The following is a 72089-nucleotide window of genomic DNA, read 5'->3' as shown; positions in this document are numbered from 1 at the left end:
GTTTCAAGGCGAACGATCAGAATAATCGAACCGATGAAAAACAAAGAGAAAACATATTTGAAAATCATTACCAAGTGCAAGCAAAGGAACTCAAATAAAACCTCTCAGAAAATTGGAGCGCGAAGCATACATAAAGGTATAGAGTATAGATGTGAAACTATAAACAACAACAAAGCTTAGAACGCAATAAGTCACCTGCGCACCGGATGGCAGCAATCGCTAAGGACAGCAAGGGTTATGAAAATACACTTAAATCGCAACAAAAAGATGTCCTACTATGAGGAGGCAAAAAGAGGATAGCCGCCTTAGCGAATAGCCGCGCTACAAGCCTTAAATGGCTAAAAGTGATTTTACGCTCACGTAAACAAAGTACTGGATATACGAAAAATTACCAACGACGTCCAGCTGCGGGCCACCGCTGATCCCTGATAATACCGCTAAGTGAATATAGCGCTAAAAGCGAGCATAAATATGATGAACAACAGAAAAAAACGCGAATACACACATAAATAGACGAGCGGAATGCGTGAGCGTGAGTTTAAGTAGATAATGGAAATAAGCGAATGTAAAAAGATAAACAGCTATTGAACGGCCGGTTGAGTGAAAACATGAGTAAGTATCAAATTTAAATAAGTGTTCGAAAAAGAAAAGAAAGTATTAAGCAAAGAGCTGGGTTAGAAGAAAATATTGGGGATTATTTGTATTCAGATCTTGAACAGTTTTAAAGAGATCTCGTTTATGTCATAAATTCTCGCAATCCGACAAGCTTCATACAGATTGTCGTGGGATATTTAACTAGGAGAAATCCTCTATACTATACCCAAAACTCCTAAAGGACTTCATACTTAATGAAAGTAGATAGTCAATGAAACTCAAATTTTCTGCTCAAAGTGTTGAATCAGAGATAACTTTTGTTTTCTGACAATGAAGTGTTATAGAGAGATTTTGTTTGAGATAAATTCTCTAAATCGCTAGGGCCGTTTGCTCAATATCTAGTTAGAAGCCATATGTCAGTTAAGTTCTGGTTAACTTAAACAAAACTCCTTTTTTTGAAAAGAACTCTTTAAAACCATAACTTAACTAACAAATATTTGCTAATCAGACATTGAGAAAACGGCCTTTAGTCTGAGATATTTCTAACATATTATATTTAACTAGGAAAAAACCTCTATGCAGTAAATTGTCTCCCGAAGGTCTTCACATACTTGTATAATGAAAATGTGTCCCAATGAAACGACTGTGTGATGAATAAATGGTTATCATCGGTGTCTGTTCTGTTTTCTTCAGCTAGTAAATTTATCGTCGTTTTTATAAAAGTATGAACTTTACGGTCGCTCCCTTTCAGTTAATAAGTTTGTTACATTCAGCGTTGAAGCAAAGAATCAGTCATCTTCCTAGTTGCAAGTCTTATTCAACGCTTTCAAACGCGGTAGTGGTGAGGATCTCACCTATTATTAGAGAGATAGGACTTATCAGATATTTCACTTCAAAACGAATTAAATTTTTGCAATCCGAAGTAAATCGCAAAACAAAATTAAATCAAAGTCTCTTCTAAAATCGGCTTTATTAATTTTCTCATTACTCAGTCCTTTTCACAGAGTCTCTTCATCTATTCAGCTTACGAAATCGACCGTTCGTGCCTAAAATGCCGTTACGCTCAATAAAATTTTTACAAAGTCGTGTTAGCACAAGCCAAAGCAAAGCAAAAACGCGACAGATAGAAGTGACGCTGAAAGCGAAACAGCAACAAAAAGAAATACAAGTTTCACATGCATTCACTCCTTAACACCTTTCACATCGGCACAACAAGGATTTTTTCATTTTTATTGCTTGATGGCATGCTAGCTAGTTGTAGTTTTCAATAGACTGCCTGCAGCTGCAGCTTTTCTATTTTGATTGCATGTTGACCTTCTGCTGTTCAGACTAACGCTCGCGGTCTTTATATCCTGTGGTTTAGAAACTGTGTTGTTTATGCAATTTATTGCTGGTTTTGGTGACTTGTTATTGTGGACTGTGGGCGATAAATAAAATAAATGCGGCAGGATTCCTAAGCACTGTAAAATATTTGAATAATGCGGAGAGTGAAAGCATGGGATTATACCGATTGTGGGAGTAGAATTAATAAAATTGTTAATAATAAATAAATATTATTATATTAGAAAAGTAATAGTTAAAGGAGAAAAATGTTATGTCATGAGGCGTCCTGTCGTTTGGGGAAAACTCAGTGATACAATTTTAGGCTTGGAAGTTTCAGGAATACCAAAAATCCAGCTATGTAAGAGTTCTTACGTAAAAAAAGATTTCGAAAGTTTCATTAAAACTTAGCTTGCTAAGAATTTCAAAAAGATTACAATCCCAGCGGTTCAGCGGTGTCCCAGAAAATGCACTATATAACCTTTGCCAAAGACTGAAAATTTTTCTAGCTATTAATAATAAATATTTTCTAAAAGAAATAAAAGCAAATAAAACAGTGAAATTTTGTCCAGTAGAGCCAACATTAATTGTGGTTTGACCAATAGTAAGATATGGAAGCATTATCAGCTTACTGATACCATGCTCCAATTTCACCATGTTTACATGTATTTCTTTGCACGGGACTCTATAGAGTATTGATGGGATCCTCAGATTTTCAATAAAGAACATACGCACTTTCACGTTTCGTCACCTGAAATGAAGTTTACAGGCGAAGAAAAAACGATATAATAGAAACCACATATTGAAAAAAAATTGAATTTCGGTTATAAAAAGGTTATAGATATATTGGTTATACTTGAAAATTTTATGCTATATCTATATAAGTATGTAATATGATGTGGTAAATACTAAGCAATAAAAACTCAATTTTGATTTTTTTGCTGATACGTTAATTTGCATTTTAGATAACGATTAGAAACATTGGGGATAGAAAAGCTCTTTACTTGAGTCATAAACAAATTTAAATCAAACACTATACACAAACACAGAATTTATCAAACATATAGCCAGTTAATCTTCTATGTTAAGAGGTAATAAGCGTTGTGCTAGATATGCAGGGGAAGGAAAGCTGCGTCTTTTAATGGAGCCAAAATAAAACTTCAATCGTAACACGGTATCGCCCTCTTAATTTATTACCCTCCTAATTTATTTGAAGCCTCTTTAAGATCTTTCACGTAGTTCCGAAAATAAAAGGAAGTGTGAAACATTTGTGCTCTACTCAGCTGAAAACTAGTGCCTGATTATAGTATCACATTAACCAAATATAAATTGTAATTAAAGTTTTCTTGTTGACTTTATATTTCAACTTTTCACTTTCTTGTTCTCTCCACTTAACGCCCGCAGTTTTAGTTTTCAACTCACATTTTATAAAGCACTTGTGACATTTAACAGACGAGCAGCACTTTGTAGTTGGCTCCATTTGCATTATAATCGGTTAAATGTTGAGTGCATCAAGTAACCAACAACAACAACTATGTACAGAAGCAAGTGGGTGTGTGTTTTTATACACAAATACAATTTGATATCCAAGTGTTTGTTTGACGATACTAGTTTGGTGACAAGTTGCAACAACAACAAATACTTGATGTGCTGGTGTCAACATCAACAAGCAGTTATACAAGGTCTGTCGCAAAAGAAATACAACTTTTTAAATATAACTGTTTCTGGTAGTGCCGCCTATTGCTGGGTATATGAAATAAAAAGTTTGATCTCTTGTTGACATTTCGTAAAAATTTTAAGAAAATTGGATAACTACAATCGATGTTATCGATCAAAAAGTGACGGCAGCTTTTGGTCATCGGTCGTAAAATGCATTTTGAACAAAGAGCAAATATTACAATTTGTTTTAAACTTGAGAAAACGTTTACTGAAACATTTCAAATGATGAAAAAAGTTTATGGTGATCAGTGCCTATCCCGTAGTAATGTGCACGAGTGGCTTAAGCGATTCCAAGAAGGTCGTGAGGACCTCTGTGACGATCAGAAGTCGGGCCGGCCCAAAACAATATTGAAAAAGTGCAGGAATTTATTAAGAATGAGCCGAAATCTTCTTTGCGTTACATGGAAATGGAGTTAAATATCACCAAAGACTCCATTCATCGCATTTTGATAGATAAATTGGGTCTACGGAAGGTGTGCTCCAAGTTTGTTCCGCACAAATTGACTGGCGCCTGTTGCACGATAAAGCGCCGTGTCATCGGTCGACGCTTGTCACTGATTTTTTGACAAAAAACTCCAGATTAACCATTAATCACTCACCCTACTCACCGGATCTAGCACCCTGTGATTTTTACCTATTTGGAAAACTTCATTTGCCCATAAAAGGACACTGGTTTCAGGACATTTCAGCTATCCAAAAGGCGACGACCGATATTCTCAAGAGCATTCCGAAAAATGACCTTAAACACTCATTTGAAATGCTAATTGACCGGACTAAACGCTTTATCGAAGCACAAGGAAACTACTTTGAATAAAAAAATATAACTTTTGAAAAATATTAAAGTTTTGTTGTTTTTTTTAACAGTCCTGTTTCTTTGCGTTTCTTATATGTATATTTGTAAGAGTGAATCATATAGACAAATAATATTTCTAGCACTATTATTAGCTTCTACTTTTATTTTGTACGAATGTGGTTTAAAATGAAATTGGAAGTATGTTCATAATAGTTTGGAATAAAATCCTGTTAATTTCTTCGAAGCTTTTGACAGGTTAGTTATATGCAATTAACTCTTAAATGTTTGACAGGCGCTTAGTTCAATATCTACTCTCATTTTTCATAAGAATCAAAAAGCTTTAGATAGTCTAAAGACTTTGTTAGTAATTTTTCAGGATTAAAATGCTAGCGGCTTTATGATATTGCCTATCGAGAAGTGAAAGGTATTAAACATTTTTTTCGGCATTTCGTACGGTTAAGCTCATCTCACTACCTTGTGGTACCCTTTTTACTTGCTTCATTAATTCTAAACCTTTGTGACACTTCGGTTTTTGGAATATACTACACTAATTTCCTCCACTTCATCTCTATTATTTGATTTCTCAGAGTACTAAAATGACTTTTATCTAAAAAATTACAAGCTGCATTAACTTCTTCGATATAACCTAACCTACATTTATGTGGTATAGTTACTGGTTTTTTAATAATTGTTGGCATAGGAAGATAGCGATAGCGCAAGAGAGATTTATATACTATATATCGAATTAAGGTATTTCATCATATCAACCAAAATATTATTTAAGCAAATTTTACTGACTCACCAAACCGACCCCATACACTATACAATTTTCACGATTATAATCTGCTCACACTATTTTTTTTTATATATTCACATATCTGCCTGCTTTACATGGCATCCCTTTCACTTTGATTGTGCTGCTCTGCAAACAAATATGGCTAAGAGCTATTTGCACTGGAACACGGACGTGGTTGGAACTCCTCATGCATTACACTTTATGTAAACTCTTCATTCTGGCCACTCACCGCACAAGCGCCAACTTACATATATATATTTATAGTATATAGTATATTTACATGTCCAGCATGTTCTACAATGAATATTATTAAAGTTTTCGTTGCTATTGTTGTCAGCCGGCTACTCTTCCCGACACACTCGTATCAGTCGTACAAGTTGTTCTTCATTGTCCGTTTTTAGCTTTCTTTGAGCTTCGTATACTTTTTGTCGTGCAAGAGCAAGAATCGACACTTTTTTATTGTTACAGCTGGTGTTCTCTAGCATGTTGCTCGCTTGCCGTTACCACTGTGGGTGGAAACAAGTACAAGTTTAGACTCGAGCAAGTTGAGGACGGCGAGTTATATGTATGTAAAACACGAGTTTAGAATATAAAAAATTTTTGTGTGCTTGTATGTAGCTTGTGAAGCGCTTTAGGCTATATTTGAGGTGCTAAAATAGTTTGAGGGCGTGTGAGCACTAGCTGAGCGTGACACGTAAAGCATAAAAAATTATTAAATAAAATCATGTAAAATATCAGAACGGATTTTGTGAAAAGGAAATTGTTGTAATGTTATTGGTAAGGATTTTAATCTCCGACTACTTCATGCTTGAGATCGCTTGTGGAAGAAGTCTCAAATCAGAAGATTTTCAGTACCATCAAAATATCTTTTTATTGAACACTATACTTGACAAAGCGTGTTTTATATTTTTGTTTTTCAAAATTGTCTTCGAAATGAATTTCTGACTAAAATTTTTCAATAAATTAATACAATTTTACACCAAACCCTGAACTCGTGTAATTTTATTCCGTCTGAAGTAAGGTTAACCCCAGTTTTAGTTTACTAGTAAAGCTTGCCTTGTTATACAAGATGCGATCTCATTGCTTTATTGTAAGTTATGTATATAAAACTGGTGCATTTGGTCATACCATGTGGCAACCATAGCCCTGGAACAATGTAGATCAGTAAATTCTGAGTGGTTGTACCACAATTTGTCTTCTTGACCTTAAAAGGAGTTCATTGTGTATATCTCTAGATCCTCCAAGAAGTCGTGAGAGGGCTGTTGTTGGTCGACTTACTTTCTTTCTGCCTAGCGTGATTTATTGTTGAACTTCTTATATATATATTCTTATAGTAATTACTGTCAAAATCATGTAAAAGTATTGGATTGCCTTTTTTTGCTTGATGCAAGCAATCAGTTAAAGATACTAACTTGCTCTAAAATAATTATTATTTCCGCATGAAGATTAACATCTTTCTGACAAATACATCTAATAAAGGTTAAACAGTCTCGTTTCAACTTACCGAAAATTAATCAATTCAGGAGCGTATTCTAAAACCTACCTTCGTTGTTAAGTCCTTCTTTTAAAATTTTTCTACCTTGTTAAAACCCAATATTCAATTACTACACTTACTACTTAATGTGTATTTTTACACTATTAGTTCACTTAAAAGTCTATACTGTTCATTGTAGAGTGCCTCATAACAAACTATCCACAATCTTCTGCTTTCTTTCTCACGTAGTCCAAATAACGACTCTCTCTCTCTCTCTCTGACACAAATTTTTCTCAATTATCGCTCCTTAATTTTTACTCAATCTCTTAGATGCCAGCGATTTTTTTATCCCTCAATTTCTTTATGTCTACCTTTCTGCATGTCAAAGCTGCCGGCATCTCTCTACTCGGTTAATTGTACCAGCTGTTTACGGTCTTGTTGCCCGAATACTCATACACAATCTCTCGTTTGTAAGTCTATATAAATAAAAATGAATCGCCAAACTGTATGTACGCTCATAACTTTCATACGACTGAACCAAATTTGATCATTTTTTTTTTTTAAATTCGAATATTTGCCGGAAAACCCCTAAAATCAACCCTTTTCTTTTTCCCCTACAAACGAATGAATGTTTGTCTGTTAGTAACGCTAAGAGAACGACTGAACCAATCTTGATGAAATTTTCAGAGGTTTTTCTTTGTGAATCAAGGAAGGCTTAGAAATAAAAATACCTTATACATACTTTACACGAAGAAAAGTCGGAAAATTGGATAACTCCAAAAAGTACAATTTTTTTTTCAATTTTTGTTTGTTTTGTTTTTCAATATTTTGATTTGTAAATTATTTGAATCGTGCAATTTCGGTCGTTTGCTTTTTTATTCCGGCTATTCAAAAGAAAAATTATTGAAAATTATTCAATGAAAACTTTACGTGTGTTTCACACAAAGTGATCAATTGCGAAGAGGTCGTCCTAATATCGGTCGGCGTTTTTTTGCCATCAACGTATGGCAGCCCAAGGCAAGGCAAGGCAAAAAGTACTCCTAGGATGCGATGACGTACGTGCGGAATTATGGATCGCGCTCAATCAGCAAGCGATCGTCACAATGTCACAGCACGACTTTGCAAACAACAGTTAAGATGCATGATGGACTTTATCATGAAGCAACGTATATGTGGTGCTGTTAGATGCTAGATGTACTGTGTTACTTGCAAAAGAGAGGATTGCCGCACGCATACATTCTTGTCCGGATGGTGGTTACACCAGATCAAATTGATAAAATCATTTCTGCGGAAATTCCTGATGCAAAGAAAGATCCAGTATTATACGAAGTGGCGAAAACCAATATGGTTCAGGGGCTTTGCGGACACCACAATCCCACTTCGGTTGGTATGTCTGACAATAAATGCACCAAACACAATCCACGTGTTTTTTTCGGAAACACCAACTGGAAATGATGGATATCCACTCTATCGGCGTCGATCACCAGACGACAATGGCAGAACATTCAGCATTCAATTTAGAATGAAAACTCCAGTGGAATTTTTAAATTCTTTGGACAGGTTTGGTATGCCACCGCATCATTTGCGTCTCAAAGTTGGATCTGTCGTTATTATGAAACATCTGCCTATCGAATACAAGTTGGCAGAATGCTTTATTCTAAGAATTCCTTTGAGTTCTAACGATTTGCCATTTCAGTTCAAAAGTATTGCGTTTCCAGTGAAAATTGCATTTGAGATGACAATCAACAGGACACAAGGACAGTCGTATAGTGTGTGTCATAAATTGGGAAATGCGTGGCGTGCTCACGCGTTGGAAAACCTTCTTTTCTGTACACCAGAACAGAAACCTAAACATGGTGTTTATCAAGCTGCGTTACATGGAAAAAAATAAACGATAAATTTAACTTTCTTTTCATTACAAAACACATAGTTTTACGCAGGACAACGGCTGCGGGGTCAGCTAGTATAGTATATATATATGAAATGATATATATGTATGTATATGTGCTGATGTGTAAACATGTTTTCATCTCCACTTACTTATATAGAAGTCAGGCGCCAGCATCAATACGGATGACTGTCAGGTAGGCAAACATGTCTTGAATATTAAATTCCACGGCAATTCTTAAACTTAAAAAAAAATTTTAAGTTTACATCTCGTAGGCGGCTTTGACTTTGTGATATCGGTTTCTCGAATAATAGTGACATATCAATTATCAAAATTCTTGGCATCAATTTTTGATAATAAACATTTTCTCTCAAAGAACACAGAAAGTTACAAACTCTCCGCCAGTTACATATTTTAAACAATACATACCATACATACTAAGATCCCATACATACATGTAAACCGTTGCAGTAAGTAATTTAATTATTCTCCCCATTTTAAAGTCCAACAGTCAATTGCACATTAACTCACTGTTGTGAGATTAAAAGCGGAAGCAAATGGAAATTCATTTCCTCGGTAATGCTGCGTGCTGTATTCATAAGATTAGCAACTAACTAGCAACTGCCATGTTGGGTTGCCTGTGCACCGTTAGTTATTGCGATGCTTACTATATTGAGTGTACAACAAAAACAACTAGAGCGACACTGCAGCAATGCAGCAATGCAAATTACACTCCTGCCTGACCAAATACGTGGAAAATGTGGCAGGCGGCATTAATCAGTCGAGCGATGTTGAGCATGCGGTGCAACAGGAATTCTTGCATACATAACCATGCCTGTGTGTGCATGGCAACATATGTATATAGTCGATATAGGGGCATACATCAGCCACCAGGCACGATACACCAAACCTTTTGTGCTACAAATTCACATAAATAGAAATATTTGTAGTAGCACTGTAGGTGTGTTATGTTTGCGTCCGTGCTCAGTTGCAATGAACGCCTTTTTCATCAGCCTTACTCTAGCGAACCAGCGCAACTGCCGCCATAGCTCATTATGAGCAACACGTCGGCATAGTCCAGAATGTCAGCATGACTTTCATGACCATGCTTCATCCTCTTACTCATTTGTGCGTTCGTATGTTGGTTTTTCGGATTGTGTGGGCGTTTAATTTAGACCGGAAAGGCATGTATATATACTCATTTCCTCGAGATGAACCAAATCAACAAGCGGATGTTCATTTACTGCAGATTATAGGCATATGAATATGGGGATATAAGCATACCATGTGACCAGCAGAAATCTTCATGAGCACTTACAGTTGTATACAGCAAATGTGCAATCGTGACAAATGAGTGTTCAGCGCTGTACGTTTGAAAATGTATCACTTTATTTCCGGAAATGCAAATGGCAAAAAAATTCAAATAATATGGACAACCAATTATGGGGAGGGTCTTGGGTTTTTATTTTCTTATAATTACCTTTACTTAATCGGAAATATTGCTAGGTGCCAAGTCCACCATTACTCAGATAACCATTTTATTATTGTTAAAAAATTACAGTAGCTTAAAACAGATTATATTTAGCCTTAAATATTTCTTATTAATGGAATTTAATTAAGTTAAGTGAAGTTAGGGCGCGGTATTTAAGTTTTACTGTAGAAAATTTATTTACTATATGCTAAATTAGGTTGAATTAGGTAAAAAGTCTACCAAAAAAAAATCATTATTTCACTATGCCTGTAGAAATCTATATCTTGCGTTGTACAATTGCGATTAAATTACGCTAGATGGCGTTAGAAAGCACAGACTTCCTACTAGAGAAACTTTCCAGTCATTTTAGTGATCGCATGACTCAGTATTGTTAAAATGCAATATGGATGGATGGATGGACCTCAACAACACGAAAATATGCCATTGTTTACAGTTTTTCGATAAAAGCGAAAAGGCAAGCCAACCCGCTGAAAGTGTGAATAGTATTTAAGATTCTGATAGTGAAACGCCAATCTTCGCAATTTTGTCGATTACGTTCCGGTAATGAATAACAAGCCGTGTGAGTCTGCATATCTCTGCTGATACACAAAAAAAATCGATCAGTTTCTGAAGCGTACGGCGACTGGTGCTAAAAGGATGGCCAATTATGACAATGTCAAGCGAAGGTGGTCGTGGTCAAATCGCGGAAAGCCGCTGACTGGTGGCTAAGCCAGAAGTGGCGGTCAGAAAGTTGTTCTATGCGTTTGTTTGAATTTGACTGGGTATCGGATATTGAATATGGTGACTGTTCCCATTCAATGGCAACCTTCAAAAGATGTTGAACAAGTTTCAACGTGTTCGCAATGAATTTCATGATAAGCCACGCCCAGAAGTATTTGTTATTAGGGTTGCCATCTGAGATGTTATAAAAAACTCAGCTAAAAGAGGGCAAATTATTAATTACTCATATACGTATATTTATCATATACATACATATTTATACACTGAAAAGGTTATATTAAGTTTTTCACGAAGTTTGTAACACCCAGAAGGAAGCGTTGGAGACCCTATAAAGTATATATATAAATGATCAGTATGTTGAGCTCAGTCGATTTAGCCATGTCCATCTGTCTGTCTGTCCGTCTGTCCCTCAGTTTTTAAGATATCGTTTTGAAATTTCGCAGACGTCATTTCCTTTTCAAGAAGCTGCTCATATGTCAGAACTGCCGATATCGGATCACTATAACGTATAGCTGCCATTCAAACTGAACGATCGGAAACAAGTTCTTGTATGGAAAGCTTTCACATTTGACGGGGTATCTTCCCGAAATTTAGCACAGGTTATTCTCTAAGATAATAATGTAATATACGAAGAAATTGTTCAGATCGGCTCACTATAGCATATAGCTGCCATACAAACCGAACATCTGTATCAAGGGCTTGTATGGAAAACTTTTGCATTCGACGTAGTATCTTCACGAAATTTGACATGGATTACTGCTTAAGGTAATAATATAATCTCCGAAAAAATTGTTCAGATCGGATTACTATAGCATATAGCTTCCATACAAACTGAACACATAGTTACTAAAAGAAATGCACCTGTGAAGGATATATTAGCTTCGGTGCAGCCAAAGTTAACGTTTTTTCTTGTTTCTTTATATTTACGAGAATTAAATTAATTTTGTAAATAAAGTTAACACTTAAACATTTAAATTTTACACATATACCTATATTATCCTGCATTTACTGACCATAACGAAATATTGAATGAAGTCAATTCAATTTTCTCTGCTAACTGCATTCAAATGCGATTATTCGTTTGAATTAAGACACTTAAATCAAATGTTTGAAAATTGCATCGCAAACAAGTGCTGAAAAAGGTGATTGCATAGGCTTATAGCCTAATTTGAACTGTGCCACACTGCAATGCTAAAATCAATCGTTTTTCTAGAAACCTTCAGTGGGTTAAATGCCTAAAAGTATGCAAATGCAAACGTGAACAATTGTAAAATGCAAATGGGGGACCGATTGCACATGGAAATTGTGCAACCACACCAAAAATCATTGAGAGAAATATTTCGTAATTTTTGTATATATTACGGAGATGGCAGATAAAGGAATACACTGACCACTGAACCAGATCCAGAGCAGGAATTGTATGTAAAATATTTGGTGAAATCAGCGCAAACAAGTTGGCATAACTGTACATATATTTTTTTTAATTATTTGTTTCTATATCTGCACATATTTTTGTATTTCCATTTCGTATCTGTTAAGTGCTGCCAGATATGCGAAATTTTCATTTGACATTGCTTTTCCTACACAACCGCATAATATTTTCAGTGTTGTATCACTTATTGTACAACAAAAACCGCGAAGCTAAAAATATCCGCAGAAAAGTACAAACATTAAAGTACACACATACGTGATTATACAAAAATCCTTTTATATACAGACACAACAACGCCTAACTGCAAGCAATAAAGCATAACCATTGCAAAAACCTTTGATTCACCACAACCAATGGCACGCAATCATATCCGTTTCCGCATTTATTGCTAGCTTTTTCATTTCGCAATAAGAACCGGTTTTTAGTAGCGATTACAGTGCAGTGTGCAAGTTATGGCGATATGGAATGGGATTGATTAATTTTGTGTTGGCTTTTTAATGGAATTTTCCAGCTGGGAATGCTTAAATTAAGCGAACAATTTGGTGAGAAGTCGGTTGCAGACTTTTTGTAATAATGTTTCAGATCTGATGATAGTAGAAAGAAATTAAAGCTAAGAACATTTCGAGCTTATATTACAGTTTTTGCGGATCTGGTTGAGCCTCCAATAAAACTGTCAACCCCTAAACTTTGCTATCGTTATATATAAGAACAGTTACCGCAAGTTATATGACCCACTTACTTGTATATGGATATGCTGACTGTCGGGAGTCCAGAAAGTTTTCCTAAAGGATATTTTGTGCTTATATTTCGTAATGATGTGTATGAAAACTTTCTGTAACACGTAAGAACAACAAACCTGCGGGGGCCGATAGATTGCCGGCCGAGCTATTCAACCATGGCGGCGAAGAATATGGTAGGACGAAAGCATGCCCAACGTTTGGAATTTAAGTGTGCTCTGCCCAATCCACAAAAAGGGAGACCCCACAATCTGCGCCAACTATCGTGGGATAAGCGTCCTCAACATCGCGTACAAGGTTCTATCGAGCGTATTGTGTGAAAGATTAAAGCCCACCGTCAACAAACTGATTGGACCTTATCAGTGCGGCTTTAGACCTGGCAAATCGACAACCGACAAGATATTCACCATGCGCCAAGTCTTGGAAAAGACCTGTGAAAGGAGAATCGACACACACCACCTCTTTGTCGACTGATTTTGACAGCCCAAGTCCCCGTAAAACTAATTCGGGTGTGTAAACTGACGTTGAGCAATACCGAAAGCAAAGTCAGAATCCAAAGGACCACTCCTTAAAAACGCACACAATATTTGGAAAGAGACTTAATATTTTCAGACAGTTAAATCAGGGAAACTTTCGTCGGCAAATCAGATCAATATTCAATGAAATGACTTTATGTACAAATGCTAATATCAAGGGAAATGTGAAGAAAAACAAAGAAAGTTTTCTTTGACATAAGATTGATCTAGAAATATCTAAGGATGATCTACCGATTTGGGAATCAATTTTTAATTTAAATATAACCTAACTAAAAACACCAACAGAGATGGCCTTACGCTTACAGAACCTAACTTATAGAATGCAAAAATGTAAGAGAGACGCCTATCAAAAATCTTATAACAAAAATAATTTTCATAACTTTTTTAATTAAACTTCAGTAGTAAAATTTTACACAGACTTGCGTAGAGTACAAAAAAAAACTTCAACAAACTGACCTGCATAGAGTGGAGTAACTTTTCTCGTTGAGGCAAGCAAATGGTAAAAATAAAGTGCAAAAAGAAATCCCAAAAAATGTGTTGTTGTCATCGCTGTTACCGAAAATTAAAATGAAATACTTTTTAGCACCATTTCTGCACACTTATTTCCTATTCATAGACTTGAGTTACAAACAAAAGTTGCTGCTGACAAACTTCGACACCGCCGCACTCTCAAACTCACACACACATACTTATTCTTATAAGCAAACATAATAACAAAGATGCAGTAAAGCAATGAAGATTTTGCAACTCGTTTTGGTTTAAAAGCCAGGGTCGAGCAAAGCCATTTATCTCTTTCGAAGTCGTTAAGGAATCCCACACTTTCGTCTTTGCATGCGATACTCGTTCCATTATGTGCAAACGTGTATCGCTGATGATGGCAGTAGTCTTTATCGCCCGCTTTAGTTTATTCATGTTAAGCTTGAAGAGTTGATGCAGCTACGAATGTATTGGTCTTCACTAGCATTAAAAATCAATTTGGTGTGTCAGTGGTGAACTTCAAGCTGTTGGCTGTCGGCTACGGACTGCTGGCAGTTGATACCATCATAGCAATAATTGCTGTACAACTTTTACTTATTTCATTGCTTTGTACATTGTAGCAGTGCATTTTGAGATCAAACGGTACTTTGTTTCCTTGGTGGTTTCGGTAACAGCAACAAAATGTGCATTAATCGCATTTGCGGTTGCATACTTTGTGGAGTTGTGGCTTCGTAAGCTCTTTGCTGCTGGACGTGTTAGCAGCTGATACAGTACAGATTACGTCAAGCAGAGCTTTCCGTGCTGTTATTTAAATAACTAATGATTTATTTACAGCCGTTGACAGCTAATTAGAAACGACACCTATTTTGAATTAAAAGATGTAATTTCCTAATAAGTCACGTATATTTAATACAGTTTCACTTATTTTATTGAAACCTATGTTAAACTTAAACTCTAATAGTAAACATTTTGTTTAAAATTCGTTTTTGTTTTGAAATTTTTAACAAAAACATGTAGAATGAACGATTTGAGTGAGACAACTATTTAGAAACGAAAATATTTTAACAAAATATCCTACTCCTACTCCTTTCAGTTAGTATTTTGTTGGTTATTTCTTTTACTTTAATATTGCTTCGCATCGATTCCGAATTTACATTATAAGACTCTGACAGCGCACCAATGGTGTATCTTGCCTTGCCATTCTAATTTCATTACAAAGAACATCCATATTTGGGATATTTTTGGTGTATATGGCGCTTTTAACATCTTCCAGAGATGTTCTATAGGATTTAAGTCTGGGCTGGACGATTCCCACGTTGACAGAATTTTCATTAAAAAACGTTTGTGTCAACTTAGAATTTTTCTCTTCCTTATAACAGGCAAATTTTACTCAGCCCATGGCAACATGGCATTTTTTAGGATTTCGACTTATTTCTCCTTGTTTAAAATCCATTAATCATATGGAGTGGACCAATACCATCCCAGATAAAAAATCTCCCCACCATGATTGATCCTCCACCATACTTAACTATGCGTCGAACATAGCGAGGATCAAATTTTTGAATTAATGGCCGGCGAACATACCTTCGACCATCAGGACATAAACGATTAATTTTTGTTACAACGTTCCAAACGACATATCTCCGTTGATTTGTTGTTTTAGACCAATACGAGTTGGCAAAGTCTACGCGCCGTTTCAACGAATTTTAGTCAAAAGTGGGTTCCTGCGTGCTTCCCTGCCGTGAAGTCCAGATACGGCCAAACACCGGGAAATTGTTTTGTTGGATATTTGGTCAATATATTCGTCATGAATTTCACGTAGAATGTCAGTGGAACCTTTTTTTGGGTCTCCTCGGGAGAGAGTAGTAATTCTGAGGTTTATTTCTGTTAAAGTTTTTCGGGTTTTTTCTTTGCGTGCAATATTCAAAATAGTTTTAAAATTCTGTATGTGCTTAAGGACATTCAAAACTATTGTTTTTTACCAATTGACCTTATCCTTTGGACATCTTTCTAGACCGATGAAGATGAAAAATGTAAATGCGAAGGGTAGGTGAACAGCGGCAGCGTTTCCTCGTTAAAAAACTGCAATACACATTTTGATATATTTTAAACCAGAACTTTGAAATACACCCTTACCAGAAATCAATAATATTATTAATAAAAATTCACACCTTGAGGAATTTTAATTCTTTAAACAACTGTTTCTAATTAGCTGTCGCACTTAATTCACCTTCTATATCGTAACGCATTTACTATATGGGAAAAAATAAAAGAACTTTAATTTAACAACTACAAAACACAGTGAATTTAGTAGTAAACAGAGTAACACGAACAATGCAAGATTTTTAGGAATATAAATAACGGTATATCAAAATTTTTTATAATTATACTCATCAGCCACCTACAAAAAAGGGAGCGTTTCTAATTAGCTGTTAACGGCTGTAGTTGTTGAATGTTTCCTGAAATTTTTGGCAGTTGATGAAATAGGTGTAAATAAGTAAATAAGCAAAAAAAGAAAGCAAAAACGTACTATATTTGTTACTTTGGAAATAGTTTATCATAAGCCAGAAACCTCAATTGCTGCTAGAATAAATTTTGTAGAAGCTTTCGCGTGTAATATTTTCACAAAAACTCTCAAAAATCTTATAAAACATATTATTTTTTTTTTAAATCAATTAATTGTGAAATTCGGAGACAGATCACTAACAAAGCCAAACTATTTGGCAACTCTATAATTAAATTGTAATGATTAATTTCTTAATTAAAATATGAAAAAAAAAACTATTCGAGTAAGAATTTATCTGGAATGATTATCTACATATTTACAAAAAGGTAAGGTGGCATCTCTGCTCAAAACTTTTAGTAAATCGTTTAAATAACAAAATTTGCTCAATATAATCTTATAATTAAAAACGTTATTTTATTTTTTTATTTTCCTCTATTATAATACTAGTATAATAGTTATTAAAAGGATTTCCCAAATAAACGCAAAAAGCGCCAAATTTCTCACCATTTAAACTTCCACGGCCGACCAGCTGCCAAAAATTACTGCGCAAACTACTTTCCTGCGCTCGTTTAGTAAATTTTATCTGATTTTTAATGCATGCCTCATTATCTCGCTGCAAGTCAACTAAGAAGACACCAGTGTAGGACCAAGTTTAAATAATTTTTCTTTTCATTTGCATTTGCCATCACCAATTAAAACATTCCTCCACAGCAAAAGACCAAAAAAAAGTTGTTGTGACCTGAATCTTCGTAGGTTAAAAGTTCCAAAAGTTTTTGTGGTGCATGGATAATTGATGAAGTGTTTTCCGGTTGCCAACGACCACAAATAATGCGGCGCGAAATGCACATTCCTATCTACACCTCGGAGGCCAGACTATGTCTGTTTGTTTGCTCAACTTAACTGAAATCATCTTGCGGTGGGAAATGCAAGAACTTTGCTTTTAAGATCAAATCGAATTTGCAAGCGGACTACTAGATAATTTTTATGTGCTCTTTGTGGTAAAACACCAAATTCAATTGTAATAAAAGTCGTAAAAAAAAGAGTCTTGACAATTTGTGATAGCTTACAGTAACCGGCCATTGGTTAGTTATATATTTATATATTATAATATAAATTGAAAACAATAATAGAAAAGTTTCCGCAATTAGTTGCCTTAAGCACAAGAATATTATCTTCATATTACGATTGTAGTTTGATAAGTCATTAGCTTTTATCGCAACAATTTTCATTTTATTTTTTCTCAAGGTCTATTCGCTCAAGGTCCTCAATTCAGTTACCAATATATTACCAACAAGATACTTTAAATGTATTTAAAATTTTATTTGTTAATTGAATTATTTAAGGTTCTGGTAGTTCGAAAGATGGCAGGAAGATAAACAAAAGGATTAATGAAACTTGTCTTGTTTGAAAATAAAAAATTGTCACTTCAAGAAGCAACTAACCAAGTCAATCAACAAATTGCCTACACTAATTGTTATGAAGAAAATTAGTAATGACACAATTAGAAGCTTGATGTTAACTTAAAATCAACTGCATAGTTTAGGATATTATATCAGAAGAGAGAATACACTCGTTTCGAACGCGAAGCTTTTTAAGGCTTTATTTCACTCTTGTTGAATGAGGAAGGTATATATGTATATACGTCTTCTAACTTCCCCAAGTGATGTGGAGTTACTTACTATACAAAATGTCTATTAGCAACTCTCTTTATATATTAGTGTTTTTATTAACCCGATTACGAATATTTTGTTTGTATATTAAGGGGAAAACGAGGACTACAGCGACAGCACTCATTTTTATGCTCTGATCAGATAAACTGATCGATCAAAACCAAGATAAGGATATTTTTGTACCCTTTTATTCTATAAGAAATGCATCTGAGATGTTTTGAATTTATCATCAGCAAATTTTGCAATTTCTGACGAATATAAAAAATAGATTCTCATATGATAACTAAATACATTTAGCCTCTAGATTGAAATGAGTAAAAGCTTATACAAGCGAGATTATGCTCAAAGCTTCAGAAAGAGCCAACAGCGAGGCGGTTGATCCTTTACAATGTTTTCCTTTTCTGCAATCTGTGCAAGTAGGTTTTCTGAATCGAGTCTGTCTCTTTTGGTGATGTAAGGGCTATAACCCTTGCAGTAATGCAAAGGTTTTTCATATAAATATGTAAAATGTGACAAAAGCCTTTTTCCTTTGGCAATTTTTTTCCGAGCGCTTAAACAACTGTGCCTTTTCTAAATTTTCAGAAGCCACTGTTGAACATACTTTAATATTCGTATTCGTGTTATAATAGCAATTCTATGGCTACAGATCTATGCCCTTAACGATTTAAGAGGCAGTAAGTGGTTGGCAGAGTCTAGCCTAAAACTGTATGTACTTGGAATGGACTAACTGGTAGTTTATCCATTCATGCCAGCTTCCACTCGTGTATATACAATTTTTAGGGTTAATCGAATCTGAATAAAAACAAGTAAGGAAGGGCTAAGTTCGGGTGTCACCGAACATTTTATACTCTCGCATGATAAAGTGATAATCGAGATTTCATTATACGTCATTTACAAATTTTTCAAATGCCGTATTTTTGTAAAGTTTTATTCTATTCTATTATTAGAAGGCATCAGATGGAATTCAAAATAGCGTTTTATTGGAAAAAGGCGTGGTTGTGAACCGATTTCACCTATATTTCGTACATGTCATCAGGGTATTAAGAGAATATTATGTACCGAATTTCATTGAAATCGGTCTAGTAGTTCCTGAGATATGGTTTTTGGTCCATAAGTGGGCGAGGCCACGCCCATTTTCAATTTTTACAAAAAAGCCTGGGTGCAGCTTCCTTCTGCAATTTCTTCCGTAAAATTTAGTGTTTCTAACGTTTTTTGTTAGTCGGTTAACGCACTTTTAATGACTTTCAACATAACTTTTGTATGGGAGGTGGGCGTGGTTATTATCCGATTTCTTCCATTTTTAAACTGTTAATGGAAATGCCTGAAGGAAATGACTCTATAGAGTTTGGTTGACATAGCTATAGCAGTTTCCGAGATATGTACAAAACCTTAGTAGTGGGTGGGGCCACGGCCTTTTTTCCAAAAAATTTACGTCCAAATATGCCTCTCCCTAATGTGATCCTTTGTGCCAAATTTCACTTTAATATCTTTATTTATGGCTTAGTTATGACACTTTATAGGTTTTCGGTTTTCGCCATTTTGTGGGCGTGGCAGTTGGCCGATTTTGTCCATCTTCGAACTTAACCTTCTTATGGAGCCAAGGAATACGTGTACCAAGTTTCATCATGATATCTCAATTTTTACTCAAGTTACAGCTTGCACGGACGGACGGACAGACGGACGGACAGACAGACATTCGGATTTCGACTCTACTCGTCGCCCTGATCACTTTGGTATATATAACCCTATATCTGACTCTTTTAGTTTTAGGACTTACAAACAACCGTTATGTGAACAAAACTATAATACTTCCTTATGCAACAACTATAAAAAAATTGACAAATAACATAGCATACTAATCGTGAATAATGAGAATGTTAGATATAATACGTCAACTACATTACGTGCAGGAACTAATCAAGCTTTTGGACTATTCCCGGGCTATTCCGGCCAGAAATGCTCGAAAAAGTTGCCCAAAATTGGACTTTCCGAATGGACCACCCTAAGGGCGCATGCGGTCAACACTAACGTTTCAAATAAAGAACCGATGAGATTTTGCACCGAGTTATAATCACCACATTGTTGCATTAATGAATTGCCTATGTATATCGTATAATGTATTTTAACTGCATTATGCTGAGTTTTCAACCAAATGAGCAAATCAAGCAAGGAAAGTTTTTTAGATAAAAATTAAATTACGTGCAATGAAGTTGTGAACAATTTTATCCATCTTAAAATACAATTAAGAACATTCGCTTCGAAATATAACACCATCTTACTATATAAAATTGTGTTAGAAGTTACACCTTCAGTGAAATCATTGCCTTAACAAGTTAAGAAAAAAATTAAAAAAAAAATACTCCCTCTGTAACTAAAGCACCATTGGTACAACAAAATACCCTTGCGGATTACATACTAGTATCCGTTTGAAAAAAAATTTAAAGGAAACACCCTCAGCGATTTATTCAAATAAACCTTGTAAGCTAAATAAATGAAAGCAAGCGACCTTAACACCATGTTTTGTAACGGTAACACACTCAAAGCTTTTACTCATGTCTATTATAAGTTTTTCTATTTATGGAGCAACAACAATATTAGATTAACTTACATATGTACAGATTTTTATATGAGAGTATCGGAAATGGAGTACGATTTTCCTTGGCATTCGGCAAAAATTATATTTCAGGAATATTTATTGCATTTAACCACGCAATAAAACTCTATATTCAGTTAATCTTAGTGATACTTGAGTGAAGTGTCATAGAAAACACATTGCTCACACAAGAGACGCAGTCAAGGCGGTGCTAGAAGCAATCACTTGAAGAGCCTTTGACGAATGTACTGCGAATAATTGGGTTTCTTATTACATGAATAGTTCATTTTATTATATTTGTATGTATGTATACATAAGATTGTGTCTAGTCGTAAACTGGATGAATTTTGGACATAATTCTTCAAATATCCCTGCAGGAAAATCAACCTTTCAACTACTATTTATGCGTTGGAGTTGAAATCACCAACCCACTCCTAATACTTGCTTTTGACAATCTACTATATTCGTTGATAAAGATTGTACATATTTTCTAACTCGTTAACTTTTCGATTTTGGCAAATTCTACATCTTCGAAATCACATCTTTGCAAATTTAATTATTTCCGTGTCACTTGTAAAATAACGTTTAAAGTTCCCTTTGATACACTTAGAGTAAAAAATGTATTCTACATAAATATATACGAATACTAACAATATTGATAACTTGACACAACAACGAGTTTAAAAGCAGCAAAAAATTATAAAAAAATTAAACTAGCTGCATAAAGATTGAAGTTAATTGGTATTATCTGGAACACCATCTGCGTAAAAACAAGTTTCATGTCTCTAAGGCTTATTTTCTAAGGTAACGATTACATCTAGAATTTCAGATTTGAGTACTTGTTTGTTCTTCTTCAAACTAATATATTTCAACTTATCCATTGTGCGATCTCTTATACCAAGTTGTATTCGTTTACAACCCGAGTAGAATAAAATCATTTTTAAAAGGTATTCTCCCATACACCGTTTTGAGGTTTTGCGAAAAGAGGACAAATTAGGATATACACTATAGTGTTTAAAGCACAATCTAAAGTAGCGTACAGAATGGCGTAGACCCATGAGAATTTCTCTTTATAGTATAATACAGAGTAGTCAGTTTTACTCTATTTTCTATTACTTGAGATCCCCTTTTGTAGGAATATAGTTTTAAGTGTCGAAAGTATAGAGAATATTATTTTTTTTCATTTACATATGTTCTGACTTAATAAATTTCTTAAGAGAAAAAATAGATATTATTATAAATAAATAAATAAAAATAAAGAAAAAACACAGCAATTTAGCTGATTTTTTTATGTAAATCACCAAAAATGGTGATTTTTTGAAATGATTGTATGGGGAACCCCCAGGGGAGTTTCAGGGGGTGTGCCACTGGCATGGGTGGATCGGCCGTCCAAAGTTAGTGGGGATCGGCCATACATATGGACTCGATTGGAGCACTCTAAATGAGTCAAAGTGGGATTTTTCAAAATTTGCCCCTACCCAAAAGTTCGACCCAAATTGGGGGACATCAAAATTCGTTTTAGAGGTATGGTGAAGTTCAATAAATGATCGCAAACTCAGGATTGACGCCTCGAAAGGTTAGGCTGAGTATAGTGGTGGGATTGGAAAGTAATCTACTATAAGCAGCTCCAGGCTAGTCGAAAGATTGATTCTACATTTAACTGTCAAAAACTGATGAAATTGAAGCAAGCAATCGAAAAAAACGATCAGAACTGATCAACAGAAAGGGCTTCGTCTTCCAACAAGACAATGTTAGACCACACGCAACTTTGATGGCTCGGCAAAACTGGAACAGCAGCGCTGCTAAGTTTTGATGCATTCACCATATAGTCTTGACCTGGCACCATCGGGCTACTATTTGTTTCGGTCAATGCAGAACTTCCTTAGTGGAGTAAAGTTGTCTTCAAGAGAAAGCTGTAAAAATCGCTTTACACAGTGTTTCGCCAAGAAACCAGAAAAGTTTTACAGTGATGGTAATAGTTCTAGCGGAAAAATGGCAAAAAGTAGTTGACCAGGATGATATATATTTGGTTCACTAAAAATAAAAAAATAAGTTCATGTTTGATTAGAAATACGAAAAAACTTTTTGGACTACCTATACTATAGAGTAGAGTGGCTTTTGATATATACTTTTAATAGAGTAAAGTATAAAGTAGAGACAAGGCTAGAGTAGATATCATATCCATAAGTTATATTTTATATATGGTATATTTTTGAAATCCGAAAAGAATCCAAAAGATTCTTTAGAGTAGAGTAGACACATTGCCCTGAGATCTTCTATCATATATACGAGTACTTATAGTTTTAAGAGTCGATTTAAATATAGAGTAGAGTGACAAATCACTGTATTCTCACAGAAGAGTTTAAAGTAAAGTATAAATAATAGCCTGAAGCAGAAGTTAGAGTAGAGACTACAGTACGGCGTAAAGTATAGAATAGTGTCTGAAGTAATGTATAGACCAAAGTTCTGATGTAGAATTTAGAGTAATGCCTAGATTCGAGTCAAAACTAAGAGTTTAGGTTAGTGAATTGAGAAGGTGTTGGGGTAATATAAATATAATAGACTTAGAAGATAAGAGAAAATAGATTTAGATTTTAACCAGATATCCAAACATAATATTTTAAAATAGAATTACGGCAAATCTTTCTTACAGCAAAAGCTTCAGCCACAAAATCTAATTGAGCCATAAAACAGTTTAATAATATATGTATTAATATTTTTACTATAACAGCAACTGGCTATAATCATTAATCTATATATCACTAACTAATCATCGATTTAATTGGGTCCACACTCCTGCGGGAACATTCAGAAACGGCTTAGGGGTACTCAGGTATCTATGTTTGGCGCATGTTATGGCAAGTATCTTCCATGCCGCAAATTGATTATATTTGGTAACTAATTAGGCTTCGTTGGTTAGAGTTTTCAAAAGTAATTAAACAATGTTCCACTGCGATTAACACAAAGCACAAAATGTGTACTCCTGTAAATGAGTGCTAAGCACGTGATTTGGTACAGGTAATTTGGTCTGCATAATGGTCATAACCTGTATATGTACTTTTATACATACATATATACAAACGTAAATTTGGACGAGAATACTCATATGGTCAAATCTGGTTGTTTAGAAATGAGCATGGTTGCAAATAACGGCTTTTAGTGTGGGTTATCTAGCGCGCATTTGAAACTAGATTATATTTAATTAGTAGTTTGGCAGTCAACACATCTTCATTTCGGGGAAAAAATAAATAAGATATTAATTATGATATCAGACTAAGGCTAAAGCAGAGAGCAACACGACGAACTGCGTAATAATGTGAGGTTAGATTAAATTGATGAACATGGAAATGTTTGGCAGAAAAGTAAAACGGTAGTTATTTCGCAGTAACTGAAAATAAGAAACATAGGTAATCGGTAAAGATCTCGGACAAACTTAATAAAAATTAACCCAAAATTAAGTTTTGCGAACTTCAAAATTTTCAGATTACATTACCTTGAAAGCCGAAGCGGCCGAGCTATGTCTTACTGCTCAATTATAAGAGTATTATAAGAAAGTCTTTTAATCTATATTTAGCAATCATGAGTAGACGAGATAAGCTTAAATATACTTACGAATATTCCGGTTTTTTTCCGAAAAGCTCCGCTTACAATTTTAAGTACCTATATATTCCCGAATGAAATAGTTTAACCAAAGTCGACAACATAAAATGTATCCCCATCTGACGGTTCGAGTATATACTGATCTTCTTACCAGATCAGCACAAATTCCAATTCCTTAGAACCAACCCTCCTATTTTAGAAAATATAATGCTTAATATGAAATATATTTTTTTCTTTAGCTCCTTTATAGCTCACTCGAAATCAATAAATTTTTCCGCAAGAAGCTTTCGATAATGCAAAGTTCTAACTTCTTGTAATATTTATTTTCACATGGTGTATGGAATTTATGGCAAGCAATATAACTTAGCTTGTTCCAATCCTGTTTTCAATAGTTCCCGACTATGGACATCATTAGAATACTTTTTTTTCCAAGTGAAGAATACTCCATTTCTATGTTTTATGTTTATGAACTGGTACCTTATGCTAAAATTCCGAAATAATTCCAAGCTTTACAGTTTTGGTATGGAGCTTTGTTAGATATTAAATAATAAGACATTTGCTTGAGGATTGCTTTGTAAAGTGTTTGGATGGAAACTTTGTTATAAAGACGGCGATGCAAAATATAAATGTGGGAAACTCCAGGGTGAGGTGAACCTGTCAAAGAAATGACAGTACTTCATTAACTAATAACATTTAATATTATTAAATACTATCCAAATTTAAGTTAATGTTCAAAGAAAGCTTATACGACGGCTGCAAGGAAGGAGAGCTAACTAAAAGCTTTGTAGTAAGCAAAAATTAAGACGTTTATAAAAAAGTTTCATTACTTTTCAAATAATCATATTTTCTTTATTGCACTAATCCCATCACCTCTCATTGGACACTTTTCTTGGCGAATTAAATAGAATTTTTAAGAAATTACATTTTCAAGTATTATATTATAATTGATTAGAATGCTATTTTAATATTAAGTTTTCGAAAGAAATTCTGAAACTTGATTTTTGAAAAGCGTATATTGCCAATATTTTACCAATGCAACTCTCACATCGGCACTTAGTTCTGTGTTTCAAGACCTCAGTCAGCCATTTTGCAACAACACTTTACACTTGTAATAGCATTCCTTTTAGGCAGATAGAAGGTGGTGAAGCTCCATCAATTCGTATCTTGGCATTTGCCGTGGGGAGGAGAGATAACCCTGTGAGATAATTCATTCTATTTTTCGGGGGGAGAGAAGACAAGAAAGTTAATACATTAGTTGGGGTTTCGACTCCGCCGCTATCGCCTTAAAAATATAGCTTTGTAATATTTAAAGATTAAATTCAAAAACTCTGGATAACAGTAGCTAAAACAATTCATTTAAGTTTTTTTAGAGAACTTAACTAATTTTTACGAAAATTACAATAGCTTAATACGTCTTAAGTTAATTTGACTTGACAAAACCGTGACTAATGTTATTATTGTTCAGTTACTAATCGAGCTTAACTATACACCTAAATTAAACTTAAGGTAGTAGTCTGGTTACTTTTGCCTATTTTCATGACTTCTTTAGAAGGTGGTTTTTTATAGGAAAATAAAAATGAATTATCTTGAATACTTAGAGTGTTTTTATTGACATATTGAAAAAAAAAATTATTTGAAAAAATTTGGTACTTTATTACTCTCATTATTGTCACTCGAAGTTGGAACCTCAAAAAAATGCACGTGGGTGGCCCGGGTGATTTTGGCTCTTGCTGTTATCTGAAATCAAATATTCTTGATTATTCTTAATCTATAGACATATCATTCTGGTCGGAACTACTGAAGTTAAAAATTTCAAGGGTAAATAACAAAATGGCGGACTTTGAAAAAAAAGTCCTTTTATTTTAGCAAAGAAAGGGTTGTAAAATAAAAAGTTAGGGGCGAAAAAAATTTTCTTAAGTACCGACGAGAACTATAGGTGTGTAGAACAGCCTGTCTTAATTTGAAGGCAATCGATTAATTAGAAAAAATGTTAGGACCCGGGCCGACCAGAAAACAATGTTTTGAGAAAAACGCATTTAAAGTTCAACAACTCGAGAGAGAGGACTTCAAGGCGCTCTAGAAAACTCGTTATAACTCCCGAAATATTTCCAATTTCTGTCTGAAACTTTCACAGTATATTTTCAAGGCATTCTATTTTCAGATTAAGCAAAAAAAAATTTCGATTTTTTGAACCCAAGTTATCAGACTACTACCTTAAAATTGATCTGATTCAGTTTCGTTTAATTTTAAGTTTTAAATATTTTTTCGACATTAATATTCTTCTTTAATTCATAAATATACGTTTTTAAATAAAACACACTACTTACTGCCAATGGCTTATTCACCCTACGAGTATCACCGACTTTATTAGTATTTTCACCACACCTAAATAGCCACCCTGTGCTCCGAAAAACAACAATATTGTGCTACCGCGTCGTGAATTCAGATGTGGGCTCCGTTGAGCAATTCCAGCGTGGAGTACGAAAACTCGCAGTTGAAGGATGTGAGAGATTCGTGGCACCATCCTAAAAAGTAATATAAAAAGAAATTGGATAGAAATTAAGAAAGCGACTATTTAATTTTTTAAAGTTACATATCATTCATACCAAGCTTTGACTTCCTAATCAATTAGTATGTTTTTTCCAAAAAACCCTCTACAATTTATTAAAATTGTAAATAAAATTAAAATTTAAACCATTTCGCCAAATAAACTTATAATGAAATTAATTCGTATGGTAGGAAATCATTCATCGATACCTATTGCCGAAAAATTTACCGATAATATCGGTCAATTTGTAAGGTCTACTAGCGGCCTAACGCTCATACAAAAAAATATTTAGTCAAATAAATAACTTAGGATGTACATACGTTTATTTTATTCTATTTTGAAACCAGTGTGAACAGCAACAACAATGCTAGCCTAGAAATTCAACGCAGAATATCGCTTTCCAATAGGTGCTACTTCAACTGAGTAGGCAATTGAGAAGTAAAGTCCTCTCTTGACTTGAATCTATGAGTGACTCGTTGTTCCCGTCCTACTATATGGTGCAGAGGCTTGGACGATGACAACATCTGATGATTCGACGTCGCGAGTTTTTGAGTGAAAGGTTCTGCGTACGATTTATGGACCTTTGCGCGTTGGCCACGGCGAATATCGCATTCGATGGAACGATGAGCTATATGAGATATACGACAACATTGATATAGTTTAGCGAATCAAGAGACAAAGGCAAAAAAAATTGCATATATTTTCGTCACACTTTATTTTTGAATAGAATTTTGAAAACCTTCATATGAGTTAATTCTTACAATCTCTTCACCGAATACCTTTTCCATACTTATACATTCGTAAAATAGAAACTAGATTGAAATTCAGATTGTCTTCTACTGAATCACAATACCACTCTACTCACCTTAAAAATCTTATTTCGTATGGACATCACTTGTTGTACCATACCAAGTGAAATGTTGCTCCTACACCAGCGAGTCATTGAAATTAAAATATTAAGTGTCTATTCTCCGAAAGCCAAATTGCGTTATTCGAGTGCAGGATTTCCTCCATAAATTACATACAAGAAGCAGGCAACGATAGTAGGCATCAGCAGCAGACGCCGTAGTAATGCCAGCACCAATAGCAAAGATGAGTAGGCCGGTGAAGAGGTTGACCTGGCAAATGGTCATCGAGGAGCGTGTTGGACGCTGCACATTTTCCAATTATGGTTTACACGTTGTATTTATGTGTATATACATATATCTGGAGCACAGTCGGGACCAGATGTGTGATAAAAATATGGAAATAAAAGCAAAAAAGGAAGAACGGAAATTAAAATTTCGATTTAAATCAATCTAATCGTATGCGCAATCAATGAACATGAATAAATGAATTAAAATGAGATTCATAAATGAATAAGAAAGTCGGTCCAGCCAAACAGTTAGCAAGCCAGCTGGTCTGTGCTCAACTGCGCCACTTTTTAGGGATTATACTCACCTTCATACAGCCAATCGGGTATGCTTTTGTAGACTATGCCAGGCACTGCATGGAGAGTTAGCGGTGCACTTGATTGATGGAGTGTGGTTCTTGGCAGTAGTAGATGTCATAGTTATAGACCATCACTCGCGCATTGCCACCGGTTGTGGCGCTGGTGGAGGTGGTGCTTGCATTATCTCTGTTAGCCGCTTGAGAGGTTACGAAGCGGGCATAGTGTAGATAGGGCCACTCATCGCTATGTGCATCGATTGTCAACTGCTTTCGCTGGAAGAACGAACGAAGCAGAGTGAGAGAATAAGTGAATAGAGAAAAAGTAAGAGCATGAGTTAGGTTGTTAGCAGTAGATATGTATTAGTTTGTCAAAAAAGTCTTGCGGTATTTTCGCTAGTTGGCGCTGAAAGCACGTAGTTCTAGTTTTATTCGTCGCATCGGGTCATGCTATACCTTATTGGAAAGCTCATTTCACGCGCTAACACGTGTTTAATTGATTTTTTTCGTTTTTTTAAGTCGTTCGTGAGTTTTAGCGTCCCAAACATGGAGCAAAATAAAGATGGGCATATTTTACAGTACTATTTCGATAAAGGCAAAAATGCATCTCATGCATTTATTCCATTACATTCTGCCGCTACTCAGCTCGTTTGTACATCGAAGAGTGTATATTGTTTCAATATTGAGTGTCGAAAAAGTTTTACGACATTCTGCGCCAATGAGGTATAGCCTTTACCCGCCGATATGGAGAATGTATATGGTGCAAGTGTTTTCCGTAAGAAGAAAAATTAATGAGAAATGTGTATATACCGAAATTTCTTGTAATTGATTTAAATACAAATTTATATTTCGATATGGATCTGTGCATATTTTGAAAACGTTATTAAAAATTGTCTGCATTATTTTGCCGAAAGCACAGTAAGCAAACAAATCATAAAATATAATAGTTGATTTTTTTGTTCTGTTTTTCTTTTTTTCTGCTAATTTTATTATTACCTTTTTTTTATAGCTCATAAGGCATGTTTATCTTTTACACACTATTATTTATGCGTTGTTACTGCGTTTCTGCGGTTTTGCAGCTATGTGACTATCCCCACAGGGGACAAATAACTCTCATATAATCATATACATACCATAACTATGTATATACCATTATGTGCCTTGTTCTCTTTTATTATCCGGCAATATGTTTTTGATGTTTTTCTTTTTACTTTTGAATTTAATTTATTAATTATTCATTAGTTGGTTGTAAAGTGCAATGCATACATTATGCTAAATAATAAATTAACACTTTATGTTGTCTTTCTATAGTAAATGGTGAGCAATTAATGTCACTATACTTCATTAAGAGTGTGACACAGCGAGCGGTTGGGGTGCCCGTAAACCTTTTCGCAATGAATTATTGTGGTATTTCAACTTAATAAGCATTTGCTGCGGTCATTTATATGTTAGAGAAATTTTTAGTTGTTTTAATTGTTCTAAAGTAATTTGTAATTATTTTTATTACAGTAAAGTAGCTACTAAGCAATTAGTGGACAGAAAAATAGTTCAAAACTAGGGTTTATATGTACTTCTTATGTGTATACAATAAATATTAGTAATACTTTTAAAATTTTTAGTTGTTTTAATCACATCAAAACAATCATTAGTGTTTAGTATATGATTGTCTTTCTGAAGCTGATATAGTCCATTCGGCGATTTTTTCGACGAATGAAATTATTCAACTAAGAAGTTCCATTGCATTTTGTGCGCGGAATCAAATTTCCAGAGCCGAAACATTCAGAATGTTGGAAAGGGAATTCAGTTATAATTTTTTGTCGCGAGCAAGTGTTTTGGATTGGTACAAACTATTTAAAGAGTGTTGAGAATGCGATAACAACGAACCATGTCCAGGTCGGCCATCAATGTCAACTGATGATCAACACGGCAGTAAAATAAAGGAGTTGGTGCTTGAGAATCAACAATTCGCCATCAGATATTTTACTGATATTGTTGGAAAACCATTTTGAAAGTTCACCTAAGCCTAAGAAAAGTGAAACCTTGATTGGTTTTAAAAACAAGAAATTTTTTTGAATGATATGTAACAGTGTATTGTGAAGAAACAATGCTTCCCGACTACTATGATGTAATGGAAAGGGTTATCAGTGACTACGAGTCTTGGATCTGCGCTTAAGACTAAGAAACTGGCGCTATTGTGAAGATGAAATTAAGAACTTTAAAATTATGAAGAAAGAAAAACTATTTTTGCTAATAACAATACTTTGTATTGTCTCTGACGTTTCTCTCTGGATGTACTTCGTTGCAAATTTATTATACCCTGTTCAGAGTAAAAAAGTTCCGAATTTTTAGAATCTCTCTGAAAAATCTTAAAGAGAATAACAAAATGCATTATTTGTAGACAAAATATCACTCGAATTGAAACGAAATCTATTTCTTTCGACCCTCATTATACCCTGAACAGGGTATATTAAGTTTGTCAGGATGTTTGTAACACCCAGAAAGAAGCTTCGGAGACCCTATATAGTATATATAGTATATATATAAATGATCATTAAGTTGAGCTGAGTCGATTTAACCATGTCCGTCTGTGTGTCTGTCCGTCCGTCCGTCTATATATATACGAACTAGTCCCTTAGTTTTTAAGATATCGTTTTGAAATTTTGCAAACGTTATTTTCTCCTCAAGAAGCTGCTCATTTGTCGGAACTGCAGATATCGGACCACTATAACATATAGCTGCCATACAAACTGAACGATCGGAATCAAGGGCTTGTATTAAAAACTTTCGCATTTGACAGGATATATTCACCAAATTTGGTATAGATTATTTTCTAAGGCAATAATGTAATCTCCAAAAAAATTGTTTAGATCGGTTTATGTACTATAGCATATAGCTTCCATACAAACTGAACACATAGTTACTAAAAGAAATGCACCTGTGAAGGGTATATTAGCTTCGGTACAGCAGAAGTTAACGTTTTTTCTTGTTTTATGGATCAAAGGCACATATTTTACTAAGAGAATTGAGGTTATGTCAACAAGTGGGGATCTATCGACTGAATATTAATTAATTAGACAAATCTCGGGCTCAATTGAAATCTATTTCTAATAATTTTTTTTTTTTTTGCGATATATAGTATCTATAACCATTAACTCTTGCCCTAGTTCTGGAATAACAGGTAAATTGAAAAGTCACCGGCCTATCATAGGAAAACATATTTTTGGGCAAAAGCCGTTTGTTTTTATTCAGCATATGTAGTACCCGTCAAGTGCTAGGCAGTGATGATAGCGATCATCGAAATTTTCGATACCATTTCGGTAGTACGATTTGTTTATTGCTTCAAACACAAGAAGGTCTCAGTTTCGGCAATCATCTCCTCATTTGACAAAAATTTCTTCCCAGAGAGCATTCTTAGAGGTCTTAGAGGTCTTAAAACAGGAAATAGTCGATGAAGGCCACATCTAGAGAATACAGAGAATGCAGAAGCTTTTCGAAGCCCAATTCATGGATTTTCGTCCTCGTTTCACTAACTAGTGACACGGTGCCTTGTCTTGGTGTAATAGCACTTTCTGTTTTTTCAAATGCGGTCATTTTTCAGCGATTTCGTCCTACAAATGATTAAGTAGTGGTATGCGATAGTCGCTGTTGATGGCTCTTCCTTTTTCAAGGTAGTCAATCAAAACTCTTCCATGTGCATCCAAAAATACATTTTCACTTTACGGTGATTCACTAAAATTTTATGGACTTTTTTTATGCTTTCGTCGCTGACAACCACTTTAGGGCATCCATTGCGTTCACGATCATCGGTGCTCATTAAACTAGGTCTAAAATTGTCTTACCAATCCTTGATGTTTGATTTTCCTGGGCCAGTGTCCAAAAACTCGTCATCAAGCGACATGCTTTCCTTAACTGTATTCGTTTCCTTCAAAAAGCAATATTTTATCAACACACGAAATACCTTTTCATACATTTTTGTTGACAATTAAAAAACTTGTTTCACTAAAAACTACGTCATTCACAAACTAATGATCCGAAAATGTCAAATTCATAAGCTCCTTTCGAAGGTTAGGGCTAACCAAAAATTATAAGCATTTAATTCCAGTAACGCCGTGTATATGTCAGGTCAGGGACTTTTCATTGTCGTGTTGAACCATGCTTTCGCAGAAACAGCAGAAGAAGTATTGTCAATGGAATGAATTTCATTCTTTATTTTTAGCACTTGAATATAGTTATTTAGTATCGATCTGCCAATTACTAGAAACTGTAAAAAATCCCGGCCAGAAGAGAAAGTGAATACCGTAATTTTCGAAAATAATGAGCAGGTCACCAGCACATCAAAAATAGAAGGCAATTTGTGCTGCTTTCGTCGAATTGATGAGGTGGCGTTTTCACCGACAGCCAACTCCCCATGGAGGAGCGCCGGCGAACAAATGGAAAACCAATAACACTTTGAAGTATGCGCACATTAAACTTCCACTCAGCTAAGCATTTATTTTATTTGCAAATATTTTCTCAAAATTGAAGTCCCATTTTGCCAGTTTTTGTTGTTTTTGCTATGCACATTATTATTCTCCACCTTGCCACATTGGCCTGTGCAACAAGAGGTTACGTCGTAATGTAATTTTTCATTCAAGCACGAGCTTACTTCTTTCACCCATACATAGCCACGCATACACTTTGTATACGTGTGTGTGTATTTGTGCGTGCATGTGAACTTATTTTGGGCGAATCTTACCTTTTTTAAAGGTTTCTCATTTTCTCCTAATTCATGGCAATTTCTTGCATTCCATTGCTTAGTGTAACGCTTTGTCGAGTTTTTGTTGATGTTTTTCGTAAGTGTGTGTTTGTGCGTATAAATTTGTATCTGCTTTTGTATTTATTTGCTTCATGTTGGCAACATTTGTGGCCTTTATTTTGGCCACCATTATGCGAATGTTAATATAAATAAATATTACTTGCTGCCACCAGCAGCAACAAAACAGCTACAACATCAGCAACAATAATAACAAAAACAACAAATGCAAAAAAAGCAAGAAAAGTATAATAAGTGTAGTATTTAGTAAATGTGTTGGCAAATAATGAAATCGTAGAACGTGTGACTGCCGACTACAAACAAATGTGTGCGCCTAAAATCACACTATGGTAATGTTGTTTTCTTAAATATATTAATATATTAATAAATATTAATTACTAATTCATTATTTTTCTTAGTATTATACAAAATTTGCATGCATTTTGGATTTTCGACAGACTTTTATGAGCCACGATTTTTGAAAATTTTTTGGTTTGGAAAATTCATGTAAAAATCAGACCTATTGTATGAGCCTAAAAAAGGCGATTTAATATTTTTTGAGTTACAAGCGATCTCCGATGACGCTAAAAAAGAGGTCTTCATTTCTAGTGATCGGATTATATGTATGTCACTAAGTAATCGCTCCAGAAAAATAGTTTCGAAGATAAACTGTAAGAGCTGACTGAACTTTAGAATACTGTAACTAATAAATACTTTGAATTTACATTGTAAATTTTAGTGTAGTATTCTTGAAGGTATATACTTCCAGTTAAGCAAGAATAAGGACACGTATTTTTTCGAAATTCCACTCTTTCACAAGTATAACCAGCAAATATATATTTTTTTTTTTTGATATTTGGTGTTGAAGTATGATTTTAAAGAATTCAAGAAGAAGATTTAAGAAATATTGTTTAATATGTAAGATATTTAAAAAAAAATAAGTGGCTCAAAATACCTCAGTACCTCTCCTAGCTCTCATATACTTAATATGATGATTTTCTACCAGCCCGTTGCCTTTATGCCGTTTCTAGCGATCAACATGTGAAATATTTTATTGCAGTTATTCAAACAGATTTCTTGTCCATAGTGTAGTTTAACATAAGAAATGATTGAAGTAGACCCAAACCTTAATCTAGCTCTAATATTGGATAGTCGCAAAAGTCTTTTCGTATTCTAATCAAAATGCAACTTTTTTTTTCTAAACAAATATGTACCATTTCGGTTGACCACTTTTGCCATTTTTACGTTAGAACTTTCCAGAATGGAAGCGAGCGAACCAGTGTTGTGCTACACGAACTGATATAGCATTGTCTCCGTAAACTTCACAAATTTCTATGGTGACATGCGTGGCATTCTTTCATTTTTATACAAAAATTTCTTCATTATTTTCACTCATTTAAGATCAGCTGTGAGTTTTTTTCAACTTCGCTGAATTTAATTTTTTTTGGTTAAATTTTTTTCTAAGGTTAAGAGGTTTGGTTACATTTTTTAATAAGGTGTGACACAATGTGATTGGTAACACAACGCAAAAAGGAGTTTTACTAGAAAAAAGCTTGGCACACCCTGGTGTTGGATCGGTCAGGGTTATTGCAACGACATCTACTGAAAAAATACGAAAAGACTTTTTCGACTACCCAATATACATATCTAATATAATGATTTTAAATTCTTTCGGTTGGACAAAGTCTGAAGAAAAGCCATACACAATCCTGACATAATTTCAAAAAGTCCACTTCAACATAATAGTACCATCTCTTACATTACTAACTCAAACTTTATCTTAACAGAAAAAGTGAAGTTTTTATATCCCAAGTTCCATTGGTTTCCTACATTTCATATTTCCAAAGATTTCACATTGCCAGGAGCCCCTAAAAACAAAAAAAATCACATTTTAATTAGTCCAGTGTCTGCAAGCCAGCCAAAGTGAAAACGAGATTAAATTGCTTGCAAATTAAGTTAAATTACTTTTATTGAAAACTGGTGTATGCGCATACTGAGAGCCTTAGCACACCTCTTCGTAATTGTGTGCTTGTATGTGGGCAATGTAGATGACGCAATTATTTACAATATTTTTGGGCTTGGCGCCCGCAGCTTCATTTTAAGTTTCCAATTCGCTGCACAATTGACGCATTAAATATTAATATACAAAGTGCCCAAAAGTATGTGTCTTTAATTTAATTGCATATTTTATGAGCGTAAGGTGAGTACAACTCGAGAAATGAATTGAGAAGAACGAAAGAGCGGCTATTGGGCCTAAGTAGAAAGTTAAATGAAAAGTTGGGATATTTTTGAGGCAAATAAAGGTATTTTATGGATGTTGGGGGTTTTCGTGATTTCAGATGGGTTTTTGCTTGTATGTGAAAAAATGCATTAAAATGGTTTATTGGATTTTTGAAAAAGGTATTATTTAATAAAAGAATAATTTTTCTTACTATTTGAGAAGTTTTAATTACTTATAAATAAGAATATTAATTAAATTTAAATGGGCATACCAAGTTTCCTCAACATAGCTAAGTTTTTACACAAGTCACAGCGTGCACGGACGGACGGACGGATAGACTGTCACGCGGATTCAGCTCATCCCGTCATAATCATTTATAGTTATATATCTATCTGGCTTATTTTTTGGTGATACATACAACCGATAGGTGAACAAAATTATTATACTCGTTAGCAACAGGTTGCAAGAGTATAAGAACTCACGACACTACCGTTGGAGTCCCTTAGCGAGGTTGAACCGCTATCAATAAAGGCCAACGAAAATTATCAATTTCACCGAATTTCCACACCGAAATCCATTAACATATGAGCTGCTCACACCTCAGCACACCAAAAGCGCTTTAAGCCGACTTCCACCGTCTCTAAATGCATTGTTTCGGCACTAAAACTGGTTTCGTGCCGAGCAAGAGAGCTCATGAGGCGTGTGTTCGCCTTCTGATGGAGCGCGCTGAATAGAATTCGCTTGTTTTTTTTATTTTTTAGCTTAATTGTTTCACTTAAAGCATTTATGTAACGATAACTGACACCGAAAACAAGCGACAAGTGCCGATAAAAGAACCAACACTAACAATCCAATAACAACAACTTGAGGAGACTAAGAATACTGAGAGTTGCGTAAACAAAGACAAAGAATCAGCACATTCGTACCACGTTAACGGTAACACTTGTTATAACGTTACCAGCAAATAGAGCTCTAAACTCAAGGTGCCACTTAGCGAGACTTTTGCTGTTGCTTTTTTCTTTTTGTTTTTCACTCTAACTCTTATTTGCTCACATCGGCGACTGCGTGTGGAGCATTTCTGCGTTTCAGTTTGCTTTTGTGCGCATTGTCGCTGGCGGAGGACAGTGTGGTCGCTTAGAGGAATACTTATCATCTTGCGGCGGAAGGATCAGTTCAGCTGGAGAAACTAACAAATGCGCTAAAGAAAGTAAATAAAATGTAGAGGATGCGGTTGGCATTACACTTTGATGGTTTTAGCTAGCAGAAAGCAAAAAGCAATCAACTTTTAGCTCGTAAGTGGGGAAAAAGCGGGTACGGAGCGCGGAAGCGCTGACGCGCTGACGAAATTGAAATGACAGTGCCAATATTGAAAGGACAATGTACCAAAGCGCTGGGTGTAGCTAAAGTGTCAAGGTACTGCGCGGCAATCATTCTGCAAAATTTAATAAATCATTGCGCTGGTAACACTATTTGGCAAGCCAATTGAAATCAAGCGAATTTTTTTAACGTTTTTTTAACGTTTTTTTAACATTGCTTTTTTTTGATAAATGGACAACCATCCAACCCTGATTTATTGTCATTATTTCTTCTATCTCCCAATGGAGCGTACGGTCTCGAGCTCTGTTGTATGAAGTAATATAAAAAGTGGTCCGAAGTTAGTGTTCAACATGACTAAAGAGCAATAGAATTAGTATGAAACCATTGTATTCCAAATTGATAACCAAATAAATGCTGTTCAGGTACTGACTGGATTTTAGAAAAAGGCTTATTTTTTCAATCTTAACTTTCCATTAACAAAGATAACACTATTTAGAACTTATTCTAAGCTTTGCTGTCCAATGAGATTTTTCTCGGGTAAACAATGTTTTTCTCATATAAAAAATTGAATATTTTATTAGAATTTTTCATTGTTACAAACATACGCTGTTAACACAGAAATTCTGACATTTTTGAAAAATTATATTTTAGACTCTGCCATTGCGACGCTATTTCCGGCGACCCTTCGGAAAAAAGATGCACCCGCGTAGGCAGGATAACTCCTTACAGGATCATCTATAGCGACAAAAATACGTGTTTTAGTTAAAACCTTAACTTAAAATTTCGCGACACTATTTTTCCAAATAGTTGTAATCGAAAAAAAATTCTTCGTCCAAGTCTTTCAGAACTCTATCTCAAAGACTTGCGTAAAATTTCATAACTATCGGTTGAGTAGTTTTCAAAAAATCTTGCCAACCGACTACAAAAATACAGTTTCGAGAAAAACGCGTTTAGAGACGGTGCACTTAGCCTAACCAGCCTCGGGCGCACAAGTTATCCAAGGCTGTATCTCCGAAACTATTCCTCGGATCAATTTGAAATTAATGAATAACGAGTTTGGGATATTATTCTAAAGGTGTTGTAGAATTTAATAAGACAATTGAAAAAATTAAATTTTTGAAACCCATAAACCCCTTAACTTAACTTAAAGTATCCTAACTTAATCCTATAAAATATATGTATATCGATATTAATTTTTTTACCCTTTACCTGATTCAAATTACATAATTCTTGAAGTTTAAGCTCAGTTAAATTTATTAAACATTTATCAATTCATTGAAAAATGTTCAAAACGCCATTCAATTTCTCATGAAAAGTTATAATAAATCAATGGTCACTACCAAAAACGTAAAATGAACAGTAACTAAGAATGACGTATTAATTAATGAGCATTGAGTAAATAATACTTCTTTATGCTTTGCCACCTGGAGAAATTTAAATAGCATGGATGTGGAAAATGAAAATGTACCAGCAACAACAGCTAAGAAAACTATTGGAATAACTTCTCACGAGCAGTTGAAATTGCGGTTCTTCGCCGGCGGGTGTGAGCATGGTAATAGTGTGGCGCTATGCAAAGTTCACTGATGCTATATGTACCGACCAACACCCGCGCACACTTAATTTTATTAAAATCTTACTAATGAATGAAAACTTGATCCTTTCAACTCGAATGTTTTGAGTCATATCTGACAGCCTGCCCATGAAGGTGATCTGTTCCTGAATTAGCTGTATAGCGAATGTTTGCAGAAAAGTAAATGCGAAAGCTAGCGCAGGTATTTGCAAGAAGCTTCTCAACAATGGAAATTGCTAGATGAGTAAATTCTGTTGGTTGTGTGTACACATGCGCTTGATTAGCAACCCAACGCAGGTGGCTTACCGAAAGTACAAAACAATAGGCAAAAAATTTTTTGTGTGAATGTGAATTTAATACATTTAAGAAGGCAATTTAAATTATTTTACAGAATGTTGTGATGAAAAAAGTAAAAAAAAATCAAAAAAATTAGTTAACTACTTTCATCTAAACTTTCCTTCAAACATCGCTAGTGCATTTCTGATCAGCCAACTTGTATGGCAGCTATATGCTTTAGTGGACGCAGTAATTTTGCAGGTTGTATCTTGGAAAATAATCTATGCCAAATTTCGGAAAGATGTGTGCTAAAATAAAACAAGTTGTCCATACAAACACTGGATTGTGAGATTTTGAATGGCAGCTATAAGTTATAGTGATCTGAACTAAACAGTTCTTTCGTAGTTTGTTTCATTGGCTTAGCATATAGTCCATGCCAAATTTCATAAAGTTGTTTCGTCAAATAAAAAAGTTTCTTATACAAGAACGTGACTTTGATCGGCCAATTCGTATGACAGCAATGTTCTATATTAGTCCGATTTGTACTATTAGCTAGTGAAGCCTTTTAAAATTATTTAATCCAATTTTTGTGGAAATGTATTGATAAATAAAAAAGTTGTTCATACACGCACTTGATTCCGATTGTTCACTTTGTATGGCTTATGACGTTAAAGGGGTCCGGTATTAATGATTCTGACTGGACAAAAAAGGACGTGAGCAAACTTTCAGTTTGAGTTTGTCTGAAAAGCTGAGGAACAAGTTTGCGTATATTAAGGGGTCAGTAGGGTAATCTGGCGTATTTTTTTGACATTTTTTTTGTCATAGAAATTTTTATTCTACAATAGAACTTTTTCCATATAGCATGCGGTATATCATAGAGTATATAAACAAATTTTTTCGGAATTTTTTGATGACATCTGTCGGGAAAATGGCTGGGTGAATGAGATGCGGTTTTTCACTGTCGCAGACGATTTCTAATGTTTGGATCAGCTGAAACATAAAAACCCAATTTATTCTTAAAAAGTACGTAAATGGTTATCGTCCCTACTCAATGAGTCAATCTTGAAAAAATGTGGATAAATAAAAAAGTAAGTAACGGTTTTTTTTTTTAATTTTTCCCCATATGTTTTTACATAAATTTTGTCATAACAAAATATAAGGACGATAGCCAGGAGTTTTGTGAACATTTAAAAAAAATTAGGCAAATCGACCGGAATCATCTCCGCCAGCTTAAAATTCGTGTATTTAGAGAAAAAGGCGTTTAAAGTTTGAGGTGTGCACTCCGAGCGCTCCGAACGTCGAGCGGTGTTATTATTTTTGGGCCGCTTTCGAAACCTTCCAATGGTAAAGTGGGTTTTTACATTAATTCTAAGGGTATAAGGGAACAGAAAATGCAAAAAAAACGAAAATTTTGAAAAAAGATTACTCACTGATCCCTTAAGACGGAAAAACAAACTAACAGATGGATATAGCTAAATCGACTCTGGTCATTTATATAATGTTGCTGATCATTTATATATAAGGATACATTAATTTTATATAGATCTCCAACATTTCTTTTTGGATGTTGCAAACTTCTTGTCGTACTTAATTCGGGATGTCCAGGGTATAATAATCTAAATAATATGCAAAAACTTGAGGAAATTAATTTTACTTTATTACTAATTTATCAAAAATTCCTATATTAATTAAATGTTTCTTCCCCTCCAACCTACATCTATCATCAACAACAACATATGTATTTTAACTTCAGCACCTAAGCTCTCCAAAATTAATCCTCTCTATGGCTTGCCGCATTCGCACCTTTTTTCGCTTCCACCTAATTAGTCCTCAATTGAAGCACGAAATGTTGCAATATTATGAGAAGTTAATTTAGGGAGTAGTTACTAAGCTTGCTAAAACAGCTTATTTAATATACATACATACATAAGTATTTAGTGCTACTTTTTTCTAAGCAGAGATGACGTGGCGTCTTTTTGCGCTACACTCGTAATATTTAATATTCTCCTTTTCCTTTCCATTGACTCTGAATATCAGTTTATTCTTAGAGATAATTGGTTTTCCTTTCTTTACTGTTGAGGTACTAACTAATATCTTAAGCCTAGATAATTCTGTTGCACGTCATTAGATTTCATTATTTAATTGTAACAAATGACAAGGGTTTCTCAATGAAGCTTAATGAACCGTATCCTTTTCTCTTCATTATAGGCTTTAGGTTGAGTAATTTTTATATTCATTTATTGACGAGTAGTAAAAAAGAAAAAAAAAATATTGATTCAAAGCTTAATATAGCAAGGCTTAGTAAAACTTTTCTCAAAGAAGATTTCGTTAAAAAATTTTGCAATGTATCATAAAAACAATTAAGCCTGATAAGTACGGATTTGTTGACAATTAAAAGTAAAACGATCAAATTCTACAAATGTATTCGAAAAATCTACAAAAAAAAGTATTTCAAACCAAAAAATATATTTAAGCGGAAGATATAAGCACTAGTCAATATGATATTGTATAAGTTAGTTGGGACCGAAAGTCGGTCAAAACTCATATGTAAACGGCAGTTGCTGCCAAAGCCTCCGAAATTGTGGAACACATAGGATTTGTGAATTGGAAAATCAAAAAAGGTCGCGAAGTCATTATAATTTTCTTTATGCGAGTGCTCCATCCACCTCTGTCAATGATAATAACATCGAAAGCCGAAGAAGTTAAGGAAAACGTGTGTGAAAATCGTCGCATTGATTAAGGCAGACAGCAGAGAATCTCAAAATCTCTTGTGGACCGACCCAGCACATTTTGGTTAATGTTTTGGTGTACCATGTATGCTATACTTGTACCAAAAAATCTAAATATTTTATAAAATGGTGTCGTGTGGGGTAGAGGTCACAAAACAGATATTTAACAACGCAGCTGAATCATATGAGTATGCATAGCTCCTTCAACAATCGGCCGAATGCCACTCTAGTAGTGTGAGGTGGTACGAAAAATTAAATAAATGGAGTCTAAAGGAAGTACTGAACCGATTTGTATCCCTTTTTATTACCATTCTTAATTGTTATCATAAAAAAATGATCACTTAATTTCAGTAACATATGGTATGTTATAGATGGATCGGTATTTTCAGGCTAAGGTAATTTTTGGGTTTATTTGTATAAGGTGATAGAGTGTGCTGGTTTTTTAAAATTGTGATATACATGTAAGAAGTATTCTACTAATATTCAAACTGCAATATAATGATGGGAAAGAAATATTATGGACCAAATTTAGTTCTAAAGAAATTTTCACTGTTCAAAATTTGAACCAAATAATAAAGACATATCACATTCTTTGCTTGCACCATCTGTTCAACTGAGAAACATGCGATATCAGACAACTCAACTTGCCGTCCTAATCAGTATGATTATTGATCGCAATTAGTTTTATATGTAATTAACTGCCGTTAAGCTATCCTAAACGATGACTAATCCGCTTGAACTTAGCAACTTAACTCCATCTAGGATCGTAACGGAAGACTGGTCTATCCGTGGCTTATTCACCTACCATATTAACATAAACTAACCTAACATATTTGCATCATATATGTTCAACTTTGTCTTATCAAAGCCTAGAACTATATTATAGACACTGCTAAAACTTATAGTAAGCCAAATCCACAAACTACTGCTGCTGAAAGAAACTTAAAATCCCCGCAGAGTATTCAATTTGGTAAACAAAGTTATGTAAACAAAATGGTTTTCGTACTCTTTATTTTCTTCTACCATTCCAATTTTTACACAGACATGCTAGTGGGTCGTTGCTGCGAAACCCGCGGATTCGCCTACCAAACTACCAAATTTTGATACCAAACAAACTACATATATGTATGTATGGTGGGCTGGTGAGTTGAATGAATTGAATGCAATTGATTTCTTTGTGTTCCGGTTTGTTTTTGTTGTCTTAGAACTTGTGCCGTGAGCCGCAAATTTTCTTTCGCCGATTGCGTTAAAGAGCTCTAAACTCGACTGGTGAAAATAGGCTGTCTGATGGTTCGTGTAATGCCATTGCAGACAAAAAAGAAGTGGAATGTTTAATACGTTTAATATATAAAAAATGTAACATGTTTAAGATATGAAAATTCGACCAATGAGAAGTTTATAAAAATCGACTCTTCCAATTTTTTAACACTAGGAACGAGGGTTTGTATGACAAGATATTATGAATTTTTTGAACAAATCGATTCTTACTAATCCAAAGTAAAGTTTTATGCTAATGGAAAAATAATTAAATTTATTAAAGTTCAAAAATCTATTTTTGAAAGAAGTTTTATAAAAGGGGAATAACTTATCAGATGATTAGGGTGTGGCTCTTAGATTTTTTTCTGTCAAAATAGTATATGTACATCAATTATTAAATTACACAGTACTATAATTGACCTCATCGTCGTAATTATCGCCTTCCGCCATATTCGCCACCTATTCTTCGGGTATTTAAAATAAATTTCCTAAAATCTTCAGAAGCACACGGTAAGAACTGTTAGCTTTTTGGTGAGTTGGTCGGTATTATACATTATTTGAAATCCGGTTTAGTTGCTTAGCAGCTCTTAATCTTGTGTGTGCTGCTGTGTTTTACATTCATTAGGCTTCGTTACTTGACTTGATTCTCGAAAGCAATTTGTTGTTAATGTTGCCATGATCATCGTATTTAGTGCTTGTAATGCTGTTTTAAAAATTTTATAATAATTTTTTCTCAGCTATTCCTTTTCAAAGCCTGCGTGTAGGTATAGGAGTTGGCTTTCTAAAATCCTCTCTGCTTGTTGCTCCAATTTCGTGACTTGTTTGTAGTGTTTAGTTTCAGTTATAATATGTTGTTGCTGTTGTTATTGTTATTAAAAATACTAATCTTGCCTGGGCATATTCGCCATCTTCCGCATTATTTTTCAGAATATCTCTTTATCACACTGCCATTGTAGTTACATTTGTAATCCTTCGTAATTAGGAATTAATTAATTACAGCAGTTTAATAAATATCTGTAGCGCCCGGATCGCTGTAGGATTTTCTCTTATTTTGCAGTCCCGTTTTGTGGCTCAATGTTTTCACACAGCCCCCTTATATAGCATTTACTTATTATTTGTATAAGCTCTGCATACTTTTTAGCGCCGTCATTATAAGTTCTCAGCATTAATATTGTGCCAACTGCATGAAAAATAGAAGAAAAAAGAGTAACTCATTAGCAGTTTCTAAAGCGGCTTCATAAGCTTGAATTTCTGTCTATGTTTGTGTATGCGGTGTGCAGTGGACGTGTTGTGGTAATTACTTCGTGTGTGTAAATTTTTTCTTGTAACGATTTGCATAAATTGTTCCCGCATTCATTTGTTCTTAGTTGTCATGTTATTGGTGTTGTTATATTTGTACCTACACATATATTTAATATGTTGTTAGTTGGCTGGTTGTATTTGTCTGTGGCTTACATGCGACAATAATATTTTTAGAGAATGTTTGCTTTTTTTGTTGGCGAAAGAGATTAGCGTAATACGCTCATGGGTCGGTACGAAAGATATTCAGAAGCATTTGAACACACAAAAAGTGAGAATTATATATTATATTATTTTTATATATAATTTTGAAAAGAAAAAAATAAAAAAATAGATATCGTCACTTAAAATACAAAACAGCGTATCATCAAAAAATGGAAATGGAGTTTTTATTGCCTACTATTCACTACATCATATTATACAGCTTCCCCTGCTAAATATAATCAATATATAACCATTTATATAACCAACATATAACCATTTTATAACCAATAAATAACCATTTATGTACCCAATATATAATCATTTTATAATCCCAAACTGAAATTTTGTTTCAATATGAGTGGTTTCTGTTATATCGTTTTTCCTTCGTCTGTAAACTTATGAAAAGCGAGGTTTCGTTCTGTTTCATTTAAGGTATTTATTCTTATTTATTACAAGTTAGATATTTTGAGTGTTTCAATGCCACCCTTAAACGAATTTCTTCAGCTCATTTGACCCTAAGGCACACTTGGCACCTATCATTTAACTTCAGCATTCACAGGAAATCCGTTAATGCCAGAAAACCAAAAACAAAGCTCTTGGCCTTTTGGTTCCTAGGAAGAGTAGACGTAAACGCTAAGTCTAATTAGTCTCGTCCAACATACATCATCTTTCTGTGATCACTCCGGTCACTTTCAGAACTTTTCAAATAATAATTTTACGATTAACGATTTCAACGCAGTCTGCCTAAAATCATAAACGAAACTTTAATCGAAGGAAGATGTCACTCAAAACCTAAGCTTTAAGTTTTCTCTTTACTTTGAGACCATCTGAATTATCTCCCGTATGCTCGAGAAGACTCATCATACATATAGAATCATAGGCTTTGCCGTTGCTTTACAATATTCTCAGAATGCTTTATGATGCTTTCTAATTCAATCTGATCAAAGTCCCATTAACCGAAATACTCTCGCATATACCCAGTAAATTCCAGAAGGCTCATGATACATATCTACTTCTGTCATTTTAGGAGACTTTAAAAATGCTTTATCACTAATTATAAATTCAACAGGAACAAATCCAACTACAGCACTTTAATCGAAATATTGTCAAATATCAATTACTCTCTGAATATTTTCAATCCAAGCATTTTCCTTTAAACTTCTGCCCCTATAATGAATATCATATTTCATATTGTTATATTCTCAAAGAAAATTGTTGAACTTAGAAAAAGCAATTTTTTCATTAAGCGCTTAAACTATTCTCCAAAAATACCAAGAAAAACAAACCATAAAAATTAAAGACAATATCTAAGTGAGTATCAAAATATTCCATTGGTCTAAATTTCTAAAACCAACATAGTAGTACTAATATTAATTATCGTTAATGCCTCTGAAATCCAACATATCAAAAATTATTGAATAAAATTTATACCACATATGTATATATTTCTTACTAGCTATCCGCCATTTCACATTTTGGTGACCGTTACGTTTTGGTTGCCGTTACGCTTTGGCAAGCCTTTATTTATTTTATTGCCATTTTTAAACATACACAATGTGTGTTTCTCACCTCTCTTCCTCAAATAACGCAGTAATCCTTTCTGCCGGTCAATTTATTCGGTGTCTGTGTTGGACAAGTGTTTGGTTTGCTTTTGTGATTCTTTAGTTTCACACAGTACTTTTGTGCTTCTTTTTTCGCTTAATTACTGCGCTTAAGTGAGAGTACATGTTCATTTTCATAGATTTTGTAAGTGGTCATTAGTATGGATGCATATGTAGTTAGGCATTTTTTTGTTCCGTACCAAGTTGTGATAAGACTTTCATTATTAAAAATATTTATTAGAAGGACTATTTATGGTAGAGAGAAAATTTGCTTCCTCCGATTACTTAAGATTGAAGCTCTTGCATGAAGTTAATATAGGTGATATTTTGAGAGACTGCACGTCACAAAGGTTGTCACACTTCAGACTTGGCGTCAGCGCTCGCAAAAATTACCATGCTTCTTTCATGTAATATACAAAACCGGTTCGTTTATACTTTTTGCAAGCATTGATAATGAAATCTGATCGTTATTTAAAATAAAAGAACTCATTATTTTCCGGAGAGGTATTTATACTTTTTCTGGTATTAAAAAAGCTCACCTCTTTTTTTCCATGTTTCTGGGATATATTAAGATCAACTGGGTTCAGGAAAATTTCTCTGATCCTACCGATTAGAACCCAAAACCAAATTCGTTATATTTTTTTGGCTGGATTGTGAATGAAATCTAATTCTTAAGCGAAGAGTATAAATAATTTCAAGAAAGTTGTCAGTAATTTTAAGGTCTGACAAAAACTGACTTCATCCCAATGGGTATCTACAATATACTAAATCTGAGATACTGTCTTTAAAAAAAAATTATCAAAATATCACATCTTTAAGCTATCTAATTCTCGTTCTGTATACCATAATTCGGCTATTACTGATCGTAATTTAGAAGAACTCAGGTCAACTTATTTATAATCTTGCAGTTCTCTTTACTTTTTTTCCTAAAACTCGATGATTTTGAGTGATATTTCCATATGCTGTTCTGACTCGTTTTTGGCGGAACTGGCGGAACTGCTACGAGTAAATTCTTAGTTAGATGGAACATTTTAATGAAGATCTGTTAGGCGTAGTTAGTTGGAAAAGTGCTTAAAATAGGCAATGGAAATTTTCGTTTTAGAACTTTCGATTGAAAGCATAGAAACTGGAAGCGAAAAATGCAATTAGTTATGCACAATCAAACGCTTTACCGACACATCATGGTGAGCGTGCACCAATTTGATTTAAAATTGCCTAAATAATTGTTTACAAATTTATTACGCTAATATTATTAGTATATATTTATTGCTTAATCCTTCTTGACAATTATTAAATTTCCACTTTCTGCAAATAAGTTCTGCCCTTAGGTGTGGCAAAGGAAAAAATTAATAAGTGCACCAACTCGCAATGGTTACGACAACGCGGCGAATGACTCTTTCCCGCACACATTTACACACAATTGTGTATAGCAGGATATCCTTGGCCGCAACTGTGTTCGCTGTGTCGTGCATAGTCCATCCCTTCGGCGACACGAAAATGGACGCTTAAACCCCTACGGTTATACACAGTGACCCGCAGATCGTGTGCATTGAAGCGTGAAAAGGCCGTTTTTGTGCGCTCGGTTGGCGCAGTTGGCAGGACAGTAATGAAAAATAAATTTTCACAGATTCAGTCTTATGCAAGAGGCGATAAAATATTAAAAACTTTTGTTGTCAAAATGTGCTTTTCCGCCACTCCGCGTTCACGTGAAAAATGTGTCTTTATTTATTCATAAATTTTTTTCTTTGCATATTTTTTAAAGATTTATTTCGATTTACTTTTTTAATGCTTTTTACGTTTCTTGCTAATTTTTTTCACTTTTTTGCCTTGAATTTCCCGCATATTTATTATCATTGCCGCTCAGGCGCATATGTAGTTAAGTCAGAGAACGTCCTCTGGTTATGTGTTGTCTCTTCCGCTGCATTTCATTTGTATAGCATACTTTTGGGGCGCTGGTGTATTGTGTCTAACTTTCTGCTGTAATTTTTATTTATTTTAATTTTTGGCAATCTTATTTGATGGCATTTGATTAATTTCGAGATTTTCTCATGGTCACATGTTCACTATTTTAATTTCAGTACACATGAATTAAATATAATGTGAGATTATGTAAAATTTTACATTTATTTAAAGCGTGTGCAATAATATATATGATATGTACAAATCTTAGGAGAACAGTAGAACTCTGTAGCAACATGTTGCTGGAGTATAAAAATTAATAGTATAATAGAAAACAAAACTTCACCTAAATTCCCTTATGAGAAAACTCAAAATTTCGCTTTAGAATTTTTCGTTCAATAATATACTTTGATCTCATTAAATTTTTGTCAAATTTCTCTCAGTGTGAAACCGAATTATGATTACATTAAGCGTCTAAAATTATGTATATGATTTTTATAGGTATAATTTGAATAGTATTGGCATATTACTGTGATCAAATTGAAAGATGAATTTTTAATTTTTACTTCGCGTGTTTTTAGAATCGGAAAGTTTTTTTTTTCGTAAATTGGTAGTACTGTTAATGACATCTATGCTAAATTTCACGTAAAAATATTCATTAGTATTTAAACAACGCGTATTTTGTGAGGCTCTAAAAGTGAATTCTTGGATTTTACTGTGTCTGAATTCCTTGAACCAAGAAGTGTGATAATGCACCATCTCATACTGCATTGGTTGTTCGTGATCATTTCGCCACATTTACATCTAATATCATCTAATATCTAATATCTAACCACCGCATTCGCCTGATTTACCTTCGTGTAACTTCTGGCTATTCAGCAAATTCACATGACCAATCCTAGGGCACCATTTTGACTCATTTGAGGATATATGTAAAAGCTGAGTCGAAGAAGACTCTGATCGCCATCACGACGGAAGATTCTTCCAAGTGCTATGATGACTAGAAAATTCGTTGGCATAATTGTATGCCAGCAGAAGGAGATTACTTTTAAGGAGATGAAATGGACAAAACTCGCAGTAGTATAGTAAATTCTTCACTTTCATTTTTCCGATATGTTTGGTCGGGCATCTCTTTCCATTTGTAACTCAAGGTTTGATGTTTGAGATTAATGCACGGTACTACAACTCTAAGTGCCTACTCCAAAAGGCTTTTATATTTTGTCAATATTCATTCCGACGTTAAAGAAAAAACTTCTTTCTCAGTAGTAGTCACAAACTCAACCCCATATCAATTGAAAGGGCTTTTGAAGGTGCGGTATTTACTAACTCAATCACAAAATTTAGGCTATGCTGCACCAAATGCATTAAATTTTCTTCAAGGTTAGCGCTTTTCTTGTCAGCAATCATGCCTAAGCACACAACCTTAAATATACGAGTTTCCCCTTCAGAAAAAGTTTTCGTGAATGTCATGAAGGTCCAAATGCTTCAGATTTGCTATCGAATCCTTACAGACCACCTAATTGTACTCAGAACTATCGATCAATGACAGACGGCTAGAAAGTTAGGGACCCGGATTTCAATTTATATATAACCCTAGATCTATCTCGATTAGTTTTAGGTTAGGTTAACAAAACTATATTCTGTAGCAACAGATTTCAAAAGTATAAAAATAAGCGAGAAACTCTGAAGTGCTTAATAAAATATCTTCGAAACTGTTTTTGGTTATAAAATTTGAAATAAATCGTTTTTAAAATATTTTTTTAAGAATCTTTATTCATTCAAACAGCCAGCTCTGCATATCTCCTTTATCTCTTCACTCACGCTTAATTTATAACCATAAGTTGCACTTGAAATTCCACGAACCGCAGCACCGTAACCATGAGTTATTCAATGTAATGGATGTTAAAAATAAATTTATTAACAGTTATAACAACAAACAAGTAAACAAACAACAATCAATGCTTAAATGCCCAGCCGATTGTTCCACTCAATGCGAACGCGAATGCGAATGAAGAATGAATGCAAAGATAAAAATCATCACAGTCATACGAAATTCCGTTACTGCAATTGTTTGTTGTTTCTGTCACATTTACAATTGTCTTCGCGCTCGAATATTTCCAACTTTTACCGCAAACAAATAGCAGGCAAATGAAAGTAGCGAATATGCAGGGAGTCTAGTAACAGCTTGAGGAAACCACGTCGTGGAGCCCAGCAATCAATCTGTTATGTGGGCAACATTTGGCGGTTGTTTGGTGGCCAATGCAAAGGTGGTGGGAAACGGTACCAAATTGGCAACACTTGGATGTTGAAATTGTGTAAATATGGTAAAATTTACTTAAGAATATATCCACGGAGCACTTTAAGGAAATAAAGAACATTTTGGAAAAAAAATTTGAAATATTTTAGATATCAATTTAAATTTTGCACACGTCGTTCTAAATTTTTAAGTTGATTCGAGTAATTGTTTGAGAGATACAGCCTTGTGCGCTCGAGGCTAGCTAGGCCAACTGCAACTTCTTTAAACGCGTTTTTCTCAAAACTGTGTCTTTAAAGTCGCTTGCCTAGATTTCTCGAAAACTACACAACCGATCTTCATGAAATTTAACATAGTGCCTTGAGATACAGTTCTTAGAGACTTGGAAGAAGTATTTCTTTCGATTACTACTATTTGGAAAAAACATGTCGCGAAATGTTCACTGAAATTTTATTTTGGTGTAAAAATGTCTGCCAAAAATCCAAGTTTCGTTGTTTTCCCTTCGTCCAAGTTCTAAGTTATGGTTTTAACTAAAACACGTACTTTTTCACTTAAGATAATCCAGTAAGGAGTTATCCGGTCAAGGCGGGCGCATCTTTTTTTCCGAGGGATCAAAGGAAATAGCAAAGCAATAGCGTACTTTAAATTTTTTTTCCAAAAATTTCGGATTTTCTTTGATACACTATTATCTTTATATTGTGTTTACAATAATAAAAAAATCTAATAAAATATTTATTTTTTTTTATATGAGAAAAAGATTGTTGAACAAAAAAGGGCTAAAATGCACCGGTGTCACCGAACATTTTATACTCTCGCATGATAAAGTGATAAGCGAGATTTCATTATCCGTCATTTACATATTTTTTTATTTTGCTGTAAAATTAATAAGATTAGATCAATTTATGTACTTTGAGTATTGAATTGTATTTTCATTTCCTAATGTATATATTATACAGAGAAGGCATCAGATGGAATTCGAAATAGCGTTATATTGGAAGAAGGCGGGTTGGTGAACCGATTTCACCCATATTTCGTACGTGTCATCAGGGTGTTAAGAAAATATTATATACCGAATTTCATTGAAATCGGTCTAGTAGTTCCTGAGATATGGTTTTTGGTCCATAAGTGGGCGAGGCCACGCCCATTTTCAATTTTTAAAAAAGCCTGGGTGCAGCTTCCTTCTGTAATTTCTTCCGTAAAATTTAGTGTTACTGACGTTTTTTGTTAGTCGGTTAACGCACTTTTAGTGATTTTCAACATAACCTTTGTATGGCAGGTGGACGTGGTTATTATCCGATTTCTTCCATTTTTGAACTGTATATGGAAATGCCTGAAGGAAACGACTCTATAGAGTTTGGTTGACATAGCTATAGTAGTTTCCGAGATATGTACAAAAAACTTAGTAGGGGGCGGGGCCACGCCCACTTTTCCAAAAAAATTACGTCCAAATATGCCCCTCCCTAATGCGATCCTTTGTGCCAAATTTCACTTTAATATCTTTATTTATGGCTTAGTTATGACACTTTATAGGTTTTCGGTTTTCGCCATTTTGTGGGCGTGGCAGTGGGCCGATTTTGCCCATCTTCGAACTTAACCTTCTTATGGAGCCAAGAAATACGTGTACCAAGTTTCATCATGATATCTCAATTTTTACTCAAGTTACAGCTTGCACGGACGGACGGACAGACGGACACACGGACAGACAGACATCCGAATTTCGACTCTACTCATCACCCTGATCACTTTGGTATATATAACCCTATATCTGACTCTTTTAGTTTTAGGACTTACAAACAACCGTTATGTGAACAAAACTATAATACTCTCCTTAGCTTCCTTTGTTGTGAGAGTATAAAAAAGGCTGTTCTTTACCCGAGGAAACCCATGTAACGCCTTAAGCGAACATCTCTGTCATGAAAACAAAAAATGTGCACTAAATTTGTATAATTAATAATAAATAATGTTTTACTTAAAGTCCTTGTAAGCAATATTGAGTTGCTTCTAATTTATAAAGCTTTTTATACATGCTCCGAATGCTGCTGTTTATATTTTACCACATTTCTTAAGGTGGAGTCATAGAACCTTTAAAAGATATCTCGTGATGAGTTTCTTTAATATGCTTCTGTCCAGATCGTCATATAGACAATTCATGGGTTTTCCAATGTTGATCACGTTTCGAGTATTAGCCGTACACTATTCTTAGCAATCTCGTCAACTATTTCATTGCCTTCGCTGCCCTTGTGGCCTGGTACCCAGTAGAAGTAAAGTTGCTTACTTCTGGCAACACTTTCCACTGCTGTTCTCCTTCTAGTCGATATGCGTTACGCGATTACTGTCTTGATTGCTAATTGGCTGTCTACGTAGATGTTGACTCTGGAATTGCCTGCTGGTGCATTATAGGCTAGCTCCGCGGCTTTCACAATAGCACTGAGGTCTTTGCTTGAAATACACTACAGTGATCCGCCAACTTTAAAGTCTGCCTAATTTCTAATTTTGGATAGTATATACCCGCATCAAATTCAAATTTGCTTTGTTAATTCTTAAAAATTTGTATTTTTTTTTTTTTTGATTTTTTTCTGTTAGCACCTGAGTGCCGCTACACTCTTTCAGTTCACTGCAAATTAAACAAATTAGCTTCCGAAATTACTTTAGTCAGAAAATTTTGTGCTTGTCAAAAAAAAAAAAGACAGGTGGTCCGTTGTGTACTAGTTCGGTACTACAGAAATTGTATGCACAGGGAAATATACGATTATTAACAAAATTTCCATTAATTATTTTCTATGAAGAAAATAAGTATTATTATATTGATAATTCAGTAAAATAATGTTAAAATTCAGTTCCATTTCCAATCTATAGTTACAATTGATCTGTACATGTACCATATAATATCGACTATTGACTACATGACCCATAATACAAATCGACAGCAGAATGCATTTAAAATGCATTTTCCTCACAAACACGCTCGTACACAATCACTATATATATTTGTGGAAGTCAAATATATAATAACTTGCGCATGCTGAGGCCATCAAGCAGACAATGCCTGTCTATAGCTGTCTACAATTTGGCATTATTTGAATGATTTACGTGTTGCTGTTGTTGTTATTTATATTTTATAGACACAATTTGGGTTGTTCGAATTTACTTGATATTGCATTCTGCAGCAGTAATTTTTGGCTACAGTCATAAAATGTAAATAAAACAATGACAATTAATTACTCATACGCCCTGCTGTACGTCAGCTTCAGTGTGGTTAAGGGGCTATACCAGTGTGACGCATGAAAAATTAGGCGATTTTCGTGATTTTTTTTTTCTGAAAGTACTAGATTGAATGAGTTACATATGTACTGTCTGCGGAAGTGCCGAAAAAAAAGTGCCTCAACTGCTGGCATGATTCCGGCGAATGAGTAGCTGAAACAAAAAAATTCAAAATAAACTTTAAAAAATATCAAAAATTAAGAAAATGGCGTAATTTTGAAAAAAAAAATCCTTTTTTTACGAGAAAAATGGTCGTTTTTTTAATGCCAAATTGACAATTTTCAACCAATCAAAAAGATCGTCCATTGTATAGCAAATGTATGCAACTATACCCAATTTTAATTTGAAGTCGATCGGTTAATTTTTCGTTGAGTTATGATGTCAGCAATTTTGAAAAATGTCGTTTCGAGAAAAACGCGTTTAAAGTTTCAGATTAAAGATTATATATGTTTGCACCTCTGAGCGGTCGCTGTTTAGAACGCTGCCATTCCAAAACTATTCAAGATACGACCTTGCCGATTTCACAGGATATTTTTGAATATATAAACTATAGAAAAACCAAAAAAAAAATTTTTTTTGAAAGTGTCACACTGGTATAGCCCCTTAATGCGCATCTTTTGAATCGTTTTGAAGTACCGTTGTAGCTGAATGAAAAATAGTTCCTTTTTATATTTGTGTAAAAGTAGTTAAAAAAGACAGTTATTTTTACACGACCGAGAAGGAATGCAATAAAGAAGTGCTATAGTTTTGGCCAGAGATGAAAGCAAGGCACAAAAAAATGTTTTTTATTTTAAATTCACTTTTTTTAATTTATTTTAGTAGATTTTTTTAATGGAAAGTCAATTTATATATTGACTGCAAAACTCTGACCTCTACAAACGCCGGCTATGCCTGCTTACAGCTGTTAATAGCTCACGTTGAATTGACTACGTGCAATTTGAAATTGCAATAAAGACCATTAGGCGATTGGATGCCTTCGAATAATTTATTGTAAACAATTAAGAAGAAATTAAAGCATAAGCAAAACGAAAAATGAGCGGAAACATAGTGAATAGTAAAACTAAAATGCAGTCACATAACATACGAGCAATTTTAAAATTTTTCAAACATTTTTGTTCTACTCCTCTGCCTTCCTTACTATATAAAGTTTGAGACCATATTTTTACTAAACATTTTCGAAACTTTATCTTCTTCAATAATTTCATTTTTTATGTAAAAAATTTAAAAATTATAGATTATATTTAAAAATGGTTCTATTTGAAAAGTCATCCTATAAAAAATATTTCTTTACAAAAATTATTATATCCTGAACAGGGTATATTAAGTTGGTCACGAAGTTTGTAACACCCATAAAGAAGTATCGGAGACCCTATAAATGATCAGTATGTCGAGCTGAGTCAATTTAGCCATGTCCGTCTGTCTGTATATCTGTATATATACGAACTAGTCCTTCAGTTTTTAAGATATCGTTTTGAAATTTTGTAAACGTCATTTTCTCTTCAATAAGCTGCTCATTTGTCGAAACTGCCGATATCGGACCACTATAATATACCATACAAATTGAATGATCGGAATCAAATGCTTGCATGGGAAACTTCCTCATTTACCGATATGTCTTCACGAAATTTGGTATGAGTTATTGTTTATAGAAATAATGTAAATTCAGAAGAAATTGTTCAGATCGGATTACTATAGCATATAGCTGCCATACAAACCGAATGATCATAATCAAGGGCTTGTAAGGGCTTTCGCATTTGACGTGGTATCTTCACGAAATTTGGCATGGATTACTGCTTAAGGTAACAACAAAATCTCCAAAAAATTGTTCAGAACGGATTACTATCGCATATAGCTTGCATACTAACTTAACACATAGTTACTAACAGAAATGCACCTGTCAAGGGTATTTAGCTTCGATGCCACCGAAGTTAACGTTTTTTCTCGTTTTTAATTAAGATTTTTTTGTCATCTTGTATTTTAATAAATTTTATGTTTACGTCTTTTTTTCAAAAAGTTTACAAAATTGGTGTGGATTTTATTATTATTATGTATTTATTTGTATTTATTTGTCGAAATGGTGTTTTTTTTTGTTTACTAAAATTCATTTCAATTCGATTTTCTAAAACTCACATTTTCTAATAACAGTTGGGTTCAAACTTCTTATTATTAATAATTTTTCCATTATCAGTAAAGGTTTTATTTTGCCGATTTTAAACTTTAATAGAAATTCAATTTTTTTTATGAAAATAACTTATTTCTTTAAAATTTTCTGCTCAAAATTTTTTCCAATTTTAAAGTTAAAAATAACTTTTATTTATTTATTAACACTTTTTTTAATGTGAATTTAAACATTTGGAAAAAATTTCTTCATTTTTTTATATTATTTTTTTTTATTTTTAATTAAGATTTTTTGTCATGCTTTGTATTCTTTCATTAAAATCTCATATTTCGAATGTATTATTATTCTAAAATCTTGTTGTAGCGGAGTATCTTCTTGATTTTGATGTGCTTGGAATGCCTTTGACATAAGTTATCTTTGGTATCATGCCAGATGTACTTGATACATTCAGAAATATTTACTAAGCTTTGGAAATATCTTTACTCTTACTTGGTACACGCACATTCACATATTCCTATAAACCATCAGGGCAGCGCTGTTTGGCTTTGAAGTGTAAGCATAATAAATAATATAGTTCATCTTTATCTTGCATATAGCGCATAAACTCGTGTGCTTATTTATTATTGTTGCTGTTTTATGGATTTTGATCTGTTTATTTGCATTGGCTGTAAATTGCGGTTGAAATTTATGCCTCTGCCGTTTTTACAAGTAAAATTTTTGCAAATTCGCTTGTAGATAAATAAACATGTCTTCTTGGCGCATAACGTACATCCAAGTGTAAGAAATACACACCTTCACACATTTATATGCATATATTTATATAATCAAATGTGCATGACTATAAACACGCCTGAAAACTACATTACATTGTGGCACACACACATTCGCAAACATGCCACTCGACTACTTTTACCCACACTACACATTTTCATACTCACCAAATTCTTGTTTTGCCTTTTCACTATGCCATTTTCACTTAATTTCTTTATGGCAGCTCACTGGCGTGCTCCATACGCCAATAAAAATCCAGTTTTGTAGTCTTCGTTGAGTGAAAGATTAATATTTATTATGCAGATATTAAAACGCCGACATTTACTGCTGATTTAAGTCGAAAATACGACTTTTATGGTTTAATAAAATTCTTATATTTTATTGTGTATTTGTAAACCTTATGGAAATTAATTATAAATAAATATTCATAATAAAAGATAGTAAAAAACATTTCTTTATAAACATTATAAATGTAAACTTTTCTTAATATAAGATTTTAAGAGAATTTTGAACACTTCTTTATAAAATGATCTACACGCCTTCTATTCTTCTGTTCTTATATTTATTGGTTGCTCGTTCTTCCACTCCCTAAAATTTGACGCATTGAATAAAGCTTATATGTGTGTCCCTCTTATGTGCCCTCTTCCATTCATTGTTTCGTTATTGTTAAGCATATAAAAGCTTCAATTTAAAGACAAAAGGTTAATTAAGTTTATGTGAATTAATTTAATTAATAAAATTACACTGACAAGGTCATAATTGCCTGCCGTTACAAGACTGCTGATACAAAAAAAATTTTTTTTTCTATTTTGGTCAGACTAAGATCCCTGAGTTAGCTACTGTACAGAAGTAGCGAATGTATTGGATAGTCCAAAAAGTCATTTCATATTTCTAATCAAACTTCAACATATTTTCTTATATTTATAATGAACTTTAATGAACCAAATATGTACCATTTTGGTCGACCATTTTTTGCCATTTTTCCGCTATCAGTGTAAAACTTTTCTAGTTTCTCGGCGAAAAACTGCGACAGGTAATTTTCACAGGCTTCTCTTGAAGACAACTTTACACCATTAGGGGAGTTCTGCATTGAACGAAACAAATAGTAGTTCGATGGTGCAATGTCAAGGCTATTTTGTGGATGCATCAAAACTTCCCAGCCAAGTTCTTCCAGTTTTGGAGCAGCTCATAGTCGACATTTTTTTTACAATCCCACCAAACGCTCAGCATAACCTTTCGAGGCGTCAATCTTGGCTTTGCGACGCTGGGCTATGATCACCACATTATTGCCGCACATTATTGTCGTGTTTGATCCACTTTTTGTCTCCTTTTTTTTATACAAAAATTTCTTCATTATTTTTACTCATTTTTGAGCAGCGCACAGTGGTTGGTCTCGTATGGAATCAGCGGCCACAAATACTTCCACTGCCTATATAAAGTGATTTGAATAAAATTTATTTAATTTTGCATGATAGTTTTCTTTGACTGATGATGAAAGGATATAAGCTCAAAAGTAATCGGTTTATGAAGTCCTGATTTGTAGCGACCCGTTGAGTCTGTATGATGAAGTCGATATATCTTAACATCCTTATACATCTTAACATCCTTTTTGTCTAACTCAGCAGACTCTTCTGAGAGCTCTCCAATTAAAACTGTTGCATAGTGAAAGACAACGGGAGCGTGAATTAAAATTTTGTGGACTGACGAAGGAAGAAATTCCAGGTATATTTTGAAGTTAATTCCCTTGCAGGATCTAACGCAAATCTAGTGCATTTAGGGTTGATTGAACTGTTTCCTTTTGAAATTGAATTCGAAACAAATTTTTTTGTGCTCTTCATTATTTTACAATTGTATTATTAGTTGTAGAGGGACATATGTCGTGACAAATAAATTATTGTCTTCTAAAGTATTATTTTCAAATTCCTGCTTGTGTTCGCTCTACCCAGAAAAACTGCTAAAAAACTCACATTTTCCTAATAATAATAGGTATTTAGAGGACTCATTGCGTTCATTAATTACAATCGTGCCGCAGTGTGGTTCAATAATTTTTTTATCTCAACTTCAACATCAGATTAAGAGACCTTTATTTGTTTAGAATAACTGTTTTTCATTTAAAGTGTTATCATAGCAGGTTAAAAAGTTGATATCAAGTTTTTTATCAACGAAGCTTTTAATAAGTAGATACTGATACCTTATTAAATGTGCTTTGTATTTTGTATTTACCGTTAATTTTATTGGATTTTTAAGAAATAGCTTTCGTACAAACAGTAGTAAATTTCAAAATTTTATATTTTTAATTTTGGCCTATCAAATCGACCAGTAGGAGCGGTAACTTATTTTCAACTTCTCCGAATTTAATTTTTTTCGAATGAAGCTTAAATTCTCACCTTTCCAACACTAAATTGTATGACACAATGTGATTGGAGAGATAGAGATATACGACTGCAACGACATCTATTAATAAAATGCGAAAAATTGTTTCGACTACCCAATATCTAACCACTATTTAAGTTATTTCCTTCACTACGTTTAAATGGGTAGTTACTACCAGAAATATCTTATTGAGTTTATTGAAAAAATTAAGGATTGCACTGCAGCTAACAATAAGTGGTGCACATACGCGATGGAGAGTCGAAGCTAGAAAATGTTAGTTTTTTGCTCATATCCGACATAAAGTAAATCAAAAATCAATTTAAAATTTCAAAAATGCGAGCCTTCTTTTCTCAGCATTTGGATAGATATCAAATGTACAGACATTCGACTCGAGGTGTCTTCATTAATGCATACAATAATACAATTTGCTAACCTTGTTTGACATAATTCTTTTCTCTAAGCCGAATACCGAAATTCGAATTGGAAAAGTTTCACTTTCGAGTATTTTTAAAATTGAAGGCAAAAAACGGACGAATTTTAAATTTCACAAATTTTACGATAAAGAGTTCTTCTTTCGAGCATTTTTACAATAGAAAAGAAATGTCGGCTTTGATTTTATAAAAAACCAGTCACCTTTAATAAGGTCGAGAATAACTGCTCTTTTTAATTGCTCTTTTTCTGATTTAGACGTATGGCATTCAAATCTGGGGCAATGCGGCGAATTCAAATTTAAAAGCAATTCAAGCTTTTCAAAATAAAGTTCTAGGCACCATAGTGGGGCTCCTTTCTTTGTGAAAAATGATCTCCACCAACGGGATGTAAAGTTATTCACTGTAAAGAAAACTATCGATGAATTTAACAGACATTACCTTATGCGTTTGGAGTATCATGAAAATATATTTGCTATTCAACTGCTGGACAATAGTCAATGGACAGTGGCGTAGGTACAACTTCGGGTGCCCGGGGCCAAGGGTGTTCTGCCACCCCCCTTTATCTACCTACCTACAAGTTTCATGAGGTGGTTCAAACAAAAGTGAATTTTTCCAAAATATCTGCGATATTAAGTATACAAAATTTAGGAACTAGAAGCCACGCAAATTCTGAAGTTCCAAAATTCTCACAATATGGTTTTTGAGGAAATTGATAGTAAATTTTCAAGACATCTTATTAAAAGACATAGAAAAACTCATTTTCGCCCTATATCTTGTACACTTTTGACACAATTTGCAGGAATTTTTGCCCGAATTGGAGTTTTCAAATATCATTTTTGAAAATTTGGAGAAATAAAAGTATTTGTTACATTCAAAGCATAGGGTAACTGTGAGAGTGACACGTCGCTAGACAAAGCGAGAAATGTATCTTTAAATTCTATCACTATTTTTAAGAAAGATGTAAGCCAAAAGATATAAGACAAATTCAAAGACTGAAGAGTATTCGAGTAAAAATTTATATTTTTCATTGATATTCAGATTATTTCATTGTGAGTGTACAACTCTTTATCTTTTATAATAAATTTGGTAAAAAAATTTGTTGAAGTTTTTTTCTGAATATTAAAAAACAGCGAAGATTGTTTTGCCGCCCCCCAAGACGTTGCGCCCGGGGCGACGGCCCTCTTTTATTGATATGCTATGCGTATAGTGAAGCGAAAGAGGATATGCAACTATTATTCGAAATTATTAATTCTTAATGCTCTCTTTCTCTTTCCTTCGTTTTTTAAGTAAGTTCTTATGAGAACTACACATCATAGTTTGCAGACTTTATTTTGATTGTCTGCACTGCTAAGCACTATGTGCTTAATGGTGCATTCTAAGTAATTTGTTCTTTAACCATTACACATTGTGAAATGGGAGCGTCAAACGTGGAACGCTGTTAAGTAATGCAAAAAATAATAGTAAAACTTTCTTGAATATTTTAATATCTAAACATTCACATACAACAAATACACTCCATAAAAGCAACTATTAGTTCTTCATTGTTACTGCATTCCAATATCATACATACATGTGCATATATATGTCTTTTAATGTCTGATTTATTGCGCGACTCGCGATGTTTGATCGTTTAATGGCAATGACGTGTTGACATGCGAGAATTCCGTTGACATATTGCACTGACACGCACATCTTCACATATGTATATAACTCTCTCTCTGCGATTTATACTACTTTTTCATACTAGAATTAAAGCAATTAAGCTTGAGATACTTAATTTAACTCAAGTTGACCAAAGTTATTGGCTGTTGTATTAAGTGTTTACAATTGCAATGATTACCAGATAATTAAGTGCGAATTAAAAGTATTGCGAGGGTTCATGGAAACTGATAGTTATTGCTATTTTAGTACATTTTATGTAGCTTGAAGTCGCTGTGGAAGTAGTTTCAATTTTGACAGCGACAACAGAGTGGATGACAGCTCGTTTTATTAATTAAAATCAACTTGTGAGAAACAGTATGGTATGGAAATGCTTCTGGTAGTTCATGTGGTCATCAGTCGACGTTACGAGTTTTCGAGAGAAAAGTTCTGCGAAAGATTTATGGCCCTTTGCGCATTGGCCACGGCGAATATCGCATTCGATGGAACAATGAGCTGTACGAGATATACGACGACATTGACATAGTTCAGCGAATTAAAAGACAGCGGCTACGCTGGCTAGGTCATGTTGTCCGGATGGACGAAAACACTCCAGCTCTGAAAGTATTCGACGCATTACTCGCCGGGGGAAGCAGAGGAAGAGGAAGACCTCCACTCCGTTTGAAGGACCAAGTGGAGAAGGACGTGGCTTCGCTTGGAATATCCAATTGGCGCCACGTAGCGAAAAAAAGAAACGACTGGCGCGCTGTTGTTAACTCGGCTATAATCGCGTAAGCGGTGTCTACGCCAATTAAGAAGAAGAAGAAAAATGCAAAAAACCAGAAGTTGATTTTTATAGACCATCTTGTATGTTAGCTATCATGGCTCTTACTGTAATAGTAATGGTCATATATTGTGCTTGCTTCTATTTCTTTTGCAAAGTGTGTCCATATAAATCAAAGAAAATCTAAAAATGTTCGGAAAAAAATTTTAATTTCAGCCGCTCACAATGACAAAAATACATATAAACATTCTTCAAAATCCTAACTTGGCGTCATATCATTATTGCGCTTCATTTATTTCTTTCTCTTTCAATAACGACAAATTTAATTTCCACACGCCATCTGTGCGCCAAGTCATTGCCATTGCCAATATTCCAATCACTGTCAACAGCCTGATCATTGCTGCCGAAATCACGGAGATTTCCAATGACAGTATAAGGTATATACGTGTGTCTGTGTTTGGGTTTGTGCGTAGTGCCCAAAATACAAAAAAGATTTAAGAAGTAAACAAATTTAGGGCAATAAATGTTGGAAAACAGATACAAATATATATAATCTTTGTCAAACCTACTATAGAAATACATTTTGATATTCCCAAAGCTAACTACGAGCTCAAAGTAAAATAAAAGAAAAACACCATCAAATGGACAATAACGACAATTTCCAGCATTTCGTCAAAAAGACGCTTTAATCTCATTTGCTTGTATGCTTATGAATTCGGCACAGACACTTTTTATTCGTTGCCTGCTTGTAGGCGCAATTACTAAATCACTGCCTAGAAGACACTCATTTATCTGCCTATACTATAGTTAACCATTTCAAATATACACTCACATGCACATTATGCAATGTTCACGCTCACTCGACCATGCTAAAGAAGGTTAATGCACCACACTTTGTCAATTTGTTATGGACCGAGCGCCAAATGCCAAACTCAAGAAGGTGAAAGTTGAATAAAGTGTGGCTAGGGAATTAGTGGAAGTGAGGAAAGTGTGGGTTTGAGTTCCAAATATGAAACATTTATGGCAAAGCAATGCGCAGAATATTAACAAATCTACTTCAGGATTTACCTAAAAGACTTATTAAGAATATCCCCTCCTTTACGATCTTTTTAAAAATTTTGGTACAGGTTTCTACCCATTCACTTCAAAAAAACTCGAGAAACTGAACTTCCTTGGGTCTACATTTTGAAGAAATGAGTAAAAACTGAACGGAAAAGCTCATTAATTAAGCTTTATATAGTATTCCGGATACACATCAACTATTGAGCACTAAGCAGAGGTCGTAATTGTAACCTTCAAGTTTTTACATTATTTGGGGGGACAAATAGAACCTTAAACTCCCATTTTAAGAGGTTGGAAATTTCAATCCTTTACCACTGCTGTACATGATTCCAGAAATTATTTCGAGCAAGCTTTCCTGTTATGCAGTTGTCTGAAAACGTGTGTTTATCAGAATTCATGTGGATTTGATAACGGATTCATCTACCTCTTACCGCACCATCAATTATTATGGCTCATAGTAACGATATGCTACTCAAGTAATTTCCGGAGGCAGAACTTGTTAGATATCAACAAATTGTAAATGTCTTAAAACTTAAGAGATCAAAGATCGTTAAATTAATTTCATATGTTAATGGCTCAGCTTGGGATTGGACAGTCCTCTAAAGGTCTTCAAAGTTCTGGGAATCCGAGTAAAGTCTGGCAACTGGACTGGACCTACTCACCTACTAAGGAGGGAGTAGAATTTTTGGAATTCGCCACAACAGTATACTTGACTGTCAGAACCCGCACATATATATTTTTCTTACCCTAGAGATGAGTCGCGTCATCGCATCAAGTAACATTCCACATAAAGAGAGAAACGGCTCTGCTGATGGCGCAAGTAAAAGCAGCGTTCACCACCTTTTTTGAAATAATGCAACCACCTCTCTATCTATTTCATAACATCAAATAACTTTTTAAACTCCTTTAGTTAATTCGATATATGAGGATTTTGTGAAACATTTTTAGGAGATTTGGAAAAGAACCAACGTTCATAGCAGTCCTAGTAAGATCCAGCACTACCTTTTGCGCGAGGATCAACTCTTCCAACTAACCAAACCAAATCTGTTTTTTTCCATAATCTTTCTATGCTTTCCTAATGGAAAGTTAGTGGACTCTTCCCTCTCACTCTCTTTGAAGTTCAGTTTGTATCTAACCTCCTTGTCATTTCTAAACTTTGAACCAATTTGAGGCACCCATAAATGCATGTCCAACTACAATCAAACTTTACCCAATCTTCCTATTTTCCACAATAAACTTACTCTATTTTTCAATCATAACGACTAATAAATCCCCTTTCTCTTTATTTTTGTAAACTACACTTCAGGGTGTGCTGCTGTAACTGTCTACGGCAGTCCTTTGGCGCATGTGAACACACCTCCATATTTTACGCGAATATATCTTTGCCACGCTCCGCCTCCATTTGTTCTGCTTGATAGTTTCCATTTATTCTCAAATGCCGTCGCGGCCCAGCAATCCAATCAGCTGGGCGCTACTCGGATCAGCACCCACATGACTACGTACTTAGGTCACGCTGTGAGTTGTCCTTTGCACAAATTGTTGCATTGTGTCTGTTCGCTTTTGGGCTTTGCATACTGCTTTTATCTTTTCGGCCGCTTTTTTGCTTTTTCTTTGAAATGTTTTGTGTCTTTTTTCTTGAAAGAAGAAATATGGCGAATTTAGTCACAGCTTGCGCTGGTGCTAGTATTGGTGTTATTGTTGCTGTTGCAATATTCAGTCAGTTGCAGTCATGCACAATATGTTTTTGTTGTTTGGTGGCATTGTTGTCTCAGCTATTTGTTGTATTGTATCTTATGTTCTTCCTTTGCTTGAATTTCCAAGTCTTTATTGTGTGCACATGAAAACTGTATGTACACATGAACATATACTTTTTGTTAGTTCTGTAAACTGATGCAGTTAATAAAGAGAGTTGGGCCTGATTATGGTACGTGCATCTGGAAAATTTGTAGAATTCAAACTGGAGCATTGCTACTAAATAATTTTTAATTATACAAAGCAAAAAACTAATAACGGAAGCTTTTATTGCATACTACAGTTGGTTCTTTGAAAATATCAGCATGCTATATCTGTATGTGGGAGGTAGAACAAAGCCTCTGAAATAAACCGATTGAAGCTAACGAACTCCACGAATTTCGAAATAGGCCATTAACACACTTTGCCTCAATGAAAAACAAGCTCTGAATAAAAAATAATTTGAATGAGAATAGGAACTTAGTTTATGCTTCAACTAGCCGTACTTGTAGTTTGAGTGAATTTTTTGTTTGACACAGCACATTGTGATCACTTGTCCTCTCGGCTCTGTTTTTATATATAAATTGAAATCAAATGCGTAAAAAAGTAGAAGTAGAAATAGTGAAAGCTCGATTGTGAAGATTTGTATTCGCATATTGGAAATTCAAATAAAAAATTAAATTAATATTTTTTTGATATTTTTAAAACTTCTATACTCTTTTTAAAATATTTCAATACTTTGTAATGGCAAGTATTATTTAAACTTTAGTAATATTTTTAACAAAGAAAAAAATATGAAAGTACTCGAATGTTAAAGCATGAAAATTATGGCAAACACATAGCTCTTTCGTGAAATGAATTCATGGATTACCAGTTCTAGAAGATTTGGAAGAAATCGAGGTAGGAATTTCTCAACAACTTCAACTTCGAAAATAAAAAAGCAAGAAAAGCATTTCAACTACAAAAGATAACGATAAAGTTGAAAATTAATTTCTGCAGCCATAAAAGAATGTATATAAAATAGCGAAAGGTTCTTAGTGACATATATGTGTTTGTTTTAAACATATGTATGTATATACTGGTTTTGGTTTGGAAAATACTTTCCAGTATACATTTCTATTGTTTGATTTTTGCTTGCTTTTGTCTTCACCCACAAGATTGCTAAAATCGAGTAAATGAAAATTTTGCATGCCACATTTCATGCCACTTGCAATGGTGCACCTAGAGGCAGACACATTTCTGTTTAGATTCATCTCCAATTGGCTTACCATGCGTCGCAGCTGCTGTCATCTGGAAGATTGACTGACACTTGGCAAGAGTGACAAAAGCTACAAGGACAACTCACCGAAAAAACAAAATTTTAATGGTGTAATAAATATAATGCAAAATAACGGCATTGTGCACATATGCTGTGCTCTGCCGGCAAGCTAATTGACTGCAAGTTTTCGCGCCACTTCAGGCTTTCAAAAAAAACGAGCAGTTGAAATAATTTGCCTCCAAGTGGCAGTCACACTGACAGCTAACCACACTGACGAGTACAAGAGCGACGGCCGACGACGAGGAAGACTTGAATTGCCAACGACTGCGAAATTCGCATAGGAAGAATGAAATTTGTAATGCGAAAGTGGCTTGAAAGGAACGGAAAATCAGTAGCAAATGACTTGACAGGCAGTACAAGCGAAATTTGAAATCGAAGTGGCAAGTGGGCGTGCACATGTACAATGTAGATGAAAAATATGCAGATACCCTCACAAAGGCACACTTATGCGTATAAGTTTTACACGCGTTAAAGAATCTAAAGTTAACTAGTAAAATCTGAAGAAAATGTTTACTCACATTCTTACGCAAAAATATAAGCATACACATAAGCATTCATACATGTACAAACATACACCCACATATATGCCATGTTATGCTAAAATTCGATATCTTTGCATATTTGTTCCAAAACTTCCGTTGTCGCTGTTCCGTTTTACTATATGTGGATATTTCTCCTTCCGCCATTGTGTTAGCCTGCTCACTTGCTGTTGAGTGAAGATAGTGCTTGCATCATACAATTTGACAGTTTCGCTTGTCACACTAACATCCATTTCTGTTGCGCGTACAAAAATGCATAACCACACACATAAAAATATAAAAAAAACAGTTAGCCAAGTGTTTAATTCTACACATATTTGTGGCATGCAAGTCAATTTTAAAGCGTTTGCATGCCAATATTGGAAAACTTCTTCCATAAAAAACATAAAAATGTGTTTTTCCTTCTTTAGTGAGAATGAAAATAATTTTCAGAATTAGATGGATATTTGGATGTCAGCAATACAAAGCATTTGCTTTACGTTAACAATCGGAAACTTAGAAATATTTTTACATAATCATAACAGTAATAAAAAATTTAATAATAATAATAGTAATAGTAATAATAGCTTAAATTTTCTTCATCCTTCGATCATTTCCTACATTTCTTTTAATTATAAATTTTTTTGGATTGTGGATTTAAGATACCTACTTTTAAAGAAACATATTCCTCACTACAAGACACCTTTTTCCGTAGTCTCTTCTGAAAATCAGCCATTTTGCTCCTTCAAAAAACACAAACATTTATAAAAAAAACGCAAGTTTGACGTTTAGTAGTGAAGACAGCACTGGTAGTAGTTTTTAAATTTTTAATGGCGTATGTAGCTGCATATTATCACTCAGAACAATAACAAAGAATTTTAATTAAAACTAAAATTCACTAATTGAATTATTTAATAGAAAGACTTTTGTAAGATAAACATGCAACACGTCATGAATAGGCCGATTCTATTAAAAAAGTAACGCGCGAACAATGAGAGCCATCAGCGATGGCAAAACATTGTAAAGCCAGAGAACACAAAGCCCACAGAGAGCAGCGGCAAGAGTGAGTGGGACAGAGAGAGAATAACATTTAAGTTCAGCAGTTACATTTACAATGGCAGCATGACAAAATATTAAAAGAAAACAATTCAAATTTTTATTCGCCCGGTTCAACAACAAAAGAAGAAGGAGGACAGTAAAGCAAGCGAGAGAAGTAATAGCAAAAAGTTGCAGTAAAAGAATGAAATTAAAATTGCTCGCAATAAAGTGTAAAAAGTGAAAGCAACAAGCCACTTGTTGTGGCATTTGATTATCTGTTGCTGGTCTCTGCCACAGTTCAAAGGAAGATAAGCATCGGGTTGTAAGAAAATGAAGCAAAAGAAAATGCAAGACGTTGCAGGTTGCAGCGGCAGAGGTAAGAAACTTGAGAGTTGTGAGCTCATAGAATAAGTAAGTGAACTGTCGCGTTGCAACGCAGCAGATGCGAGCAACAAATGGTTTTATGCGAATGCAAATGAAAACGAGAGCATAAAGCGGCTTTGAACTGTTTATGGCGTCCTATAAGTAATTTATTGCAGGAAAAACATAAAGCAAAGACAGTTCAGATGATAGTTTTATATAACTGCGCATATAAACAATTAAAGTTGGAATGATTATTTTTTTGTTGAAAATTCGCTTATAACAGTCTTTTATGAGAAAAAAGTTTTTACAAAATTATTATTTCTTCAATAGGAAGCTAGTTTTGTTAGCTTACATGTTAAAAAAAAACAAAGCGCCTGAAGGTAGGCAACATTTTAGTTTTATTACTTTAGGATGTTAAAATTTAACTCCCTGGGCAAAACGAATTCAACTTGAAATTAGAAAGGGAAGGAATGTGTTAATTCTGGCACATTATTTTAAACGGAATTAAAGCCTAATATCAACACTTGATATATGACCGAGTATTGTCCATACCAGATGTTTTTGGACTTTTAAACAAATTAACCGGCTAAATATGTAATCAAAACTATATTTTGTTATGGAATTCAGTTCAATCAAATCAGTAACGTTCGTTTTAAAATAGTATTAATTTCACCAATCTCGCTCAAATGTATGCAACGTTTTTAGTAGTAGAGTGAGACTAGCACTATTTGCATTAGCACTGAGTTCTTGGTAATAAGTTTTTTTTCACAATTCTATAATATAGAGTTAGCCTGTCGGCATTAATATTGATTGGCTAAACAACGGCGACCCAAGTCGACCTTCAAAAACACGAAATTATATAAGCGTATCTCAGTACTTTCAGAATGTCACTCATACGCCTTGTCTGTCACCCAAAAAATTTGAATGCTGTTGCTTGTAAACGCACATAATTTCACTTGGTAAATGTACTATAATCATACCTGTTTCTCAGGCAACCCTAAAGTGGGAATAAAGATTCACAGTAAGTGATGTCTAATGAATGTAATTTACGCATAGCCAGCGCGCTGAGATAAAGAAAATGTAAGCACATAAGAAAATAAATACCAAGTATTTTTTCGTTTTTTGTACTCAGATAACTCATTAAACCCAAAAATTTATGCCACATTTTCGCTGTCAAACTTCCACTTCTGCCTCTAAATCTGCTCCTTAAACAAGTTGCCTCCATTTGGCAAAGCAATTACACCCAATAAAGCTCGCAATTACAATATTACAATCAAAAGTTTCATTTCCATAAATAACCAAATAAGTAGACGGCAATCAAAAAACAGACATGGCATTATAATAACAACAAAAAACAAACGCAGTAATAATAACAACCTGTGCAAAGACTGCTGTCAGCCGCTGACATTCGATGGAAGAGCTCCATCCAATGACACGTGTGCTGCCCTGGCGTCGCTCAGACATAGTGTCATGCTAATGACGCCATTTTGCCTCTTTTTCTGCCAGCTGGCCTGTCTTTTTTAATTTTAATCGCATTTGTAAGCTTTTGGCATGTGTTTTTTCTGCTTGTATTCGTAAGTGTGTGTGAATGCCTGCGCCAGTAATCATGTCTTCCGTTCTCCTTAACCTTAGCCTCACTGTTGAGTGGCAACATTAGACGACGGCGCTGGCATATTGTCCTTGACAATAACATTCTTTATTTGCACACAAATAAAAATGGTGTGCATTTATATGTAGGTGTGTGTGTGTTTTTGCATATTAATGTCGTTTTGCTGCTGCAAAGTCTTCTTATATTTACTGTTTTCAAATGGTGTGTCTTTCCTGCTATATGTATTTGTTGCTTTTCTGCTGAATTCTCAAAGACAGGGCTGAGCCCACATTTGTCGGTAAATACAGTCTTATTTTGTAATAAAGATGTTTCAACAGATTTGTTAAGGTTTTAAAGGCAAAAAAGGGTATATTTGTATTTTTTGCGGCGACATGAGTAGCATAATTTTATTAGTTTTAATGACATGTTATTGTACAACTTTTGAGTATATTAGAAAAAATTTTCAATGAAAAATATTAATAAATAAGCCCGTGACGGCGAATCTCCAGAAGCGCCTAGGTGTGGTGCAGCGGTGTACATTATAACTTGTTGACGGATCATCTGAAACAAAAAAATTGATATGCGTCTTAAAGGTGATGTCTTTCTCGAGATAATCAGAACAAGTTTTTTTTTTAGTTTTTGCAGCACTTGGAAGTAAAAATCACGAGTTATAAAAATCGCCGTTAATTTGTTAATAAAAAATAGAAAAAGTGGAAAAAAAAACTCCATCTGAACCTGTTGATTTATGTGTTCAATAACATTGTGCAATTATATTACTCAAAATTATTGTGCCATTATTTTATTCAATAATATTGATCAATTTTTTTTAATGATTTTGTTTAGAAGTTTTAAAAACTTCTTAACTTAACATGAAGAATGTTATAACGAAAGTTTGGAAACGAAACATCAATATTTGCTTATACTACTTTTCAGCAATCAGGCAACCTTTCACATATGTATGTACATTAGGGTGATTCAAAATTTTTTTTTTTTTTCAATTGGTACTCGCAAAAAGTAAGTTCCTAGACACCTCTAAGAAGAAAGCCTCTCCAAATATGAGTTTTTAATTGTAACGGGAAGGTCCTCCGCCTAACGGTTTTCTATTTTTTCTTATTATCAGATAGAAAAATTTATATCTCGCTTCCAATTACTTGAAAAAATATCTTGTTAATTAGGTTTTGTAGGAAATTGAATGCTCTCAAATATGGTCTCTTATGATTTTTTCGTAAACCCAACCATTTAAAAGATATTAACGGTTGAAATTTGACTATTTTTGGAAAAATTTTGTATTTCTTATTAATTTTATAACTCAATGAAAAAAAATTATTAAGAATGATGAAACTCATAGTTTTTTAGGAAATTTACTGCTCTATAAAAATGGTCTCTTATGATTTTTCGATAAAGTTAAGCGTTTACGAGATATTCATCGTCAAACACCAATGCATATTAAGGTGAATCAAAAAAAAAAATTTTTTCGTTTGATACTCTGAGAAATAGGTTCCTAGACACCTCTAAGGAAGCCTCCCCAAAAACCTTATTCATAATGATTTTTTTCATTGAGTTATAAAATTCATAAGAAATAAAAAATTTTCCCAAAAATAATCAAACTTTAACTGTTAATATCTTTTAAACGGTTGGGTGTACGAAAAAATCATAAGTGACCATATTTTATAGCATTCAATTTCCTACAAAACCTAATTAACAAGATATTTTTTCAAGTAGTTGGAAGCGAGATATAAATTTTTCTATCTGATAATAAGAAAAAAATAGAAAACCGTTAGGCTGAGGACCTTGCCGTTACAATTAAAAACTCATATTTGGAGAGGCTTTCTTAGAGGTGTCTAGGAACCTATTTTTGCGAGTACCAATTGAAAAAAATTTTTTTTTGAATCACCCTAATGTACTTATATCCTAGGTTACTTCCCTAAGCAAGCGCAGGGCTTATTTGGACACAGAGGGTTGATACAATTAATGTATTTTAGCCGTGTAGAAAATTTTTCACAATCACCTCTCTAAACCACCAAGTTCTTTAATAGGCGTTTAATAGGCCGTTTGTGCAAAATGTTGGCGTTGTAAAACAGAATTTGATCAAATGAGACGCAATTATTCCACATAACTTACCACAATTCGTCGAAAGCGTGTCATATTGTCCCTGTTGGCGTTGATTACTTCCGTAGCGTTGGCAGATTAGGTGATGTACCAGTTACCGGAGACTTTTACCGTTACTTTTGTGTTGGTTGTTTTTGTTCTATTTGGGCGAAGATTTCTATCTTCGTGCTCTTTTCGCTGATTTCGGAAATTTTCTTCAGCTATTTTCAATTTTGTTGTTGCTTAATTTTGATTTTTTGTCGTTGTTTGTGTTGGTTGCTCTTAATCTTTGACAAAAAACGCTTGTTGCTTTGTCTTCTACAGTTTCACTTCATGCTGTGCACTCTGTGTTACAAATGTATTTGGCTAAATAATAACAAAACAAAAGAAATGTATCACTCATACGCCGCGTACGCCCACAAATTCTCTAAATGTCGTTACGCTCAATGGGCGACCGTAAAGCATGTTGGCAACAACACATTGTGTGAAGCAAAAGTGCTCGCTGTTTTGTTTCAAAAGGCAATTGTGCAGCAACTAGAACAAACAAACGCACACGCATGCACGCACACCAGCAAGCGAGTGTTAGTGAAACACGTTTTTGCTTTTAGACAATGCTCGACTGTTGAAGTAGTCCAATTAAGCGTGTATTTATGTTAAAAATATTAAGTGCACGAGACGCGCTCGCTTTGAGTTTTAGGTTTTTCCGTTCCATCGACCGTTTAGATGCGTGTCTTGTAGTAACTAAGCTAGCTGTGAGATTCGCTGGAGCTAAAATCTTCTTCAGTCAAAAGCTGAAATACTCCGGGAAAATTTAGAAAATACGCATAGTCCATGGAAAAAGCAGCTGAGAACTACAGTATATGCTTTGAGTGTCACAGAGAGCACGCAAGTGAGAGCACATTAGGCGTGTGAGCAATAAGTGCAAAAGATAGTCCTTGGAGGTGGCCAACTGTTTCCAATAATATTTTCCTACACACATGCACCACTCTCTCTCTCTTCACATTACTACGCTCAACATTTGCTAAGGTCTCCAAAATGTCTCTCGATTCCACTCACTCACACATTGACATTTGAATTATTTCATCTCTGTTTTGTCGCCATTTATTTCCGCCAACAAGCGAGTGTGGAGAATAGCATCAACGTAACCTGCTACTATGAAAACGTGAAAGAGTTGGGGCTGCAATCGCATTCCGATTTGAAACAATGTATTTCAGATCCCCAGTGACCCACTGTCGCAAGAACATAAAACAGGATTTAATAAAAG

The 72089-nt window shown here is 34.2% G+C and overlaps 1 long non-coding RNA gene across 1 annotated transcript; it reads right to left on the bottom strand.

Annotated features, from left to right (window-relative positions):
- Positions 1-25174: 25174 nt before the first annotated feature.
- LOC120768629 lies at positions 25175-71575 on the bottom strand. The gene is made up of 5 exons (XR_005704789.1): positions 70859-71575; positions 28336-28599; positions 27761-28101; positions 26675-26872; positions 25175-25559 (listed from the first exon to the last, which is right to left on the bottom strand). It is a non-coding gene; the product is annotated as an uncharacterized LOC120768629 (long non-coding RNA).
- Positions 71576-72089: the final 514 nt, after the last annotated feature.

The sequence above is a fragment of the Bactrocera tryoni genome, chromosome 2, assembly GCF_016617805.1.
Source record: "Bactrocera tryoni isolate S06 chromosome 2, CSIRO_BtryS06_freeze2, whole genome shotgun sequence".
Classification (NCBI taxonomy): domain Eukaryota; kingdom Metazoa; phylum Arthropoda; class Insecta; order Diptera; family Tephritidae; genus Bactrocera; species Bactrocera tryoni.
Note: the sequence above shows the minus strand (reverse complement) of the source record. Positions and strands in the feature narration are given on the sequence as shown.